The 65,790-nt window shown below is 36.1% G+C and overlaps 5 protein-coding genes, 1 non-coding gene and 1 pseudogene across 7 annotated transcripts; 2 read left to right on the top strand and 5 right to left on the bottom strand.

The window, feature by feature from the left end:
• Window positions 1-22,015: 22,015 nt before the first annotated feature.
• LOC116132198 (protein DETOXIFICATION 43) lies at window positions 22,016-27,063 on the bottom strand. The gene is made up of 13 exons (XM_031417860.1): window positions 26,882-27,063; window positions 24,828-24,972; window positions 24,576-24,697; window positions 24,008-24,480; window positions 23,779-23,914; window positions 23,599-23,695; window positions 23,403-23,503; window positions 23,144-23,307; window positions 22,974-23,045; window positions 22,749-22,865; window positions 22,572-22,667; window positions 22,355-22,476; window positions 22,016-22,268 (listed from the first exon to the last, which is right to left on the bottom strand). The coding sequence occupies exons 2-13, from the start codon at window positions 24,902-24,904 to the stop codon at window positions 22,214-22,216; spliced, it is 1,632 nt and encodes a 543-aa protein (XP_031273720.1). The 5' UTR covers window positions 24,905-24,972; window positions 26,882-27,063; the 3' UTR covers window positions 22,016-22,213.
• A 10,264-nt stretch (window positions 27,064-37,327) lies between these two features.
• Window positions 37,328-39,006, bottom strand: LOC116132288. Of its 2 annotated transcripts, none has more exons than XM_031417946.1 (2): window positions 38,368-39,006; window positions 37,328-38,028 (listed from the first exon to the last, which is right to left on the bottom strand). In XM_031417946.1, the coding sequence occupies exons 1-2, from the start codon at window positions 38,965-38,967 to the stop codon at window positions 37,810-37,812; spliced, it is 819 nt and encodes a 272-aa protein (XP_031273806.1). In that variant the 5' UTR covers window positions 38,968-39,006; the 3' UTR covers window positions 37,328-37,809. The 2 variants fall into 2 exon arrangements, with proteins under 2 accessions (XP_031273806.1, XP_031273808.1); XM_031417948.1 differs by having other exon boundaries at window positions 38,507-39,006.
• Window positions 39,007-41,549: 2,543 nt separating this feature from the next.
• TRNAS-GCU lies at window positions 41,550-41,631 on the top strand. Its single transcript has one exon. It is a non-coding gene; the product is annotated as a tRNA-Ser (tRNA).
• A 1,717-nt stretch (window positions 41,632-43,348) lies between these two features.
• Window positions 43,349-45,452, bottom strand: LOC116132286 (transcription factor MYB83). The gene is made up of 2 exons (XM_031417944.1): window positions 45,120-45,452; window positions 43,349-44,206 (listed from the first exon to the last, which is right to left on the bottom strand). Exons 1-2 carry the CDS (start codon window positions 45,443-45,445, stop codon window positions 43,474-43,476), a joined length of 1,059 nt encoding a protein of 352 aa, XP_031273804.1. The 5' UTR covers window positions 45,446-45,452; the 3' UTR covers window positions 43,349-43,473.
• A 3,579-nt stretch (window positions 45,453-49,031) lies between these two features.
• On the bottom strand, window positions 49,032-52,016 carry LOC116132259 (ATP synthase subunit O, mitochondrial). The gene is made up of 6 exons (XM_031417913.1): window positions 51,839-52,016; window positions 51,598-51,648; window positions 50,991-51,234; window positions 50,033-50,145; window positions 49,425-49,511; window positions 49,032-49,329 (listed from the first exon to the last, which is right to left on the bottom strand). The coding sequence occupies exons 1-6, from the start codon at window positions 51,935-51,937 to the stop codon at window positions 49,201-49,203; spliced, it is 723 nt and encodes a 240-aa protein (XP_031273773.1). The 5' UTR covers window positions 51,938-52,016; the 3' UTR covers window positions 49,032-49,200.
• A 4,199-nt stretch (window positions 52,017-56,215) lies between these two features.
• On the top strand, window positions 56,216-56,785 carry LOC116132287. The gene has a single exon (XM_031417945.1). It carries the CDS (start codon window positions 56,240-56,242, stop codon window positions 56,444-56,446), a length of 207 nt encoding a protein of 68 aa, XP_031273805.1. The 5' UTR covers window positions 56,216-56,239; the 3' UTR covers window positions 56,447-56,785.
• Window positions 56,786-57,707: 922 nt separating this feature from the next.
• Window positions 57,708-60,120, bottom strand: LOC116132283 (annotated as a pseudogene).
• Between the last annotated feature and the right edge of the window lie 5,670 nt (window positions 60,121-65,790).

Below are 65,790 nucleotides of genomic sequence, written 5' to 3'. Positions count from 1 at the left end.
AAATTGGATTGGAGGCAGAGCTAAGAGCACTACTTATTATCACACAAACAATTGGGAGCAAGTCAAGTGAAATTTGCAGCTCACACAAGGCATGCGTAGCAAAATACCAGCCTTGAGAGCTAAGACAAGTGATATTTTGCTCGTACTAGATTTAGAGAAACAGTTGCTTGGGACCAAGAGATGAGTTAGGACCCACTATAAACACCATAACCACACGTTGAGGCTTGTCGTCAGGGTCTCCAGCCCAATCAGAATCACAGTTGGCATTAATAGAGAAGGAAACTTGCTTAGAGCAGCCAAAATCAAGTGTCTGCTTCAAGTACTTAACACTCGTTGTTTTGTTGTCAATGTGCAGAAGTGGGAGCTTGCATGTGTTGACAAAGCTGGTTAGAATATGCGATACGGGGTGTGTAAGGGGGATACTGCAAAGCACTTACAGTTTGACAATATTCAGCGGATCCAAAAGAGGATCTCCATAAATTTAACAGTTTGGAGCCCGAGACACAAGGAGCTCGATGGGCTAGATTCCCAGGAGTTTCACACGTTCTAACAAATCAATGATATACCTTGTTTGGCGAAGGTGCAAACCAAAAGAATTGCGTGTGGCTTAATACCCAGAAATAAGTCAACTGGCGATCTCATAGCAAACTCAAGTTGCAGGGTAGAGATAAGAGATGTAATGAAGTCTGATCATTAGAATGACAAGAATATCATCTCACATACACCAACAAAAAACATGGACCGGGGTTGTGATAGGTGAATACGATGGGTCAACTTGTGAACTGTGAAAACCAGAGAGAGCAAGGCAATAGGAGGTGGAAGAAACCACGCCCGAGGAGCTTGCTTCAAGCCATAGAGAGATTATGATGAAACTTACAAACAAATTGGGAGTGCACTAGATCCTCAAAACCTTTCGGTTGGGCCATAAAACCTCTTCTCTAAAATGCCATGGGGAAGTTGTGAGACATCCAGTTGCCGAATATCCCAGTTGAAAAGAAACTGCAAGTGAAAGAACCATACGGACAGTAGAAGGTTTGATGACGGGCTGAAAGTGTCATGAAAATCAACCCCAATGCGCTAGAGATAACCAACTACTACCAACGTGGCTTGTAACGGTCATGCTGCCATTGGGTCTACGTTTGAGTTTAAAAACCCATTTGCAAGGCACCATATTATACCAGGAGGACGAGGGCACAACGACACGTTCATTCTTCAAGAGTGCCTGAAATTCACTCTCATTGCCGTATGCCACTCAGTATAGGTGCCGCTTGAGCATAGGTACGAGGCTCAGATATGACACACCTGCATGCAAAGATGAAGAGGGTGACGAGTAGGTAATAAAGATGGAAGTAGGAAAGCTAGGGGCTTAGAACGGCCAGTTGAGATCTAGTAATCATATGAGAAAGAGGAATGAAGCAAGGAGGGGGCTAGGTCTTGGGGAGCTGAAGGTGCACTGTCGGGTAACGAGGCAAGGCTAGGTGAAGAAGGAGAGAAGAGGAGGAGTCTAAATGAGTCTTGGGTTACTAGAGGAGAGGACATGTGTATCTGAATCAGGAGAGAAACACCAAAAGGGATAGGAGACGAAACAGGGAGACAAGAGAAAATAGTGGGGAGGAGAGAAGATCAAAGTATGAGAATTACCTGGGGGGTATGCAACGAGCAGAGTTAGTGAAGATGGATTGTACACGAGCTGGAAAGGAGGTCACGCAAGAGCAGAGTCAAGGGGTTGGTCACGAGCTGGAAGGGAGGCCACGCAACGAGCTGGTGCAAGAAGAGGGATTAGTCACGAGTTGGAAAAAAAGTCCATGCAAAGAGCAGACTCAGGGAAGAGGTATTGGTCACGAGCTGGAAAGAGGCTCTCGTAAAAATAAACATTGCGAGAAATATACACCCGCTGGAGGATGGATCAAAACACTAAAACCCCTTGTGATTAGAGCAATAACCCATGAAAATACAAGGTGTGCTACGGTAAGACAGTTTATTAGGCGTGTAAGGGCGAAGATAGGGAAAGCATTGACAGCCAAAAGAACGAAAATAGGTAAAGTCAAGGGGAAGATGAAACAGGCGTTCATAAGGTGATGAATAATCAAGGACCTTGGTAGTTAAGCGATTAATGAGAAAAAAAAGATGTGAGAAAAGCATCAACCCAAAAGTGCTTAGGGAAGCCAGATTGGGCGAGGAGAGTGAGACACCATTTCCATAATAGACGATGTTTTCTTTCGGTGAGGCCATTTTGTTGGGAGGTATGAGGATAGGAAAGAAGATGAAAAATGCCATGTGAAGTTTTAAATTGTTTAAAATGGTTGAACAATATTCACCACCATGATCACTTTGGAATTGTTTTATGGTGTAATGAAATTGTTTTTCCACTAAAAGCTTGAACTTAACAAACGTAGAATAAACATCGGATTTATTAGAAAGGGAAAACAACCAACAAAAACGAGTATAGTCGTCAATAAAAATTACCTAATACTGACAACCACTTAAAGATGGAGTAGAAGTAGACCAAACATCGATGAATGATTTCTAAAGGGTAGTTGACTTCTTTAGAGTCTGAAAATGGCAACTATTTAGATTGCCAAGTTGACAAGACACACAAAGACCTGTTTATTTATGGAATTACAAACTGGTAGAGAAAACTTAGAAAGACACGAGTGAGTTGTCGTGGAAGGATGTCCTAAACGACAATGCCAAGTGGAGGTAGAAGCTGACGCCAACAGTCAAGGTGAGAGCATGAAACTTGGGTGAAGAAAGTTGACGAAGGTTGATCGGACAATCCATTTACACTTGGCCCCGTTAGAATTGTGTCCCGTCGGATGTCCTTCACAGAAAAACAAGAACCAGTGAGTTCAAAGAGAACATTATTATCTTTACAAAATTTATTAATAGAGAGAAGATGAGCAGAAGCTTAGGACAATAAGCAAAGTTATTTTATTTGAGAGTAGAAGATGAAGTTTGAATGGAAGCAGTGCCAGTCCGAGAAATAACCAAACTGTACATTACCTACACCCACTGAGTCATCACCGTCATACGGCTGAGAGGTTGCAAGATTGGCAATATCGGAGGTAACATGAATTTGCACCACTGTCAGCATACCATTGATTTTGATTGAGATAATTGGTGTTAGCCTCACAACAACATAGCAGCAAATCAGTTGGAGGATGAAGCCCTGAAACGAGTAGTTCATGCGATTAAAGCAGTCTAGTGCCTGATGACTTCCCGTTTGCATATTGACAAGGGAGATGAGAGCGAGAGACAGACTGAGCAGCAGTAGAGTGAGAGGTGACGAGGAGGGCAGATGAGGCAATGGTTGCCGAAAATGGGAAGAAGAACCACTCGAGCCTTTGGACACACCGACGAAAACGGGACTGCTGGTGTGTACGAGATCCTGGTTTAGAACCAGGTTTAGCGAGTAGAGGGGATATGTCACGCCTTTGGTTGTATGGTTGATTATGAAACTTCTGCATAGATCATAGTTCAACAGCTCTGCATGGAAGTCCAAAAAAGGCATAGATTTCTCCTTAGCAAGGAGCATATATGTCATTACAAAGGAATGGAAAGAGGAGTTGAGACCATTGAGAACAGAGAGAATCAAATCGGAGTCATCAATTGGTTTCCAACGGCAGATAATTCATCACAAGGGATTTAACCTATCCAAAAAATCCCAGCAAGACATGGAGCCTTGCGTACAGATGCAACTTTCTTTTAATAAGGAAATGCAGACATGGAGGGTGCAACAAACCGTGCGCCAAGGGCTTGCCAAGCAAGAAGTCTCAAGACCAAATAGGTGGAGATAACTGCGGGAGGAGAAAAAGAAGAAACAATCCAGCCATACCGTTTGGTCCTTATATGCCAAACACAAAAGCAGAATTAAGAATACCTTGGGTCTATTTTCGGGCTGGAAAATTGAGGAGGACTGGGTTTGGAACCATCAACGTTCCTAGAGACCATAGCTATGACACAAGGGAAGTAACTGGCACTGCAAGCAAGAAAGTGGTCCATCAAGTTTGATGGAAATGACTTGAGAAGGAAGATGAAATGCAGTGGAAGAAGACGAAGATTCTGCAACAGAAGCCATAGGATCGACAAAAGCGTTAGCTATAGATGGCTCTGATACCATGAAGAACTGGAATAAATGGTTTTGCTTACCAGAGAAGAGTGTAAACTCATGTATATATATTCAGAATTGTTACAAGAGATAAGAGTTTCAAGAGATAAGATTTACACAAGATTTAAATATAAAAGAAGATATGCCAACCCAACATCCTAACATTTGAACGTGTAGTTGAACATGTGGTCTTTCCTTATGAATATTGGGTCCAAAATGATATTTGTCAAATCTCCTGCAACTGTTTTACATGAAATGTGATGTTATATACCGCTAAATGAACTAAAATTCTGAATGATAAGGGAGAGAATTTTAGGCTACCAGTGGCTATAAGGGAGTTTTTGTATCCTTCAATCCTCGAAAAACCCCTTGCATTGCTAGAGAAAGAAGGACTGCAGAAGCACCCAGTGATCTAAAGTCAAGTATTTCTGAGCAGGTCATCATGGGAGAATTCTGATCAATAGCGAACGAAAAAGTTTCCTTATCACACTGTGTAAACAGAAAATCAAACAAAAATAATACTGAAATAATTAAGAACTCACAGACTTCACGCCCATAATGTTACAGAGGTTTGACTCCGAATACAAGAAATATAGCTTGGACAAGACCAAGAAAGGCGCCTGTAATAGTGTAGTTGATGGTGAAGGGTATGTCACTTCCCCTTACTCAACTCTTTGCTTCCATTAGAGAGGGAGACTTGCATGTAGTTGCCGAAGAATTATTATCTGATGAAGATTCATCTTTTGTTTCAGTAGTGTGTGTTGAAGCTCCTTTTTCCAAGTTCTAAGCATGGTCTTCTGTCTCCTTCATTTCACTATCTTTAGCTGACTTCTCCGAGTCTCAGCTTTTGGTTCTTCAACATTGGTAACTCGTCCATGGTTCCTCTAGCGACAAAAGAAGTTGTGATACTGACTAGTGGAAATATGGTAATCTTTGAAGCTTGATTGAATATGGCGATTGAAACTCCCACGGCTGCAAGCTCCACCGCTCCTATTGACGCACAAAATGTTGATTAATTCACTTAAAAAACTGAGAGATGTTCATAAATCTGCTAAAATTAAGAGGATGAAAGATAAAAACAGACCTAAACGGCCAATAAATGCTGTGTCAATGAGCGAATCGATGGGATCAGCGGCTAAAGCTAGAGCAGCCGGAAGTGCAATCTGAATAATCTCCAAACCAAGTGAATCCATCTTGAACACAAGTCTGAAATTTACAAAAAATGATCAGTAGCAGAAAATAAACATAAGATCGATCTCCAGGTTGTTAGCCATTACGTGCATGTAAAAAAAAACAGGAAACTAAAAGTTCATCAGTTATTACCTCGCATCTTTGAAGAAAACAAAAACTCGGATTCTCCATTTGCTTTGTGGTGAACGCAGATCAGTAGTGTCGGCATACAGTATTTTCAAATCCAAAATATTTCAAGTTTGAATCGGATGACCCAAGTTCAAAAAGTTCATCATTTATTACCTCGCATCTTTGAAGAAAACAAAAACTGGGATTCTCCATTTGCTTTGTTGTGAATGCAGATCAGTAGTGTCGGCCATACGGTACTGATTCAAATACAAAATAAGTTCAAATTTTAATCGGATGAACCCAAGTGCTGAGATCTCACAGGTTTACAAAGCTCCGCAACTGCGAGTAGAAGTCGAAGATTGCATGTGCATTCTTAACAACAACTTCAATGGCAGAACATGCAATGGCTTAGAGAAATAAATTATAACTAATGAACTATTGAGGAATATTATCAATGGAGATAATCAGATATCAGATGTGATAAGAAATATCAAACTTAAGAAACGCCAAATCGATTATATGCTTCAGAGAGTTAGCACGTTTAATGACAAACTCAAGGAATTTAAACAAATTATAGGATATATAGTTGAACCCTACCTCAGTTAAAGAAATTAATCAACACCCCGTCAAACGAAGTGTCTCTAATTAATTAACTAAACCTTGTTTATAATTTCATAGTTTCGCCGACCGGTTAAACTTTACAGCCTACCCTTTTGTTGCATTTGGCCAAAAGACAAATATTTGCTTATATCTTTGACAAACGGATAACATAATTCACATAGGAAACTTGATTAAAATTGGATTTTTGATTATTAATACAGTATTTGACAAAATGGTTTTGTAAAGTTGAGCCCTTCATTACATAAAGTTTAGGCCACAGCAGAAGTAACCTGGAAGTTAAGATATAAAATAATAATAATAATATAGCATTGTAAAGCCCCCAGTAAATCCGGAAATGTGTGACACATACTAAGACTTATATTTGTAATTAATTAATGTAGACCTCCCTCAGTTATTTATACCCCTAATAACGTCATCGGTTAAAATGAGTCTCCACTAATAAAAATTATAAATTCCTCTAATAAGTTGAGACAAACCATAATCAGAATAGACATTTTTGTCTTGGTCTTTGTGAACCTTCTTTGAAAGCAAGATTCTTTCTTCTTTTCAAATTCTACCTCAGATACATCTCCACTATAAACTTAATTTTTAACCTAACTGATATTATTTTTGGACCCCTGTCCTTGTGCATACAGTTTAAATATAAGATTTGTTTTGAATCCTGACATATATATAAGTCAGTGAAACGCTCCAATGAAACAGATGCACATATATCTCACTCAATATGTCATATATTTTACATTATTTATGCACACCAATTTCATTAAAAAACTTTCTCATAACTTAGTCATTAGGGTTAATTATAACCAGAGGTTTTGTGTTCGAATTATGAGAGAGGTAATTATTGGATTTACTCAGGGAAAAAAAAAAAAAAAGAAACTAAAGAAAATATCGAATAAAAAACTGTTGCATGGATGAACCAGCTCTAAGTTGTTCTACTTACACAGCCTTTTAAAACATGAACGATGACAGAATCTCGACTGACTGACTAAGAGTCCGTCCCATGGCAAGTTCCAAGTTGGTAATCGATTTTTGAACTTTCGGAGAATTAACGTATAGTGACTGAGAATACTTTGATTTTGTAATATTTTATAAAGTGTGTTCTTGAATAATGGTGACAATTCTATATAGTGACAAACGCTTCATAAATACATTCATTAAAGAGATGCCTTGAATAGAATTTTTAATAATAAAATAAAACAATCACAGTAGAGAGGATTGATCAAGCCCTGGGAAAGTAACATGTCTTCCTTTGTAGTTAAGCAAGATAGGATATCCGTACAAGGTCAAGATTGTAATCAGAATAGACATTTTTGTCTTGGTCTGTGTGAACCTTCTTTGAAAGCAAGATTCGTTCATTTTTTTCAACTACTACCCCAGATATATCTCCACTATAAGCTTAATTTTGAACCTAATTAATTGATATAACTTTTGACCCCTGTCCTTGTGCATACAGTTTAAATATAAGGTTTATTTTGAATCCTGATATATATAACTATAAGTCAGCGAAACGCACGTTCGTCCAATCTCTACATGTCACCTATTTTACATGATTTATGTACGCCTATTTAATTAAAAAAGACTTTGTTATAACTTAGACGTTTGCATCAGCAGTCTTATGTTCACACCAGCTAAAAAGTAAGGCAAATAACAGTTGCATGGATGAACTGCTCTAAATGGTTCAAAGTTGATAATCGATTTTGAACTTTCGATGAATTAACGTAGATTGACTGAGAATACGTTGATTTGGCAATATATTGAGTAACCATAAATCTAGTAATATCAAGAATCTCTTCTGTTTAATAAATTTATAAAATGGGTAAAAATTTCCATGCGGGAGAGAGGAGAGAAATGGTGGTCGGCCATGTGATTCTTATTTTATAAAAGCGATATGGTACAATGACACAAACATAAGCATTCTGGGAAATGTTACCCCAAAAAAGAAAATAAAAACTAAAAAAAAAAAAAAAAAAAAAAACCATGAAAAACAAATATGAAACTGACAAACACTAGAGTACATATGGTTATGTAATTTTAAGTCCTGAATCCTGAAGCTATATATATAAAGCTTATGTAATTATTATTATAATTATTATACGTACATGAATAGTTGTATATATGTGTGGGAATATGACTAAAGTAAATTTATGGGCATTTTGTTAAATACATGAATTTGCTATCAGGAGGATTTATGGGTGAGATAAGTGGTAATTGTCAAAACAGTCTATTTATTGATACTCATAAATTTCTCTATCGTTTATTTAGGAAATTTGTTTCCTTATATAGTAACCTACTCAAAGGGGGTTCTTATGTATTTTACAGTGGAACCATGAAAATTTGTTTCATTAAAATTATTATTAGAGGTTAAGAGTAATGACATAAATTCTATGAAATGTAATTGCTTGTGATAGCTTGTGTATTCTCTTAATAAAGTTGTACTCATTGGTCAAAGATGAGTGTTTAAGGCTAAATTAAATTGCTTTAAGGCTAGGTTACAAGTTAAGAGCTTCACATAAAACTATATACAAGAAAACCTCTCTATAATCATAATAATAGAACTAATTAATTTTGTTATTATAAGGAGGTTATTACTTAATAGATGTGTAGTTACAATTTTTTTTTATTTTACAATTCATGTTTTAGTAGTATAGTAATAAGATTTAAATTCATGTTTTAATAGTATTAGGATTTCAAATTCAACACTTCAATTGCCCACTTTTGAAACGGATAAAAGATCATTTCTTGGAACTAACAAATATAAGTGTATTTGATAGAATTGTAAATGCAGTTGCTACATGGTCAATTGATGTAAAGCCATAGACAATTGCCAATTGTTTTAAACATTGCAAAATTAGGACTCCCGATGTCGATGAATTGCAAGTTACAAATTAAGTGGAGGTGGAGAATCAAAGAGTCACAGTAGAATTGAGTGATTATATTCGACAATTTCACTATATTAATCAAATGAATATTAATATCTTTCTTAATCATCCAAATAAACAATAAGTCATCGATGTTTTATTTGAAGAAGAAATCATTGTTGCAATTAGACAAAAATAGAAAGGAAATAATCATGAGTATGATAGTTTGGAGATACACAAAATTTCGTGCCAATAAGCTCTAAATATACTTGAGATGCTAGAAATATTTTGACTTCAACAAGAAGATGTTCATGCTAGTGAGTAATGTACCCGTAAATTAAAAGATGTGGTATCAACTCTAAAGCATATATCATTGTCCCAAACAATTTTAGATAAATATTTTATTTCATCTTAAACCTTTAATGTAATATAACATATATTTTTTTTTTTTTTACAATATAAAGATAGTTATTACTATGTGGAGGAAACTTTCCTTCAGGCGGGAATCAGAAAAATTATAACTTATTACAATGTGAAGTTTATTTTTATTTATAACTATTCCAAAATGGGAATAAAATTTTTTATGATTATGTAGAATTTATTTTTACATAGAGTTTCACAGTAGAGAGGTTTTACTGTACATCATTGATTCAACAAATTTTGTACACATCATTGCTCAGACAAGTATTCCTAAAATCCTAAATCTATTGGTTAAGTGATCTATTATCTATAAATGATCCTATAATTATCTGGGTGTTGAATTTCCGCGAATTTTCTAACAAAAAGATGAGACCATTAATTGTAAATCCTAAATAATCGTGTCTTACCTGCGTATCTGTTGGCTGCAGCTGTTGCCTATTGATAGTCTTCTTTCTCAGCAAATGAACAAGCCTGAAACATGTTACTGATAAGTTCATATCCAGAATGCTACTCTTTGAAAGCATAATCATGAAGAAAAATTGGAAGTTATTAAATACCTGTCCTGCAACAGCCAATCCATCAGCCAGAAGAGATGACGTGAGCCAGACCTGTAAGCAAATTTGGAACGCAGCCATAGGTGTTGAACCAAGGCGTGCAGCCATTGAAGCTGCCTGCAGTGTGACACATATAGTCACAGCTATTACTCTAATTAACAAATAAAACCTGTGCCCAAATAAAAAAAGATTTTAAACTAATAAAACATGAATGTTTACTCTATACTTCAAAGTAATGAAGGGAGTTAAGCCCCTTACCATTTTTAGAAACCGACTGAATGTAAATCCTTAGACTTGAGGTAAGAGATGAAATGTTCATCAACTTCACCAGGAGGATGAATAAAATCAAGTACCTGGAGGATCATCAATTAATTGTTAGCACACAGGATGCCTTGGAACATCAAATTTAGACTTCTATTAAAAGGATCATGCAATGACAGCAAACGAAGATGAATATTGAAAGAACTGGAATAAATCTGGTTTTGCTTACCAGAGAAGAGTGTAAACTCATGTATATATATTCAGAACTGTTACAAGAGATAAGATTTACACAAGATTTAAAATATGAACAGAAGATTATGCCAACCCAACATCCTCAACATTTGATCGTGTAGTTTGAACATTGTGGTCCTTATCCTTATCATTCCCCCGCAAACTAGCAGGGAGATCTATCACTGAGAGTTTGTCTCTGAGGAAACATAACCTATCAGCCGTATGAACCTTGGTAAAAATATCCGCAGGTTGCAATGAAGAAGGGACATGGTGTAGGATTATGTCTTGGTTTGCCACCTTTTCTAGGACAAAGTGGTAATCCACTTCAATATACTTGGATCTGGCATGGAAAATTGGATTGGAGGCAAGAGCTAGAGCACTGACATTATCACACCAAACAATGGGAGCCAAGTCAAGTGAAATTTGTAGCTCACACAAGAGCATGCGTAGCCAATATACCTTAGCCGTGACAAGAGCTAAGCAGCGATATTCTGCCTCCGTACTAGATTTAGAGACAACAGGTTGCTTCTTGACGGACCAAGAGATGAGGTTAGGACCCACATAAACACCATAACCACACGTTGAGCGTCTGTCGTCAGGGTCTCTAGCCCAATCAGAATCAAAGTAGGCATTAATAGAGAAGGAAACTGTCTTGTAGAGCAGGCCAAAATCAAGTGTCTGCTTCAAGTACCTTAACACTTGTTTGGCTGTTGTCCAATGTGCAGAAGTGGGAGCTTGCATGCTGGTTTACAGAATATGCGATATCGGGGTGTGTAAGGGTGACATACTGCAAAGCACTTACAGTTTGACGATATTCAGTCGGATCCAAAAGAGGATCTCCATCAAACTTAAACAGTTTGGAGCCCGAGACACAAGGAGCTCGATAGGGCCAGATTCCCAGGAGTTTCACACGTTCTAACAAATCAATGATATACCTTGTTTGGCGAAGGTGCAAACCAAAAGAATTGCGTGTGGCTTCAATACCCAGAAAATAAGTCAACTGGCCGAGATCCTTCATAGCAAACTCAAGTTGCAGGGTAGAGATAAGAGATGTAATGAAGTCCTGATCATTGGAAGTGACAAGAATATCATCCACATACACCAACAAAAACACATGGACCGAGTCTTGGTGATAGGTGAATAACGATGGGTCAACATGTGAACTGTGAAAACCAAGAAAGAGCAAGGCAGTAGAGAGGCGAAGAAACCACGCCCGAGGAGCTTGCTTCAAGCCATAGAGAGATTTATGAAGCTTACAAACAAATTGGGAGTGCACCGGATCCTCAAAACCTTTCGGTTGGGCCATATAAACCTCTTCTTCTAAAATGCCATGGAGAAAGGCATTGGAGACATCCAGTTGCCGAATATCCCAGTTGAAAGAAACTGCAAGTGAAAGAACCATACGGACAGTAGAAGGTTTGATGACCGGGCTGAAAGTGTCATGAAAATCAACCCCACTGCGCTGGAGATAACCAACTGCTACTAACCTGGCCTTGTAACGGTCAATGCTGCCATTGGGTCTACGTTTGAGTTTAAAAACCCATTTGCAAGGCGCCACATTTATACCAGGAGGACGAGGGCACAACGTCATTCTTCAAGAGTACCTGAAATTCACTCTCCATTGCCTTATGCCACTCAAGTATAGGTGCCGCTTGAGCATAGGTACGAGGCTCAGATATGACCACACCTGCATGCAAAGCTTGAAGAGGGTGACGAGTAGAGTAATAAAGATGGAAGTTAGGAAAGCTACGGGGCTTAGAACGGCCAGTCTGAGATCTAGTAATCATATGAGAAAGAGGAATAGACAGGGAGGGGGCTAGGTCTTGGGGAGCTGAAGGTGCACTATCGTGGGTAACAGGGGCAAGGCTAGGTGAAGAAGAAGGAGAAGAGGAGGAGTCTAAATGAGTCTCGGGTTGACTAGAAGAGAGGACATGTGTATCTGAATCAAGGAGAGAATACACCAAAAGGGGACTAGGAGACGAAACAGGAGGACAAGAGAAAATATGTGAGGGAGGAGAGAAGATCAAAGTATGAGAATTACCTGGGGGGTCCATGCAACGAGCAAAGTTAGTGAAGATGGATTGTACACGAGCTGGAAAGGAGGTCACGCAACGAGCAGAGTCAGGGGGTTGGTCACGAGCTGGAAGGGAGGCCACGCAACGAGCTGGTGCAGAGAAGAGGGATTAGTCACGAGCTGGAAAAGAGTCCATGCAACAAGCAGACTCAGGGAAGAGGTATTGGTCACGAGCTGGAAAGAGGCTCTCGTCAAAAATAACATTGCGAGAAATATACACCCGCCTGGAGGATGGATCAAAACACTAAAACCCCTTGTGATTAGAGCAATAACCCATGAAAATACAAGGTGTGCAATGGTAAGACAGTTTATTAGGCGTGTAAGGGCGAAGATAGGGAAAGCATTGATAGCCAAAAGAACGAAAATAGGTAAAGTCAGGGGGAAGATGAAACAGGCGTTCATAAGGTGATGAATAATCAAGGACCTTGGTAGTTAAGCGATTAATGAGAAAAATAGATGTGAGAAAAGCATCAACCCAAAAGTGCTTAGGTAAGCCAGATTGGGCGAGGAGAGTGAGACCCATTTCCATAATATGAAGATGTTTTCTTTCGGTGAGGGCATTTTGTTGGGAGGTATGAGGACAGGAAAGACGATGAAAAATGCCATGTGAAGTTATAAATTGTTTAAAAATGGTTGAACAATATTCACCACCATGATCACTTTGGAATTGTTTAATGGTGTAATGAAATTGTTTTTCCACTAAAAGCTTGAACTTAACAAATGTAGAATAAACATCGGATTTATTAGAAAGGGAAAACAACCAACAAAAATGAGTATAGTCGTCAATAAAAATTACATAATATCGACAACCACTTAAAGATGGAGTAGAAGTAGACCAAACATCGAAATGAATGATTTCTAAAGGGATAGTCGACTCTCTTTTAGAGTCTGAAAATGGCAACTATTTAGATTTGCCAAGTTGACAAGACACACAAATGACCTGTTTATTTATGGAATTACAAACTGGTAAAGAAAACTTAGAAATGACACGATGTAGAGTTGTCACGGAAGGATGTCCTAAACGACAATGCCAAGTGGAGGTAGAAGCCTGACGCCAACAGTCATGGTGAGAGCATGAAACTTGGGTGAAGAAAGTTGACGAAGGTTGATCGGATACAATCCATTATCACTTGGCCCCGTTAGAATTGTGTCCCCCGTCAGGATGTCCTTCACAGAAAAACAAGAACCAGTGAGTTCAAAGAGAACATTATTATCTTTACAAAATTTATTAATAGAGAGAAGATGAGCAGAAGCTTGAGGACAATAAGCAACGTTATTTAATTTGAGAGTAGAAGATGAAGTTTGAATGAAAGCAGTGCCAGTCCGAGAAATAACCAAACCTGTACCATTACCTACACCCACTGAGTCATCACCGTCATACGGCTGAGAGGTTGCAAGATTGGCAATATCGGAGGTAACATGAATGTTTGCACCACTGTCAGCATACCATTGATTTTGATTGAGATAATTGGTGTTAGCCTCAACAACCATAGCAGCGAAATCAGTTGGAGGATGACGCCCCTGAAACGAGTAGTTCATGCGATTAAAGCAGTCTAGTGCCTGATGACCTTCCCGTTTGCATATTTGACAGGGAGATTGAGAGCGAGAGACAGACTGAGCAGCAGTAGGAGTAGGTGACGAGGAGGGCAGATGAGGCAATGGTTGCCGAAAATGAGAAGAAGAACCACTCGAGCCTTTGGACACACTGGAAAAACGGGACCTGCTGTTGCTGTTACGAGATCCTGGTTTAGAACCAGGTTTATGCGAGTAGAGGGCATATGGTCACGCCTTTGGTTGTATGGTTTGATTATGAAACTTCTGCATAAGATCATAGTTCAATAGCTCTGCATGGAAGTCCAAAAAAGGCATAGATTTCTCCTTAGCAAGGAGCATATATGTCATTACAAAGGAATGGAAAGAGGAGTTGAGACCATTGAGAATAGAGAGAATCAAATCGGAGTCATCAATTGGTTTCCCAACGGCAGATAATTCATCAACAAGGGATTTAACCTCATCCAAAAAATCCCAGCAAGACATGGAGCCTTGCTGTACAGAATGCAACTTTCTCTTAATAAGAGAAATGCGAGACATGGAGGGTGCAACAAACCGTGCGCCAAGGGCTTGCCAAGCAAGCCATGAAGTCTCAAGACCAAAGATGGTGGAGATATCTGCAGGAGATAAAGAAGAAACAATCCAGCCAAGTACCGTTTGGTCCTTATACTGCCAAACCACAAAAGCAGAATTAAGAATACCTTGGGTCTTATTTTCGGCGCTGGAAAATTGAGGAGGACTGGGTTCGGAACCATCAACGATTCCCATGAGACCATAGCTACGAAACAAGGGAAGTAACTGAACACTCCAAGCAAGAAAGTTGGTTCCATCAAGTTTGATGGAAATGACTTGAGAAGGAAGATGAAATGCAGCGGAAGAAGACGAAGATTCTGCAACAGAAGCCATAGGATCGACAAAAGCGTTAGCTATAGATGGCTCTGATACCATGAAAGAACTGGAATAAATCTGGTTTTGCTTACCAGAGAAGAGTGTAAACTCATGTATATATATTCAGAATTGTTACAAGACATAAGAGTTTCAAGAGATAAGATTTACACAAGATTTAAAATATAAATAGAAGATTATGCCAACCCAACATCCTCAACATTTGAACACGTAGTTTGAACATTGTGGTCCTTATCCTTATCAAATATTGGGTCCAAAATGATATTTGTCAAATCTCCTGCAACTGTTTTACATGAAATGTGATGTTATATATCGCCAAATGAACTAAAATTCTGAATGATAAGGGAGAGAATTTTACGCTACCAGTGGCGTATAAGGGAGTTTTTGTATCCTTCAATCCTCGAAAAACCCCTTGCATTGCTAGAGAAAGGAGGACTGCAGAAGCACCCAGTGATCTTAAAGTCAAGTATTTCTGAGCAAGGTTCATCATGGGAGAATTCTGATCAATAGCGAACGAAAAATATTTCCTTACTCAACACTTGGTAAACAGAAAATCAAAACAAAAATAAATCCTGAAATAATTAAGAACTTACAGACTTCACGCCCAAAATATGTAACAGAGGTTTGACTCCGAATACAAGAAATATAGCTTGGACAAGACCAAGAAAGGCGCCTGTAATTAGTGTAGTTGATGCTGAAGGGATATGTCGCTTCCCCTTACTCAACTCTTTGCTTTCCATTAGAGAGGGAGACTTGCATGTAGTTGCCGAAGAATTATTATCTGATGAAGATTCATCTTTTGTTTCAGTAGTAGTGTTTGTTGAAGCCCCTTTTTCCAAGTTCTCAAGCATGGCTTCTGCTGGCTTCATTTCACTATCTTTAGCTGAGCTCTTCTCTGAGTTCTCAGCTTTTGGTTCTTCACCATTGGTAACTCGTCCGATGGTTTCCTCTTCAGCGACAAAAGAAGTTGTGATACTGACTAGAGGAAATATGGTAATCTTTGAAGCTTGATTGAATATGGCGATTGAAACTCCCACGGCTGCAAGCTCCACCGCTCCTATTGACGCACAAAATGTTGATTAATTCACTTAAAAAACTGAGAGATGTTCATAAATCTGCTAAAATTAAGAGGATGAAAGATAAGAAAACAGACCTAAACGGCCAATAAATGCTGGTCAATGAGCGAATCGATGGGATCAGCGGCTAAAGCTAGAGCAGCAGGAAGTGCAATCTGAATAATCTCCAAACCAAGTGAATCCATCTTGAACACAAGTCTGAAATTTACATAAAATGATCACGTTAGCACGAACTATAAACATAAGATCGATCTCCAGGTTGTTAGCCATTTACGTGCATGTAAAAAAATACAGGAAACTAAAAGTTCATCAGTTATTACCTCGCATCTTTGAAGAAAACAAAAACTGGGATTCTCCATTTGCTTTGTTGTGAACGCAGATCAGTAGTGTCGGCGATACAGTATTGATTTAAATCCAAAATAATTTCAAGTTTGAATCGGATGAACCCAAGTTCAAAGTGCTGAGATCTCACAGGTTTACAAAGCTCCCCAATTGCGAGTAAATAAATATCGAAGATTGCATGTGCATGAAATTTATTGTTTTGAACAACCACTTCAATGGCTTAGAGAAATAAATTATAAATAATGAATTGTTTTTACTAAGGAATATTAACAATGGAGATATAAGATGTGATAAGGAATATCAAAGATGTGATAAGAAATATCAAACTTAAGAAACGCCGAATCGATTTTATGCTTCAGAGAGTTGGCTCGTTTAATAACAAACTAATTATAGTTGAACTGTACCTTGGTTATAGAAATTAATCAACAATCCGTCAAACGAAGTGTCTCTAATTAATTAACTAAACCTTGTTTATATTTGACAAAATGGTTTTTTAAATTTGAGCCCTTCATTACATAAAGTTTAGGTCACAGCAGAAGTAACCTGGAAACTAAGATATAAAATAATAATAATATTAGGAGCATTGTAAAGCCCGAAGTGAATGTGATACATACTACGATTTATATTAAATTCCTTTAATAAGTTGAGACAAATCATAGTCAGAATAGACATTTTGTCTTGGTCTTTATGAACCTTCTTTGAAAGCAAGATTCGTTCATTTTTTTCAACTTCTACCCCAGATATATCTCCCCTATAAGCTTAATTTTGAACCTAATTGATATAATTTTAGCCATCAACGACAACCATATCTTTAACTATTATTAACGATCAAATATAGTCAGATCTAACTATCAATGATCAGATCTAGCCGTAGATCTGATATTTTTTGATCAGATCTACGGTGGATCTGGTTGGAAAATGTCATCTTAGTGCACGATCGGTTAGATCCAATCGCTCGTACTATGATACAGAGACTCCAGCCACCCTCTGACAGTGGTGATCGACTGCCAATATTTAATGGGTGAGTGATGATATTTTATAATTTTCAATATTTTTATTATAAGGGTGTTTAATAAATTAACAAACCTAGAAGATTATTTTTGTTAATTTTTAAATCTTATCTCGTTATTATCACCAAACTCTTATTTTATCAAAAATACTAAAACAAACGTGCCAGTATCTATCTCCACCTTTTAGGCTTCGTTTGACTCACATTTGGAAATATTACTACTAGTATTCCCAATAAAGCTAAACAGTAAAATTGCAAAAACTTACAATATTATTCAACTTTTTTTAAACCCCTTAAATTTGTTAATTTAATTAAATACCCCTAAATATTTTTTTAGAAATTGCAAAAAAACCCAGCAACCATATTTACCGGTATAATGGCACACTATCAGCTGAATCTGGCCAGTAGTGCGCCGATCTAGCCGGAAAAGGCCAGATCTAAGGCTAAAGATCTGGCCGTTAACGACCAGATCTTTGGCCGTAGTTAGTCGTCAACGACGGTCAACACATGGTCGTCGTTTACCATCAACGACGGCCGTATCTTTGGCTGTCGTTCACGAGCAAATACGACTAGATCTAACGATTTGACCAGAAATGGCCATATCGGTGTAAGACCGGTAAAATCTAGCCGGTTATGTACCGATACGACGATTCCAGCCCCTCTCCAGTGGTGGTGGTCGGCTGTCCATGTGTTGGCGGATAGGTTGGGAGTGTTTTTGTTAACTTTTAATGTTTTATTATAGGGATTTTTAATAAATAAATAAACATAGGGAGATGTTTAGTAAATAAATAAATATAGAGGGTATTTTTATTTATTTTTAAATTTTATATTATAATACCTGCTTAATTTAATTTTTTTTAACTTTTTTTAAAAATTTTACTGAAAAATGTAAAAAAGTGAACAAACCGAAGCCTAAGTAATTTATGGACACCTACTACATAAAAAAACTTTCTCGCTGCTAAACAGAATGTATCAAAAGTCTTATGTTCACACTTCTAAACAGTATGGAAAATATTGAAGAAAGGAGTTAACCTATGAAACATGAACGATGACAAACTTCACCGACAAAAGTCATATGGCTTTGATAATCGATTTGTAAACTTTCGATGAGTTAACGTAAAGTGACTGAGAATATTTTGTTTAATGGTGACAATTCTATATAGTGACAAACGCTTCATAAATACATTCATTAAAGAGACGTCTTGAGTAGAATTTTGACAATCACGGCAGAGAGGAATGATCAAGCCCTGGGAAAGTGACACGTCTTCCTTTGTAGTCACTCAAGATTAGGATATCCGTACAAGGTCAAGATTGTAAACTCAAGTGAAGAGATTAAATTAAGTGCGAGGCGGGTCCTTCCAAGCACATAATTATAGAAACAAATGAGAAATTGGTAATGTTAATCACTTAACCAACTAAGATAAGGTAATCCTTGATATTATTTAAAAGATTTTGAATTGGATTCATCATAATTATTAATAAAGATAATCATTAAAAATTTATTCAAGAGATTTATTCGGTTGTTAACTTTAAAATCTTAAAATTTAATGGATATACATATAAATGATCGGAATACTTGATCATGAAAAAAAAAAAAAAATATAATCACTTAGCGAGATAATCATATCCAATACAAAAGGTACGTATTATATTGCTGGGTATTTTTGGTAGTAGGAATGGTTGAAGCTTTGGGAAGACACAACAGTAGTGATGGTGGAAAAAAAGGGTGATTTTAACTGTTCAAGTGTTAAAAGAATGACTGAAAGGTTCAGCCAAATTATTCAATTTTTTTTCTTCTACCATTTTATTGTTTACAATAGAAATCAAGAAAGTGGGAAGAAGAAGCCTCTCTCGGAATTGATTAAGAAAACTTAGTACAGGCTTGGTCTCTCACTTCTAATATTTCTGCTCTTAGGATTATTCTTGCTGCTAATTAATTTTCTCTTCTAAGAAAAGCTGATACAAGAACGTGGCTCCGTTTGGTTCAAAATTTGGGGGTTTTGAGAAAAGTTTTTGGAAAAGGTTAAAAAAAAGTTGAATTGGGCGGGTATTACGATGTAGGATTTATAAATTAATAAAATACCCCATATGTTTGTTTTTTAACAAAATACCCCCTATAATAAAACATTAAAAGTTAACAAAAATACCCCTAACCCACCCTCAAACACCCCCAGTCGGCCACCACCACCGGAGGTGTCCGGAGTCGCCTTATGGCGCATGACCGGTGGATCTTGCGGTCATGCGCCGATATGGCCTTTTCCGGCCAGATCCCAGGTGGATCTGGCCGGCAAAGGCCAGATCTACGGCCAGATCTGGCCATCAACCGCCAGATCTGGCCGTATTTGCTCTCAACGACGGCCAACAAACGGTCGTCGTTGACCATCAACGACGACCGTTTGTTGGCCGTCGTGACCGACTGTTACGGCCAAAGATCTGGCCGTCAACAGCCAGATCTTTGGCCTTAGATCTGGCCTTTTCCGACTAGATCCACCGTGGATCTGACCGGAAAAGGCTAGATCGGCGCACTACCAGCCAGATTCAGCCGGTAGTGCGCCATCCTACCAGATTCCAGCCATTTTCCGGCGGTGGTGGCCGGAATCTAGTAAATGTGGATTGTTGGGGTGTTTTTGTAATTTAAAAAAATATTTAGGGGTATTTAATTAAATTAACAAATTTAGAGGGTTTAAAAAAAATTGAATAATACTGAAAATAGTATTCCCAAAAATGAGAGTTTTTGGGTATTTTACTGTTTAACTTTTTTGGGAATACTAAGAGTAGTATTCCCAATCTTGAACCAAACGAAGCCCGTATCTTTTGATGTCTCAGTTTTTCGGTTCCCAAAATATATTTTCCTTGCATAGTTGATTGACTAAAGAAATGTAAGTGGCGCAGAAGGAGAGGGTAATTCTTTTTGATGGCTGCAATGTAATTTGGATGCCAATATGTTTCCTTTATTATTAATATATTTGAATCCCTTTATTTTTCCTTTCCTTGGTTTAACCATCTTGCCCTACTTAATTATCTTTTTCTTACATCCACTTTGCTTAGTGATGGCAATGGGTCGGGCCGGGACCAGGCATTCCTTGGCCCATGCCCAAGCCCGGCCTGGACCCATCACGGGTATGACAAGTAAAGCCCAAGCCTAGCCTGATGGGCTTTTTGTAAACTCAGGCTCGGCCCAAACCCGCCTATTTTTATAATGTGAATTTTTAAATATTAATAAATTTCAATTTTTTTATATTTTTAATTCTAGAAAATATTTTTAAATATTAATTTATTTTTGAATACTTACCAAATATATAAATAACTTTCCACAAAGTGCATCCATCCATCCATGTAGGGTTTTGGAAAAATGAGTATATATATGTAGGATAATCTTGTAATTAAATATATAGTATAAGGGTAATTTAGTATAATTAATACTAAAATTGTCGGGCCGGGCTGGGCCGGAAGACATACCCAGGCTCGGCCCGTACCCGAGGTCGGGCCTTAAAATCAGGCCCAGGCCCAAGCCCGCAAACATCGGGTAAAGCCCGACCTTTTCAGGCCGGACCGGACTGGGTACTCAAAAATATCAGACCCATTGCCATCTCTAACTTTGCTTTCTTTATTTCGGATGTACGTACAATCAATAACTGAATTGTAACTGAGGCTAAGTTTTATATATATATATATATATATATTATTTGGGTACCATTAATGAATTGTATTTACATCCGATGTTTCGGTTATTAACCGGTGATCATTATAAGTGAGATACAAAAAATTGAGAATATGCAGGTGTTTTTTAATCTTTGAAGAAGAAGATCATCACATGTGGAATAAACATAGATAGTGGATATATTTTCTTGAATAAGGAATGAATTTATGAGATCTAACTTTTAAAAGATGGTGGTGGTTCTTGACTTTGAGATTGAGGAAGAGGGTATTTTCAATTTTGTACCTTTTGTTTTGATTTGATGCAAACCACTCAACCTATAAAGTAAGGTGGGTGGGAGCGTAAGCCTCTTTATTGAAGTTAGATAAGAATTGGGTAATATTTTTCACTTGTAATTTTGATAGTGATTAGAGTCTTTGTGGTGGTTCATGTTGTAAGATTTCCAGGGCTTTGCCCTTTTTATGGTCGGTTGATGAGTAGGTTTCTTTGTAAGATTTCCAGGGCTTTGCCCTTTTTATGGTCGGTTGATGAGTAGGTTTCTTACTTTCTAAGTATAATGTTTTGGTTCTAAGCATTATTTGATAACTTTTCTTTATAATTAACCCTATTGTTTGCTTCTTATGGCACTGTTCCTCTCAATCTCAAGACAACGGCTTTAATATTCTTCTTTTAAACATGGTATTCGGGTCAGTTTGCATACACCTTAATTAGTTTTAATATTTCTTATTTTTTATGATACCGAACTTAATTAATTGCTTGTGATTAGTACATAATTTTTTTGTGTGTAATATACTTTAATTTTTTGTTTGATTTATTATTGACTTAATAATATCGTCTAATTCTAATCATTAAAACCAACATGATAACTGTTTGATTAGTTGCTTATGATCAGTATATAATGCTAAGGCTAATATGCACTTGATAATATTGCCTGACAATAAAGGGACTGTAATATATTGATTAACCATAAATCTAGTAATTTCAAGAATCTCTTCTGTTTAATAAATTTATAAAATGGATAAAAATTTCCATGTGGGGGAGAAGAGAGAAATGGTGGACAGCCATGTGATTCTTATTTTATAAAAGCGATATGGTACAATAACACTCAAACAGAAGCATTGTGGGAAATGAAACCTCAAAAAAGAAAATAAAAGAAACAAAGAAAAATAATTATTTAACTGACAAACACTAGAGCACATATAGTTTTTTAAGTCCCGAATCCTGAAGCTATATATATAAAGCTTATGGCAACAATCGGCCTTTGAGAAATCCCCAAGGTCCAGTTCCAGTTCCCATCCTGCATGCCAAAATTGAAGTCTTTTTACTAAAATGAAAGTGTTTCCAAAAAACAATTTATGTGTAAATATAGTTGATTTTGGTTACCTCCATACACCAGCAAATGTGCGGAGACCCATGTAAATTGTTAAAGCTATCCAGATTCCAACAAAACCATTGCTGTTTGAGAGAAAAAATAAGCTTGCTATGCTTGCTATGGCTACCAAAACCTGAAGAAATTGACAGGAAGTTTGACATTTATAAGAGACTTTGGAAAAGATATTGAAGATTAATTCAACATCTAAGAGCCTGCCTGTGTACTAACCATGGAGTATGCAGAATATACAAAATCAGAAGCTCCAAAATTTACACCATCAAAGACAAAAGCTAGAGAATTGATGGGTTGAGTTGCTGCAACAAACTGAAGGGTGAAAGAAAAGAGAGATTTAGTTTTAAGTTAATTTGCCAATATGATAGACGCATGTCCGGAAGTTTGAATTACCGGTATGCCGATGTTTATAATGTGGATAACATGAACATCTTTTGAAAAGATTCCAGAGCCGAAGTAGAGTCCAAGTCCTACAAAGAGAGCAAGCCCCAAGCCTAGAACAAAACCCATCTGCAAAACAAACATTATGATAATTTTATCAATCTTGTTTTCAACATTCCTGAAACAAGATAAAAGATGACACCATTAATTGTAAATCTTAAAGTAATAATGGCTTACCTGCAGTACTCTGTTTGCTGCAGCTGTTGCCTTCTCATAGTCCTTCTCAGCAAATGCACAAGCTAGAATGGCCTGAAACGGTGGAGGAAACATGTTACTGATAAGTTCATAATTCAGAATGCTACTCATTGAAAGCATAAGCATGAAGAAAATTGGAAGTTATTAAATACCTGTCCCGCAACAGCCAATCCATCAGCCAGAAGAGATGATGTGAGCCAGATCTGTAAGCAAATTTGGAATGCAGCCATAGGTGTTGAACCAAGGCGGGCAGCCATTGAAGCTGCCAGTGTGACACAGATAGTCGCAGCTATTACTCTGGTTAACAAATAAAAACCTGTGCCCAAATACAAAAATCAGAAATTAAACTAATAAAACATGAATGTTATACTCTGTACTTGAATAAATAATGAACGAAGTTAAGCCCCTTACCATTTTTAAGAAACCGACTGAATTGTAAATTCCTTAGACTTGGAGGTAAGAGATGAACTTGTTTCATCAACTTTACCAGGAGGATGAATGAAATCAAGTACCTGGAGGATAATCAATAAATTTTTAGTACACAGGATACCTTGGAACATCAAATTCAGACTTCTATTAAAAGGATTCATGCAATTTTAAAACTTACTGTGAAAGAACATGTGCAATGGCGGCTCCACTGACACCAAGACGGCAAACGAAGATGAATATTGGGTCCAAAATGATATTTGTTAAATCTCCTGCAACTGTTTTACGTGAAATATGATGTTATCTATTGCTAAATGAACTAAAATTCTGAATAATGATAAGGGAGAGAAATTTAGGGTACCTGTGGCGTATAATGGAGTTTTTGTATCCTTCAATCCTCGGAAAATCCCTTGCATTGCTAGAGAAAGGAGGACTGCAGGAGCACCCAGTGATCTTAAAGTCAAGTATTTCTGGGCAGGGTTCATCATGGGAGAATTCTGCTCAATAGCGAAGAAAATTATTTCCTTATTCAACCCTTGGTAAACAGAAAAACAAAACAAAAACAAATCCTGAAGTAATTAAAAACTTACAGACTTCACGCCCATAATATGCAACAGAGGTTTGACTCCCAATACAAGAAATATAGCTTGGATAAGACCAAGAAAGGCGCCTATAATTAGTGCAGTTGATGCTGAAGGGATATGTCGCTTCCCCTTACTCAACTTTTTGCTTTCCATTAGAGAGGGAGACTTGCATGTAGTTGCAGAAGAATTATTATCTGATGAAGGTTCACGTTTTATATCAGTAGTAGTGTTTGTTGAAGCTCCTTTTTCCAAGTTCTCAAGCATGGCTTCTTCTGGCTTCAATTGCTTCATTTCACTATCTTTAGCTGAGCTCTTCTCCGAGTTCTCAGCTTTTTGTTCTTCACCATTGGTAACTCGTCCAATGGTTTCCTCTTCAGCGACAAAAGAAGTTGTGATACTGACTAGTGGAAATATGGTAATCTTTGACGCTTGATTGAATATGGCGATTGAAACTCCCACGGCTGCAAGCTCCACCGCTCCTATTGACGCAGAAAATGTTGATTAATTCACTAAAAAATTGCGAGGTGTTCATAAATCTGCTAAAATTAAGAGGATGAAAGATACGAAAACAGACCTAAACGGCCAATAAATGCTGTGTCAATGAGAGAAGCGATGGGATCAGCAGCTAAAGCTAGAGCAGCAGGAAGTGCAATCTGAATAATCTCCAAACCAAGTGAATCCATCTTGAACACAAGTCTGAAATTTACATAAAATGATCACGTTAGCACGAACTATAAACATAAGATTGATCTCCAGGTTGTTAGCCATCTACGTGCATGTAAAAAAAAAAAAAAATACAGGAAACTTAAAGTTTATCAATGATTACCTCGCATCTTTGAAGAAAACAAAAACTGGGATTCTCCATTTGCTTTGTTGTGAATGCAGATCAGTAGTGTCGGCCATACGGTATTGATTCAAACACAAAATACGTTCAAAGTGCTGAGATCTCACAAGTTTACAAAGCTCCGCAGCTGCGAGTAAATATCGAAGATTGCATGTGCATGCAATTTATAATTTTGAACTCAAGAAACGCCAAAATCGATTATATGGTTCAGAGAGTTTAGGACGTTTAATGACAAACAAAGGGAATTTAAACTAATTATTTTATCAAAGGGGTATATAGTTGAACCCTACCTCAGTTATCGGAATTAATCAACTATCCGTCAAACGAAGTGTCTCTAATTAATTAACTAAACCTTGTTTATAATTTATAAATTCGCCGGTCGGTTAAACCTTTTCTTGCATTTGGCCAAAATATAAATATTTGCTAATATTCATGGGCTAAACTAAACCTTCAATGCCAAAAAGTGATATGGCAAGTTCCATGTTGATGATCGATCTGTGAACTTTATGAATTATAGTGACTGAGAATATTCTGATTTGGTATCTAAATACATTCATTAAAGAGACGTTTTAAATAGAATCTTGAATAAAACAATCCCAGTAGAGAGGAATGATCAAGCCCTGGGAAAGTGACACGTCATCCATTGCAGTTAATCAAGACAGGACGTCCGTACAAGGTCAAGAATGTAAACTAAACTCAAGTGGAAAGATTAAATTAAGTGCGAGGTGGGTCCTTCCAAGCACATAATCATTAAAAACAAATTAAGAACAATTTGATAACGTTAATCACTTTTTAAAGCGAGACAGTCCTATCCAATCCACTACAAAAGTTTCTATTCTAACATGCACTAGCTCTCCCATGCTTTAACGTGATGATTAAGTAAAGCTAAAAATTTAATTAAATATAAAACAATCTAGCTAATCTTATATTGCAAGAGGGAGCCTGATCATAACCTGAGAAGAACACCACTCAATATCGTACATATACTAGTATACACGTACAACATAGGTACATTTATACACATGCTAGTTGATTACTTTTCTGTCAAAAACTTTGTAAAACTTAATCAACATACATTTTAATTGGAATATATTATGTAGATATCTACATAATACCATGTAACATATATACAAGGACACTTCACAAATCTCTTGATTAATTAATTATACGTGTAAGTATGTGTGTAAGTATGTGTGTAAAATCTCTCTATGCATGCACATGGACGTAGCAAAAAATGAAATGTATGGGGTCAAAGTTAAAAGAATAATATAATTTTAAATTAAAATAAGTACAAATTGGAGAAAAAAAAGATTTTTTTTTTTGGTAGCCAGAGTGTTCGAGCTAGCTTGCACATAACTTAATTAATTTCCCATGTCCATTGAACAAATAAGTATAAATTGGAGAAAAAATTGGCTTGTCAGCTTGACAGGTGAGAGAAAATTGCATTTGTGTGGATAAAGAATTAGAAATTTAGGAAAAAATTTGAAACCTAGGTTGTTGAATCAATTATAGATAATAAAGAAAGAAATGATCTAGGAAGTAGAGAACGAGAGGTTTACTCTTGACAGCCCAAAAAGACTAATGAGATTAATTTATTTGACGGATTGAAGTTTTTTTTTTTCTTTTGTAATTTACTTTTCATTTTGAAGTAAATTTATAAAACTCAAAAAAAAAATTTAAACTTAAGGACGTTCAACTGACCCTCCTTGACCCCCTCTCGCTCCGCCCTCCGTCCCTGTGCATGCATGTGTTTAGATGCATGGCTGCTGCCTGCCTGGCAAGACATGCACAGAGGCTAAAGTATATTTTACTACCATGCATGCATGCATGATGATATACACTTTTTGGTATTCAATTGTTCATTGTGAAAAGAAATGGCTTATGGGTTAAAGATGTTGAGAAATTCATATTCGTGTTTTCATTGCAATGGCAGAGAGATGATATGACAAATATAAAACGAGAGAGAAATGCAAAGAAAGTGAAAGAAATTAAACAGTAGATATCTAGATATAAAGACAGTGAAAAGTTTGGCTCACCTTAATTTGAGTAGCTAGTGCTCGTTCTGAATCTCTTTCAGAGAATGCAAAGGCCTTTCCCACCAACTCGATTCCTTTTTCTTGCACACCAAACAATCACCTCAACTTCCCTTTATATACCCTTCCTTCTTTCCAAGTTCTCCAATAACATACTACAAAAAATAGAGAGCCACATAGTTTTCATCTTTCCTGGGTCAAGAGTTAAAACATAATTAAGATAATTGAAACTTATGTTTAGACAAATAAAACAAATACTGGAGCATACATGGGCCGTTATAATTTAATTTTATCTCTTTAATCTTTATTCAATTGACTTTCTAATTATGATAACAAAAACACTATTGGTTAGCCAGCATCTGCCAATGTCAAGGTGACACGAACATTTCAATATTGCCAATGATTGTTTGAGAAGTTATGGAATCGCACGCCATATTATAATTTTTCAAAGAGTGTGGAATTCCACCACCCATAATAAGTTATAAGGTGTTCTACTTTGTGGTACAAAGATAAGTGCTTATAGTTGGTAGCATTGGACAACTTCTTTTAAATGTGGGCTACGTAGGATTCCCATTACCGCTTGCTTTCCCAATTTATTAATCAGTTCACACATGACCTAATTTTTATGCTGTCAGTTCTCCAAATTGCACTGTTCTTTAACTTTGTTTTTCCTCAAGAAAGCTTGCAAATCGATCGAGTTAGACAATGTCATTACAAATTTCATAAACAAATGTTCAATGGATTGATGGTTGATTAAGCATGTAGAGAAGCAATTAATCCTGAAACGTTGTGTTTAATTAGAGGGGGGAAACGAAAGAGATCTCCAGACAAGGGCGGATCCAACCTAGTTTTGGGGTGGCCATGGCCCACCTTCATTTTTTTTTTAAATACTAATATGTATAATTTTTAGATTTTGGACCACCCTAACAAAAATATTAATAAACAAAAAAATTAATATAAAATTAGTTTTTATTTTGATCCACCCTAACAAAAATTTCTGGATCTACTACTGTCTACAGATTAATTATGAATATAAGATGAGTATAAATGAAATCTTATTAATTTATCTATACAAAGAATATAAGATGAGTATAAATGGCATCTTATTAATTTATCTATACAACTTGTTGCGGCAAAAAAATAATCTTTTCGTATTGACAAAAAATTAATGTTCATTGTGGTACTACGGCAAGCAAATTAAAAGTGGAGGGCCCTCAAATCACGTTTGTATAAGATGATAAGATATTTTATTAGTATGTTGAGTGTAATGCTCTTCAGCCTTTTGGGGGTTCTCTATTAACTATAAATATTTTTAAAGGCTCATCGTTCTTGCTTTGTGTTCAGGAGATTTAACCTTTATATGCTTAATTTTTTTTTTGTTTTTCCGATGACCGGGGTGTTTGGACCAGATTATGTACACCTCAACTAATCCTGCGAGCCTAAAACTATCGACTGAGTAAGAGCTCTAATGACCACTCCTATTAATAATCGAGAAAGAATTCGAACTAAAAACTTCTTAAGTAATATATCCAAAAGTCCATATCGAACCAATCGGTCACCCATGAGTGAGTTTTATATGCTTAATTTCTTTTCCACTATAATTAAATTAACAATAAGAGGTAGGATTAAAGAGCAATATTATTAAATCTAAGAGCTAGACTTGGAATTCCACTTTCGTGTGGAAGCCACGATACTTTCCATGACAAGTTCTATTAAACTAATCGATAGAACCCACTTTCGTGTGGAAGCCACAATGTTGCCATGCTTTGATTATTATTCAAAAAGGATGAGGATTGCACTTGTACGTCTTTAACTTCTTTTTCATGCACTATTTTATGGCTGTTCAAAACAAATTTCCATTGAGGTATATATTTATTATGATTAAGTTTGGTGATTACTATATGTTTCAACAAAAAACTTTCAACTAGAGACTAACTTTCGTCATCGCTTTATTAAAACACGGGTGCTGGTTTTCTTTCTTAATTTGGCACATATATAAGCTATAATTGAGATATGGTCTGCTTTCAAAATCAAAAGCTACCATATATATTAATTATTGGAACTCACCAAGCAATGAAGAAACAGTGTCATGACAATGCTGTCGTGTTAGTAATTAATATGCATAATCGATCAATTAGTGCATGCTTAGTGAAATGTTTATAATGTCTAACAGCTAGCCTGACTTAATTAATATAGAAGTAGTGCTACCACTTCAGTGCCTCTACATGTTAGTGGTGCTTAATTAATTCCTTATATTATATGTATAGTCAAATCTTCTGATCATCAAGTGAAGAATAGTGTCAAAGAATTTTCTTCTTCATCCTCTATTTTGTAATACAAATTTATGATTAGTGCATGCTTGTTGGAGTTGTCATGCTTGTTGAAGTTGTCGACCACTTCAATAATAAGGAGTGAGTTAAACAAAGGCATTTAGGGGCCTAGTCCATCAAGAATCGTTGAAGGGTTTTGCTAAGTAATGAAACTCTTAATAGGATTTGGGCTTAACAGAAGAGATTCTAGTAGTATTAGGTTTTTCTTATTAAATCTAATATATAAATATATTTTTCTCTTGTATGATTGATATAGCAAATCATATACAAATACATTCATTGTAACAAAAAAGGTGAGAAGATATTTTAATAATATTGACTCTATTAGACGTAACCCAGATTTTGAGTGAACTAAGGTAAATTGCGCGTGTGTTTTTTCTATTGTTTACTTGTTGGTTCCGATTACTCTCTAGATTATCTAGATTTAATGCTTAGTGAATAGAATAGTATTTAGCAACATAAATTATAGAATTAGAAGTGCAGCTCTCAGTCTTCCAAGTCCACTAACATTGCTCCTTCCATTCCATGTTTATCTTGATGGTATTAATTATTTCTTTAATCAACTTCTATACTCACAGAGATTAGTGCTTTCGTGTGTGCATATTTTATAGTTTATTTCTTTCATTCTTCTGCATGGTATTGGCTAATTAAATTCAAATTCATTGCAGGAGTCGTGACAATGCAAACGGCACTTGCATGATAGCCATTCGCATTCTAATTCTTATTTTCTGTGAAGATGTCGACAGAACTTTTCTAATTCCTTCAAGTGCTCGGAGATTTATTTATATATAAATGAGCATCGTATAAGGAGTTCTAGATATCACCCCCACCTTTTGAATAACCGATCGGTGCTAGCTTTGTTAATTATATATTAAATGAATCGTCGCCACTAGATTCTTATTCATATCATGGGCGAAAGAAATTGTAGGAAATAATTATGGTGATGATTGATTGATGAACAACCCACTTGTAGTATATGAATTACCAAGTTGAGAATTTATATATCTAGAAAAAAAAAGTTAATTTTAACTTTAATCAGTGTTAATTAGTGGGAGATATTATCCAGATTCGATCAAACTTTCTATTGGGGTTTGCTTTCGGGGGGCTTCTATCAAGCTTTAGGTACGGGTCATTTGTATATTCATGCATGAATCAATCACTAATACCTAGTGCTTTCAGCAGTAAGAGTGTGCTAATCGAATTTATAAATGCTTATGGCGGTGCTACATTCTTTAGAAAACATGATCATAAATTCATGCGCTGTGATGTATATATGTTTTCCTTTTTAATCTTTATTTATTAATTACCCATCATAATTGTTATGCAATCACCCTAAAAAAGCAAACTGAAACAAACAAGAAACCAGAAAACCACAAACAATAAACACCGGATCTTTACTGTGGTTCACTTGCCCGATTTGAGCAAGCTACATCCACGTTGAACTCTGGAAAAGGAGTTCGCTGCACTATGATTAAAGAACAACCGATTACAGTCACGATTACAAAGAATGACACCCAAGAAACCCAGATCAAACAACTCTGATCCAAACCCGTAATCTGCCCTAGGACTCCTCTAACCTGGAAATCCCTATAACAAGAACACAGTAGTTCTTCCCTTGATTGATTAACCCAAACCACTCAAGAAACCCACAGATTACACTGAAATCAGACCCAAAGAAAGAACCCTAGTTTTTCCAAAGAAAACGAAAAAACTGCTCTCGACCCTTTTATGTTTGATCTACTGTTACAATAGGAAACCCGAATCCTTTTATAGTGTTGACTGGAGGCTTGATCTCAGCCGTTGGCTTTTCCTCTGAATCACGATCAGGATCATCCAGGAACTGTCTCAAAATGACACCGTTCCATTAATTCAGTATGACGTCGTTTCAGCATTCACTCACAACAATCTCCACCTTGAATGCTAAACCTCACAGTGCAACAAACCCAAACAATTCCATCATTGTTCTGTCTTCACAGGTTATCTTACATACAGCAATTTCAACAGTGCTTGAACTTTGCAGGTGAGACAACCTTGGTTCCCATATCGGCAGGATTGTCTTCAGTGGAACCTTTACAAGATCAATTACCCCCTGTTACTAAGTCTCTGATGATGTGGAAGCGACATCCCCATCTTGGTCCGCTCATGGTAACTGGATTCTTACTGAGATGGATGCACTCTGACTATCTGAGAATACAGTAGCCTTGCCATCCAGTTTTACTTCGGCTAACAAACCTTGCAGCCACACAGCTTCCTTAAACACATCAGCAATAGCATATACTCTGCTTCAGTTGTTGAGAGAGCAACAATGGGTTGAAGTTGTGACTTCCGCTATGCAATTTCCTCCAGGGTAAAGTAATAAGAGGTGGTGGATTTCCTTGTGTCTTTGTCACCTACAAAATCAAGTCTACAAAACCCCCCAAGTCAAGTGTATTATGCCTTTTACAGAAGTTTGACCAACATTCAGGTACCATTAATGACCTTAATACACCCTTTAAGGCAGTCCATTGCTCACTGCCTGGATTTGCCATGAATCTGCTCAGTAGGGAAATAAAATAGGACAAGTCTGGTCTGGTACTGATCATTCATACATCACAGATCCAACAACATTAGCATAGGGGACAGATTCCATTTTGATTATTCCAGACTCAGTTGTGGGGCATTGGCTCTTGTTTAACACAACATGGTTTGCAAGAGGCATAGACACTGGTTTTGAGTAAGCCATACCAAATTTGACACTAGTTTTTCTAAGTATGATTTCTGCCTAATGATTAATTCATGTTTGTCCCTGTTCCTGTAATGTCCATTCCTAGGATTCTTTTGGCATTTCCTAGATCCTTCATGTCAAATTCTGATCTAAGCTGACCCTTTAACTCATGAATTTTAGACTTAGACTCCCTCACACGTAACTATCATCCACATACAATAAAAGATATACGTAGATTATGATTCAAATTAAAATAGAAACAGTTATCATATCTACTCCTAGTGTATCCTATACTTACAATGAAATTGTCAAACCTCTTAAACCACTGTCTCGGGACTGTTTTAGTCCATACAATGATTTGTGCGAATGCCCACATGGTTAGGTTTCTTGGGATCAATAAACCTAAGGGTTGGCTCATGTAAATCTCCTCTTCTAAGTACCATGCAGAAAGGCAGTGGTAACATCCATCTGTTCTAACTCTAGTTTATATGGGCAACAATGGAGAGCATTAACCTAATGGTTTTATACTTGACTACAGGGGAAAAGACTTCATTGAAGTTTATTCCTTCACGTTGGTGTAACCCTTAGCTACTAACCTGGCCTTGTACCTAAAGGGGTCAGTAGCTGAGATCCCCTCTTTAATCTTGTACAACCATCTGCATTTGATTAGCTTTTGATCCTTGGGTTTGGGAACCAGGACCAGGTTTCTTTTACCTCAATGACCTCATTTCCTCTTCCATTGCTTGCCTCCATTTTTCCCTTTCCTTAGAGTTCATGGCTTCTTCATTAGTCTGGTTTCGTTCTTTGAATCCCTGTTCCTGCAAGCAAAGCCGTGTATATTAGTTCACTAGAAAAAACCTGGCAGGGGGTCTTACCTCCCTTCTATTCTATCTCTGCAAGTTGATAGTGTTCTGATTGTGCATGTTGGGTTCTGAGGCACTGCTTCATTTTCTTCACTATCAGATCCAGGATCCTCTAATCCTGGTTGGTTTTCATGTGCATGTTCCTCATTGGGTTGAGGTGGTTTAGCCTGGACCCACAGGCTCCACCTCAATGGTGTGTACTCTCAGTTGTATCCTTGGTAGGTTCATTTGGGGTGCTTGTACCAGTGTTCTGTTCATTGTTTTTACAAGGACTCCCCTTCATTAAAGACCACATCCCTGGAAATGAGATTTTTACCCTTGGTGAATTTCTGTCCCAGAGTCTATACCCCTTGGTACCCTCTTGATATCCTAGGAACACACACTTGGTGGTCTATGCTCTTCCTCCCACTGTATGTGCATAGGCTGTACACCAAAGATTCTCAAATGGCTTAAACCAGACTTTCTTCTTGACCAAACTTCTTCAGGACATTTGAAATTTATGGCAGTTGAGGGGCTCCTATTTATCAGATAGGCTGCAGTGGACAAGGCCTCTCCCCAGAGTATTAGGTAACCCTAGTGACAACAAGCATCTGACTTTTTCCAAGAGTGTCCTGTTCGAATACTACTCGCCCCCATGAGACCTCACTCTCTCAGGTCTCCATAGTCTGATGTGTATGTATTCTAACAACCTTTGGCTAGGTGTATGCCTTTTGGAAACTGACTCTGTGTTGTTTTCCTAAAATGCAGTTCTCACAAAATTCTAAGGTTGCAGCAGTGTCCTTTCCTAACATGCCTTGGTTACTTAGGATATCTAGTCCCTTCTGACTCATATGTCCCATCCTAAGATGCCATTTTCTGTTACTGACATATTTGGTGACAAGAGAAGAACTTAGGCAATCAGAATAATATCTCCACATAGGATGATAACCCATTTCTTTTTTCCTCCTTCAGAATTAGATTCTGGTTTCTATACACATTCAGCCACCCATTTTCCTCTGTAATAGCATCCTTCTTCATCTAAGTTCCTAAGGATATGGTTCCTTTTAAGTTCTGGAGTACCTAACATGAGTAAGTTTTATTAGTTTCCCACTACAGAGTCTAAGGGTTATCTGCATTTACCTTTGACCTACAGCATTGTTGTTCCCCATTAACACAGTCTCCCTATCATATTCCTCAGTCATGAAACCAGTCCCTATTGGGGCTCATGTGAAAAGAGCACTCAGAATCTAACACCACCTCTCTTGTATTGTCATAACAGAGCAATAAGGACCTCTTTTTTCTCAGCTAAGTGTTTGGATGAGGCTAGGTTACTCTCTGTGTTTCCCTGCTTTTGTTTCTTAACCATTCAAAGCAATCTTTTTCAATGACCAGTTTTATTACAGAAAAAACATTTTCTAGACTCTGCCTATGCTTATTGTTCCATTACCCCGTTTCTTGTTTTTGGACCCCTAGCTAGGTTGACTGCCTTACCAGATTGAAAGGTATCTGGTTTTCCCCTAACAAACAGGTTACTCCCACTTCGTTTTTGGACTTTTAACTCAAGTTCTCTAGCCTTAAGACCACCACAATCAAGTCAACACTAGGGACAATACCGGAATACTGAAGTGCATTCTTAACAACAAGATAATCCTCGTAATGGAGTTTAACAGAATCATGGCTAGACTAGTCTCTCCTAGTTCCTGATCTGTGCCCTTTAAAATTGTCATTTTTAAGGAATTCTCTAGGTTCTCCTCTATTGTCTGCTACTATCCATTTATAAAAAACAAGCACCCTTGAGAAAAGCTAAGTTTGGTGCAACTGAAGTGCATACAAAGTTTCGAGTTTACCCCATACCTTAAGGGGTTTCGATGCCATCAACCTTCCTCAGTACACTATCTAGAGGTTCATCACGATCAGATTGTAGGCTACTTCATCATCTCTCCTCATTCTCCTTCAATTTCTCCTCGGACCATTTCTTTTGATCCTTCTCCAGTGCAAGGCCGACTTTGTTATTGAAGCAGAGCCTTCATTTTCTTCTTCCAACTCCCGAAATCGATCTTCCCATCGTATTGGGAGACCTCCATACGTGTAGTGCTCATGGTATTATATAGACAGTGTGATACAGTCTAAGGTAAGTGGCGTTGTTACACCAAAAGTTGTCAAATACTGCCAAGCAGTTTTTAGGCAGCACTGGTTTCCAGCCTATATACCCTTAAACTGGACGACAACCGAAAGAGAACACTACAAGTACAATCTAAGGCGTAAATGGCGTTGTTACACCAGAGGTTGTCAAATACTGCCAAGCAGTTTTTAAGTGGTCACTAGTTTCCACCTATATACCTTAAACTGGACAGACAACCAAAAGAGAACACTGCAAGTACAGATTCACGGCACTGACCAAGATTACTCTCCTTAACCAGTGTTTGTGATCTAACTCACAAAGTAACCCCAAGACTCAGTAAGAATCAAAGTCTAAGGCTCTAGGAACCTTTGGATTAAGAAACCCCTAAAATATGAGAAACCCAATTTTTCGAGCAAACCCTAATTTTTTCGATCTGTCAAAAATTGAACGATTTCTAAAAAATAGATTACACCCTAGGATGATGGCTCTGATACCACTGTTATGCAATCACCCTAAAAAAGCAAACTGAACAAAACAAGAAACCAGAAAACCCCAAACAATAAACATCGATCTTTACCGTCGTTCACTTGCCTGATTTGAGCAGCTACATCCACGTTGAACTCTGGAAGGGAGTTCGCTGCACTATGATTAAAGAACAACCGATACAGTCACGATTACAAAGAATGACACCCAGAAAACCCAGATCAACAACTCTGTCCAAACCCGTAATCTGCCTTAACTCCTCTAACCAGAATCCCTATAACAAGAACACAGTAGTTCTTCCCTTGATTGATTAACCCAAACCACTCAAAACCCCAGATTACATTGAAATCAGACCTAAAGAAGAACCCTAGTTTTTCCAAAGAAAACGAAAAAACTGCTCTCGACCTTTTATGTTTGATCTACTGTTACAATAGGAAACCCAATCCTTTTATAGTGTTGACTGGAGGCTTGATCTCAGCGTTGGCTTTTCCTCTGAATCAGCGTCAGGATCATCCAGGAGCTGTCTCAAAACGACACCGTTCCATTAATTCAGTACGACCGCCGTTTCAGCATTCACTCACAACAATAATTTTGTATTTTGTTCAAAAAGATTGAATTAAGAGTAGATTCTATCATCCTAACGGATTATATATAAAATAAATCTAGAGTACATTACATATATGTTATATTACATATTTGATGTAAAAATGTACACAATTAACCACCCACATGTGGCCGGATGATAGGTGGCGTTATGGTTGAAAGCCGCCCCTCCTCTCGTAAGTTCCATTATACCAAGGGGGCGCTAATTACACTATATTCTAAAATAAAAATAAAATTGTACACAGTTCACACTTTAGCTTTATAAAATAAGATACTGATGAGAATCTTTTTCTCTAGTTTGATTAAGAGGCAATAGAATAAAATGTGATAGGACAAGATGATCTTGTGTGTTGATGTCTTTTGGCTCAAAGCACGAAAAATAAGAACTGATGACAAATCTTTTTCTTCTAGTTGTTGAATTAAGAGGCAAATCGAATAAGATGTGAAGGAGCAAGATGATCTTGTGTTTGTTGGATGTCTTTTGGCTCAAAGCCATGCGCAAAGAATACCTGGATCTCCTGATATTAAGTCCCACCTCCACTTTTTTGTCCTTCACTGAAGTTGTTGATTTCAATACCCAAAGTTTCATTAAATCATCTATTCATCCCAGCCTGTCTCTGAAGTAAATAAACTAGGTATATCGTCTGCTTCATATATACAGCTTCCATCACTAGAACATGTGGCATCTTTCAGGAGTACTCCTCTAATAAGAAAACATCTGTTGCTTTTCAGCACTGTCTTGTGTCGATTCTTAAACCCAATGAAGAGTACTCCTCTAATTAGAGAGGCCAGGTAGGAATGAATAACTGCAAAAAACTTAACTTCAATTTTCAGATATAAACCTAAAATCTGATTTTGAGTTTCTCGTATACAGGAGTTAAAATTTCGCTCTGTATTGCAATTTAACTCTTGTATACAAATACTTCAGAAGACAGATTGATGTATTCAGACAAACGGTTGTTGTTTCTAAACTTCAATCGATCTAAGGCTACAAAAGAGTTTGTTTAATTTATGATTTTTTTTTTTTTTTTTTTTTTGATAACTGGGTGTCCAGTCAGCTTATGTGCATCTCAATACTCATTGAGATCCATTAATTGAACACTATATAAATCTAATAGTAGGTAAGACACAAATAGATAGATGACTATTTTGTAAGATTCAAATACAAACTTTTGGAAACCATCCAAATGGCTAAATCTTGTAACCGGTCACAAGTCTAGTGGTTAATTTAGTGCAGCTTTGATTAACGGAACTTGCATTCTTCATCATAAGATCGAGTATTAAACACATACAAGAAATCATGTTAATTTCAAGTGTAAAAAAATAAACTTAAATTTTCTATTAAACTTACAAGCAAAATGATCTTTCTGCATTTGTAATAACATTATATATGCCAATACATGCAATGGCTTAGGCAACAAATATATATAAACATCAAAATCCAGGACACGTTTGAGAAGTCCGGGAGACAATTGCATTAATGTTTAATTAAAAGTTTTTATAGAACAAGTGCTATTAAATGTTTGGGTTCGATGTTTCTTGTCATATTTGGCATTGAGAACCAATAAACATTGGACTTCGTGGTAGAACTTGGGCTTTATAAGGTCCCAAACAACCCGGTAATTTGACCTCAACCTCAAACGCATAATCAAAGGCAATCCCCTTCCTGACTCTAGCATGTCCTCCATGGTCCTCCCGGCACCATACATGGGCTTGTTTCTTGTTCCTATATATAAGTCGAACAATGTCGACCCATGGCCTGCCGCATATAGTTTTGGGCCCTGCATGCATATAAACTCATTATGTTATGTTACTTATTAGAATAACGTTATCTCTTGTTTCGATTATTACAAACTGTATTGAATTTTAGGTATTTTTACATGTGATGATGCAAAAGGGAGACGGCCAAAGGACATTTCCATGGTTGGGGGGTGAATGTGGAGGCCAAAGAGCTTAGATTTGTTGTCTATAAGTAGATCAATGGAGCAATTGCAAGTGAGAATCTTAGTTGTGACACCGGTGCCGTCCACTCCTTCGCCTAGTCCAAATTCGTGAATTTCTGCCTTCTGCAATACATGTTTTCAACGAAATTAACTATTAAATGCAACAAAGTCAATTCTTCCATAATTCTCTAGTCAAGTCGTCATTAACTTTCTAAGATTATGCTTAAGACCTTAACAAAATTTATTATTTATAACTGAATATCCCGACTAAAACAATTATTATGGAACTCTTTTTCAACTCAAGATGTCAAACATGATAATAAGAATGATATGGTATAATTTGAAGCCTATTACATGCCCATTTCAGTTCAAACTAAGAATTAAACTTAAAAGAACATTAATTTATTAATGTTTACTAGGGGGAAAATTAAACTTATTAAAAGCTGGAGTTAAGTTATGTACCTTGATAGATATCTTAGGGGTTGGAGGCTTTGTAGAAATATAAAATACAAGCAATGCAATTCCCAAACTGAATAGAAGTCTCCAACTTATTTGCAAAGAAATCCATGCACAAGAATTAGACCTTCTAAAAGAAAAATACCTCCACCATATCCCTTTCTTATAATTGCTTCCATAATGCCAATCCTCATCTTCTTCATCATCACCATTACCATGATGATGATCAACGATAATCTGACGGTTCTGGCCAGTGCTCTCATGATCAATGTCAGTAGGCCCGTCATGATCATCAGCTATAGCCTTCTTCTGATCATGCAAGAAAGAGTTGTTGGATCCACGAGAGGAGGAGTAACGAGAGAGAGTGAATCTCGAGACTTCAAGGTTGTTCTTGTTGAGAAACGTTGTGGTAGTGGCGGTGGTGGTGTTTGTTTCGGAGCGAGTTGGGGAATAGATAGCTGATTCAATGGCGGTGTGGCCGCGAATGTCGGAGCTGTTTGCATGGGAGATAGTGGAGGGGCTTTGAACGTAATAAGCACAAGGATAAGAATGAAAAATTGGGGTTTCTTGATCTTCACAGTCCATTCTTGGAATGTGAGTGGACATGAAGATGGTGAAACAAAAGAGAGAGAGAAAGATGAGGATTCTGAGTTCTGACCTTTGGGGTTTTGGGAGGTTTTTAAACTGGAGAAAGATCACATTGCTTACTTTCAGGAGGTTAATTACCAATTTGGCTTGGCTTCATGAGACATAAGCCGCCATAGCCAGAAGGTTCACACTCTATACAGAAAGAATACGTGACTTCAATAAATACCGTTGATCTCTCAAAATTATGAGCCAATTAATGAGAGCTGCAAGCCGAGAAAGATTAGAGAAACAGCGAGAATTATGGATTGCTTTACACCGAATTTTCTCTATCTTTATCCTAGGAATGATAGCAAAGTAAGCACGCTTTAACATTTCTATTCATTCTTTTAACTGTAGTTTTTATATTCTTAATAGTAAAAGCTTTACATCTCTTAGACAAAAAGGAGGGGAAAAGGTGTTTTTCATTAAGAGATGTACATGATTATACAGTGTTTAGTGCTCACTGACATTATATTGTCTCTGCTCATAAATTTACAAGCAACTATTAATTAACTATAGCAATTTGATGCTATTTGGGGACGTTACATAAATATTTTATAATATAAAGTTGTTTTCAGAAAGGGTCGTTTGAATTAGTAATTATATAACATCTTTATCCTGTGAGAGATATTAATGGGTTCCCATAGAGGGCATTTTGATGAATGAAATGTTAAGGTGGCCTGGTGCAGGAGTTTGATATTGAGTTGCCCAATCAATGTGAAGTCATTCACAAGAAATATAGCTAGATCTCTCACAAACTGCATGATTGATTGTTTTATTTAATGATCAATCGCAAGATCCTCAATTGGATGTTGAAAAAATGTATGCTTGAAGCATAAATAATTATTCGGGTAAAATAGTAATTGCAATATATATATATATATATAAAGCATAAATAATTATTCGGGTAAAATATTAATTGCTATATATATAGGCTTAGATTGCTTAATTTATTGATCAAGAAATGAAAGATTATAGGTGTATCAATGAGCGTTAATGAGCAATTCAATTGCTTGGTTTTGAAGGGAAGAGTGAGAGTCCATACACACATTCATGATTAAAACTATAGTGAGAAGATTAATAGATTTATAAAAAAAATGAAATGGGATGGAGCAGCTTTTGCTTTTATACAAAGACATAATCAATTTCACTACTCACTAGCTACCATCATTCTTCTTTATCTAAACTGCTATCGAAACCAGATCCCATCAAGCTTTGTGGCTGTCCACCTCCTCTTCCTGTCAATTATTTAATTTCGTTATTTGGATTGAAGTATACATGGTCCTCAAGTTCTAAAGCATGCTACTTATAAGTATTTGAACTTGTTACTACTGGAAAATCAAGGGCTGACGTAGGAAATCACGTGATGGGGGGGTGACCTGCTTCTGTCAGAACGGTAAACACACGTCAGGCCTGCCAATAGCTATGGAGCTCCCACGTGTCCCTTTCCCTGCTCTAAGTCGCGCAAAATCAGTTTGGAAGATGAGAAATGTAACATAAAGCCGGATTTACTCCTGACATTCACATCAACCCATGGATTTATTGATGATTACTTGCACTCACCTCACTATAAAAAGAGGAAGACCCCTTCATTAAGGGGATTCGGCTACTTTACACATGAAATTAGCTCTCTCTCTCTCTTTGTGTTAACTTTGTATTTACTTTTCTTGCCAATCATTTGTAAGTCAGTCCGCTGTTGCGACCTGACCCACTATATTAATACAAATCAGTGGACGTAGGACTTATTACCTTAGCATCCGAACCACTTTAAAAGGCTCTCATTGCATTTGTTTCACTTTTTACTCATAATCACGTGTGTCTCTTGATCAATCAACGTTGCGCACGTGTCAATTAGTTGGTATCAAAAATCACGCATCAACAGAACTTTTACTAATTGTAGAGCGAGGCTTGGCCATGAACGTATGATTAAACTCAAGTAGTTTTATGAGTTTTCATTTTCTACTAAAGTCATCAATGTGAGACAAAAGAAATAACCAAAGAAAAGTGATGGTGAATATTGTTTCGAATATATGACAGAGAATATCTTATCTCATGAGAACAAAGGCATAATAATAATAATAATTTATTATTTGGGTTATGGAAAATTCATGATTCATGGTGGTTTACAGATTCTCTTTGTCTCTAATTAATGACCCGAGCTAAAATAGATATCAAATAAAAGTTGTAAAAAAGATAATGTTATTTATACAAATTATTCTCTACATGTGCTAATCCGACATATTTGTTATGCAATCTCTTTTAATTATTTAATTTATTTTCAAAATTTATAGTTATCTAATCATTTTAAAATGCATAAGTTTGTATAAAAGAGTTTGTAATTGAAGTAGTACCCAAAAATTATTATTAGAGATTTAAGTGAAAGACTTTATAAAAAATTAAGAAAATCTATATGGTGCATGCCAGGATCTCTTTTCTGGGTTGCATAGTTGATAGTTCCAGCCCAACAATGTCGTTTGTATGAAAAAAAAGCATTGGGCTCATTCAGGTCCAGATTTTACAAATACTTTAAATAATGACTAGTTTTAGCTCCTTTCAAAAACGACGCTTTGGCCGAGTGGTTAAGGCGTGTGCCTGCTAAGTACATGGGGTTTCCCCGCGAGAGTTCGAATCTCTCAGGCGTCGCGTTTAATTTTTCTTTTACATCTTTTTTCTGTATTGTATATATTTTTACTCTTTTTTAGGGGGTTTTTCTGGGTTAGTGATTGTGAGTTTATTTTCATAATTTTAGTGATATAATGGTTAATAAATTAATAAAGCTAATCATAATGTTTGTAATCCTTAGCTATATTATATTATTGTAAACTTATTTTGTTATGCCTGAAAATGTAGGATTGACGTGGAGCCTTGTCAGCATGAGGTGGTTAGAACGTGAGAAAGTTTTGTGACTATTCAAACGCAGCCACGTTGCGTAATGGTGTAAGTCACACGCCCCTGTCAGTGTAGTGGATGAGTGTCAGGTTAGCAAATGGTTGAAAATCGTTCACGTGTCTAAACCTAGCATAAGTCAAGGAAATCACTCTGACAGGTAAGCAATGGGATGTAGAGAAGAATTTGCACGGTATCCACCCACTTGTAGATTTAGTAATCATTACCTTGATTTATCCTACTATAAATACGAGTCTTCCCTCCCGTTTGGAGGATTAGCTAATTTTATTCTAAAATAGCTCTCTCTCTCTCTCTCTCTCTCTCTCTCTCTCTCTCATATTCTCTCTAAATAGTAGCTCAACTCACTGAATGCGACCTGACCTCTACCCTCTCATTAATACAATAGCAGTAGACGTAGGATTCGTTTTTGAGCATCTGAACCACTTTAAACATTGTCTTGCACTTTTTATTTAATTAAATATTCACATATCACGTGTGACGTCTAAGTCTGCTTTAACATCTCATAAGTGCTGAGTAATTGATAATAAAAATCAAACATCAACATATCTTAAGATGGATTTGACATTGTGACGAAGTTACTGTTAATTGGTCCCAACTTGATTGATTTAAGTTGTCGGCACCAATATCACATGATAATATATATATGCTTGTTAGCTCAAGACTCATTGTCTCGCAACTCAATTCTTTGACTTCCTCCTTCGATTCCTTACCTTGATTGAATGATAATATCAAAAGCAGCATTGTGATGTTGATAAATCTATAACTAGTTAATCAATATCTGTATCTAAATCTATCTATATATATATAATCATCCAACATTATAAGATGAATATTATGTTGAAAGAAAGAAGCAAACAATCATAAACATCTTGTTATATAAATTCGCATATGAAACTTGGAATATGTTTATTTTGTGTTGTATATATATTTTTTCTGAAGATAAGTAAGAGTGAAAATATGTTAAAAAGAGTAAAATTAATAATGTTGAATGATAATGTACTACAAATTAAGGATAAAAGAAAGAAAGAAAGAAAGAAATTCATGAATTTGCTTTTATTAGCATGAATTTGTTTACATAATTTGTGTAACATCCTTTTCATCGCCCACTAAAAACCACCCCCACCTCCAAATTATTCCCATTAATTTGTACATAAAAACTACAACTCACCAACTAATCTTTTTATTATTTGAATCTCTATAATTTCTATACACCTCTATTCACATTTCTCTTTTCAGAAACTTACTATGACTATTCCACCAACCAGGCCAGCTCGTCCTGAAAACATAACCAAAGTGCCTCAAAATGAAAATGATCTGAAATAATTCTATGTATCTCCACATTGCAATACTTATTGCAGGACCTTGAGATCTTCAAATATATATATATATATATATGAGAAGAGGCCAAGAAAGAAAGAGCTTTTGAGAGAACAAAGAGAAAGAAATATGAAAGCAAAACTAAAAAGTTTTTGACATGTTTTGATTGAAAAAAAAATGGTCGCCCAAAATTTCCTAGGACGTAAAATATGGAGTGTGAAATAGAGAAAATAGAAGGTTTGAAATTAAGGAGAGACCAAATTATTCAACTTGGAAATCAAGAAAAGGAAAGGAGGATAAATTGTCCATCAAACCCTCGAAATCCCATTCTCCAACCCTTAAGTTTTCTCCTTGCCAATTATTTTCTAACCCAAACATATCTCCAACTTTAAACCCTTGCTGATCAGGATCAGGAGTTGTATTATTGAAGGAAGAATTATTATTGTAGTGGTTGTTGTTGTTGTTGTTGTTTTTGGCAGCATTAATATTATTCTCTTCAACGCTCGATCTACTTTCTAGTGGAGGAAGCGAAAGGTCTCCTACTAATCCCATTTTACTTGGCTCTAATACCCCATAATCCCCATAAAATAATCCATCTCCCATGTAATTTTCAACACATGAAGAAGGCACATTGAATAAACAAGGCGCATTGCTTGTCATGTCAAAGCGATTAATCTCAAGCATAGAGAAGGGATCGATTAACTGGTTATTGTTTGGTGTGACCATGGTTTGGATGGAGGCAGCCGATGATGAAGATGATGAGTCCCTGCAGATGGTCATGATATCATGATGATCATGCATAGGCATCATCATCCCCCCTGCTCCCATAACACCTCTAGGTTGATGATGATCTGATGAATTTTCACTGTCATTTGGTGAAGTAGTTGATGCTGCAGGGTGGTTGTTTTTCAATCTTTTCTTTAACGTGGAGTTCCAAAAATTCTTTATTTCGTTATCTGTCCTTCCTGGAAGACGAGCCGCAATTTGAGACCACCTGTTATTGTTTGACACAAAGATAATTAACATAAGAGAGATATAATAAATGGGTACGTTTTCTTATTAATATATATCTTTTAAATTGCATGCTTTGCATGGATGCTTGAAGTCTACACTCTAAAACTAAGAAATAATTAAGAGGAGTAATTACTACACTATATATGTGCTTAAAGTTTCCTTGTGTTAATAAAAAATCAAAGATGGAAATTTCTTAATGTTCAGACCACAAAGGGGAAAAATAAGAAAAGGGGAATTGGAATTAAAGAAGATGAAGAGGAAAGTATAGAGCAAGGATATAACATAATCATATAATTAATGTGATTTGAGGATTGTCATGCATGCGTACTCTTAATATGCAATGAATTATTCGAAGTTTTCAGAGTGTTGGGGCAATAAGAAATAAGAAATTAAAGTTGAGAAAATTAATATCTTTGAAATGGCCCGAATTTTCGAACAAAAGATCTGAGACTCTACAAGAATTGATGACGATCGAGAAGTGATGACAATGAAAAGATTTTCTGTAAATCTAACTGAGAATCAAATAATAAAAATTAATAATGATGGCCGAATGGGAAGTTACAATGAATAAAAAATGAAGATAATTTAAGGAAATTTAACAAGTCATGGGTAGCCTAATGTGACAATGTAATTAGGGTTCTCTAAGCGAAGTTTGGAATAGTGTTAAGAAGAAAAGTAAGAAGATAATGCACATTGTACTATACGACTCTCTATGGCAGCTTTGATCGATGAGTTGCAGCCTGTCACAATGACAACGTGCAGAGTCTTGTATATAGATATAATTAAGCTAATAAATTATTAGGAATTTTATATTAACTAATACTATATGTAGCCAAATTCCCTCATAAAATTGAATGTTTCATGATCATTAGATTCGTGAACATATTATTTACCTGTTGCCAAGAATGGAATGCAGATGGATGATGAGATCTTCTTCTTGAGGGGAAAAAGCACCACGCTTGAGGTCAGGTCTCAAGTAATTGATCCAACGAAGACGACAACTCTTGCCACATCTTTGCAGGCCAGCATTTCTAGCAATATCACTCCAACACCCTTGTCCATTGGTTAACATATACTTGATGAGTTTCTCATCTTCTTCAGGAGACCATAACCCCTTTCGAAGCTTGTTGTTTGTCGACTTATTAATAACATTGTTATTGTTCACTTGAAGTAGTCTGCCGCTATCTTTCCCCATTAGATCCGGCTTCCTCATTGTCATCTAGCTTTAGCCCAAAAAAAAAAAAAAATGGTTTGGATCTAGTGGAGCCTCAGAAGAGATAAAGCTATATAGGTAAATGATCGATGTCTGTTTAGAGAGAAAGAGAGAGAGAAGAATGAGAAGGCTTCATGTGGTGGTAATGGTGATGATGATGGTGATTGTTGCGGGGTTTGCTTAGAATACGAACGAGAGAAAGAGAGAGAGGATTTGAGAATTGTGAATTGTGTTTGTTGTTGGTTGATGAGTTGAGTGGAAAACGGATTGGAGGGGGACCTCCTTAAAAGAGAAAGAGAGAGAAAGATGGTTGGTCTTCTTGTCTTTGACTCTATCTTGTCTTTTTCGATGCATTTTTCTTCACTCACAAGGTAATCATCATATCAAAATGTATTTGAGACTGAAACATTTTTGCTTCCACTTCACATAATACTCTCATCTCTCTCTCAAACCACACGTGTTTTTGAAGGATTAACCTAGAGAGAGACAGAGAGAGATCAGTACACAAGTACTTTTGGTACATTTCATTTCTCCATTAATAACAAAATGTTGAACGTTTAATGGATGGTTCTGGGGAATCTTTTTTTTTTTTTTTCCCTCTTGTTTCTGATGACAAACGTGAAAACTTTCTATAGTTTTGTCTGTTGGCGGAGTTAACAGTTAACTTTGCTTTCTCAAGCAATTCATGGACCCTCTCTCAGGGTTATGAATATTTCAGAGAAAAACAAAAATATGCCGGCACCCTTTTCTGTTTTGGTCAAAATGATGCAGTTCATTCTTTCTCCTAAAGTTATGATTCTGTTAAATTAATATAAGATTATAAACGGGTACTCATTAATATGCATATTATATTACTTCCTAGATCTATCAAATTACTTAAAATACAATTCAGCTGAAACTGGAAAACGTTTCTTGATACAAAGGAAAGGGACTTCATGCAAATGAGAGGAGAGTTGTGATTGTAGGAAGAAAATTAAAGAACTTGAAGTCCCGTGAGATAAAAAGAATGAACTTATAAATTACTAATTCAGAATTATAATTAAACATATATGGAGTTTTTGCTGCAATATTAATTGCTGAGAGGACTTGTTACTATCAGTCTGCAAAATTCGTACCATAAATAATAGATCTTTTCCCATTCAACCTGAAAAGATTTCCAAATTCAAAATATCATCAATTTGTTCCATCATTCCAAAAACTTTTTTCAGATTCTGATATATGCTAAAGCTTTTTCTCCTTTTTGTTTTCTTTTCTCCTCCTACAGTTCGTTTGCCATAATGAAATCAAATTGTAATTCAGCTGTGTTTCTGGGCAAATATAAAATTTGACAAAATAACCAAATCTCAATATATAAAGTCATGAAGCCAAACCTAACAAAAGCTCCCAGGGTTAAATTAAACTTGTTGCAAAAGCATGCATTGCTTTCACTCAAAATTACAGTCAGAAAAGTGCTTTTTATTTAATATTATTACACCATGTAGTTGTAGAATTGTATTTTATTGTATTATTATTAGAATTTACAGAAGTGTTGCTATCATCGATCAGATAAATATATATAACAAATAAACCCCACGCATTGTCTTTATGCGCTGTCATAGTTATCTTCCTTGATGGTTCCTTTTCATTACCTAATTCAATTCCCTGTACATGCCGCCCAACAAGCTCTTTTATTCTTTAACAAAAATAATATTAAAAGTATGATGATAAACGCTCTCCAGGGCAATTCCAAGTCGTTGTCCGAGGAAGAATATTGAAAAAGGGTCATATTCATTTCTTCAAATTACAAACAAGGGCAATGTTTTGTCTTGTTCATATTCATACGTTGCAGGGTTAAGTGCTATAAATTAATAAGAAGGCGATGGAGACAGCCGCGATATTCTGGGGAAAAAGAGAGTGGGAAACTCTCAAGTTACTCAAAAGCTTCAAAAGCATTGTGATCGATTATCAACACCTGTCCACGGGGGGAGTTGTGTGGCTGAACAAAGCAACATCCTACTTGGTTAAAAAGACAAGAAAATACAACTAGACTTGAAAGTTGTTACGAATTTGTACTAGATTTGTACATTACACATGGATTATTTTTTATCATTTAATTTGATTTATGTTAAAATGCTGGGCCAGGACTAGAAGAAGAGAAGCTGATTCAGGAAATAATGGCATGAAAAGCTATCACACTTTCACATTAACATGGAAGAGGGGTGAGAAGTTAAACAGTGGAAGGTGATTCCTTCAAAATAAAGCAATTGGATTTTGAGATGCAGAATTTTTCAACCATCTTAACAGTAGGATATGGAAATGGCCAAAGAACAGGCATATAAATTTCTTTACCGTTTAAGAATATGGATATTGCAATTATTGATTCAGCTATATGGGCATAAAATGAGTAGAAATTTCATATTAGTCAAAAATGCGTAAAAACTGCTTTTCCTTTTAGAGATCAACATTCTATGGGCATATGAGAGAATCAGGTTTGCTTCCATTATATGACAAGTCACATCGGAAAGCTTAGCAAAACAATTGCATTTGAAGGTTAATATTAATGTACTCTCCTTGTCTATTTTTGGCCAGATTGGACATTTCTTCCCCACTTTTCTTTTAATACCCAATTATTATGTAGAGCCTTCACAGCAAAATACGTCGTATAGATTGACTTCATATTATAGTCTTTTCCATTGCGCGGATAAACCATTTATGTTAATGCCACCAAGAAATATTCTTGTAAGGCGCCAATATTCCCATCTCAAGCTTGGTGGCAAAGTGATTACTCACAAGTGCATTGATTTGATTACATACGAATTCGCCATTAATTAACACCTATTGAGCTGAGAGCGAGCAGCAACATCTATCTCAAACCAGCAAGTCAGCGTAAAAGCANTTCTTTACCGTTTAAGAATATGGATATTGCAATTATTGATTCAGCTATATGGGCATAAAATGAGTAGAAATTTCATATTAGTCAAAAATGCGTAAAAACTGCTTTTCCTTTTAGAGATCAACATTCTATGGGCATATGAGAGAATCAGGTTTGCTTCCATTATATGACAAGTCACATCGGAAAGCTTAGCAAAACAATTGCATTTGAAGGTTAATATTAATGTACTCTCCTTTTCTATTTTTGGCCAGATTGGACATTTCTTCCCCACTTTTCTTTTAATACCCAATTATTATGTAGAGCCTTCACAGCAAAATACGTCGTTTAGATTGACTTCATATTATATTCTTTTCCATTGTGCGGATAAACCATTTATGTTAATGCCAACAAGAAATATTCTTGTAAGGCTCCAATATTCCCATCTCTAGCTTGGTGGCAAAGTGATTACTCACAAGTGCATTGATTTGATTACATACGAATTCGCCATTAATTAACACCTATTGAGCTGAGAGCGAGCAGCAACATCTATCTCAAACCAGCAAGTCAGCGTAAAAGCATCTGCGCTTAAAGTCCGAAAGAAAGAATGCAAACCATGTACAGGATTTTGTTCATGTGCAAGAAAGAGTATTTGAACAAATTATGATCACAAATGGTATCACTAAACGGAGAACCACAAAAAGAAAAGTTAAGTCTAATAGTTGTTTTTGCTTTAAAGTAATGTGAAAGGCAAAAGTAACTTTTATTTTCCAATGGATGCATTCCATCACATGAAAAGGCAGAGCATGATCAAACAGAATCAAACAAGAATATAAGTAATTTTTTTTCTTCTTGGAGCATCCCAAATTATGCAGAAGTAACTTGAAAATCTAGTGCTTGGGTGACTGGCGCCTTAGATGATGCCAAAGTTAGCAGGTTCACGCAGGAACCTCTCCATTTGTCGTGCCCTAGTCTTAATGGACATGTCAAACACCTTTTGCCCAAACTCTACCACGAGTCCACCAAGAATGCTTGGATCAATCTGGCATATATAAGAGAAATTTAAATACACTTCCCCTGTTAACTGAACTCTGAAATGAAATACAAGCAACTTTGTTCATGGGTTATAAATAGTACCTTTTGTTCAACCTTAGCCTTCTTCCCTATTCCAAGTATATCTTGCAGTGTTTCTTTCAAATCTTTCTCCTCTTCTGGGGGGAGAGGCTGGCACAAAATCACGACAGTTGAGAAGAGGAAATTTAGGAGTAATGATGGCTTTAAACATGTTAGAAAGGTTCTCAATTCAAGCAGCAAATTTGTGGATGTCAAGAACAATATAAGACGTTGACATGATAAGGTCCACCTAGCATTGGGTGACAGAAGATGTATATAACAGTACACAGCACAGATCAAAGTAAACATCAAGCTTATAAAAGTGTTATTTGCATAAAAAACACAATTTCTAGGGAAAGAAGCCAAATATGGCTCACAGATTAAGGATTTATTTCTGCATTACAATAACATTCCCATAAATCAGCAAGTTCGTAAACAGTGAATGCACAATAAATAAGTATACACACATGAAAGCCCATTATAATTATGCTACAATACATTTGCTTAATATAAGTTTAAGATTAACCATCAATTTCCATATGAAATAAAAAATGAATACAAGTGCTCTGTACAAGTGAAATAACAAATGACTCTTTCCAATAGAAATTTCAAAATTGATGGAGTAAACTTACAATGACAGTTGTGACAATTACTTTCACTTCTCCCTTATGTGCCATAGTCAACTCCACAAATCTCTCTGCAATGCTGTCTACATACCTCAGCCTCTCATTCTCAGCCAATACAACTGGTAGGAAATTTCAATAAATCATTGACATAATCTATGACCTTTCTTACATTTAATAAGTGCTATATACACTACACATCTACCATCATTCAAGAAAACCGAATATAGCCCAAACTAGAAAACTAACAAATAAAATTAAAATAATGCTATTGAAAAAACACAAGTAATGATTGGAGGTCTGGTAACTGTGATAGCCTTCTTTTTATTATTAATATTATTTTTTACTCTAGAAATTCCCCAACTGTTCTTATGAATTTATTGAGTTTGAATTCCTACTTCTTGATTGGAAGCCATATGTCTTAACCACTGAACGCAACCCTGGGGGATAAATGCACAGCCTCAAACTAAATTAGGAACAATAACACTGACTCTAATCAATCCAAAGACCATCACCTAAACTTTCTCAGTGTGCTGTCAAGTCCAAAATTTCTGGCTTCACTTATGACCAAACCAGAGAAGTTGAAACCAAGTTGTTGTAGGAAACTAATAGGTAAAACCCCACCAAATCATACAAGTAGGAGGAATGGGGCATCTGCCGATGATTAAGTTGATGTGGCATCTAAGTAATCAGAAGCTAAAATCAAATCAGAGCATATAAATTTACCTTAACAATATTAAGTTATACAGTCACCAGCAACATACAGACTTTCACAAGAAAGTTCTCCCCCCCCCCGCGCCCCCCCCCCCCCCCCCCCCCCCCAAAAAAAAAAAAAAAAAAACACTATCAAACTTATTCACTATTGTACATAATGTATAAATGCAGAAACAAAAAGGAAAAACAACACATGTTAATGCCGCTACGGGACATTTTCAAATTTCAAAAATCAAACCAGTTACAATCATACCCAAGAAGTTCTTTGTAGTCTCTGAATATTTAGCTTGAGCGCAGATATCATTAATGGCCTTAACTCTTATATCTGCAGGCACAGCCAAGTCCTTCATGAATTGAAAAAATGTAGGAGCTCTCTTTGAAGCCTCAACAAGATCAAGAAGCTCAGTCTCAACTTTCTCAAGGGAATTAGCTTTCACTGCTGCAAGGAACAATGCAGAGGCATAGTTTCCAGTTCCCCCAAACAAGGCCATAGGCACCTAAAACATCAACAACCGAAACAGGGTTAAAAGAAACAAATGAAACAGATTACTAATAAACAAACTCTACATTTCCCATTTCTATGTATATTAACAAACTGGCTCACAGCGTTGATTGAACATACAAAATACTCTAATGTTCCTGACAACATACAAAATCATTTAGATTAAACAAAAAACATATCAGCACATTATTAACAATATAGTAAACCCCCAGCATAACTACAATACTAATTTGCAAATCAAACCTTATCAAGAATCAAGCTTCGCAACAAACTGAACTCTTCACAAATGTTTTTTCTTTTTTAATCCCTAATAAACAAAATACACTGAGAACAACTGAGTTTATACTCCCTCACTTACCTTAACTTTCTCCTCCTTTTGCCCTGGGACCGTTGCAAAATTCTTCGACAACTGTAAGAAAACAATGCACCAAAATTAGACAGCATTTCAACAATCAAGAAAAATTCAGCTCTATTGAAGCAAACTTAAAAAAAGGTGACCAATATTATCATCGACTAAACATGAAATAGGACCTAAGATATCAATTCGTAAGATCAGATTCCAAAACAATGAAAACACTTTCTGTGTCGCGATTCGTTACCTGCGGATGAAGAATGTATCGCTGAGAAGCGACAGAATCGGATCTGATAACTTTGCTGAAGAGAGACAGACTCGATCTTATACGTCCGGCCGTTGCCATTTCGTAAGTTGAAAAAAACCTAATCTCCTCTGTTTGGTCTTCTGTTTTGCGATTGCTTATATGAAAGAGCTGAGTCTGAGAAGGAGAGGGCAGTGAATTTTAGAGCGTAACTCCAGTACTTCAAGTCTATTGATTCTTCCGTGAGATCGTAGCTAGGTTTCGACACGTGGAAAAGTGAAATAATTGGGCTTCTTAATCTCAGCGGCCCGATGGACCCGAGCCGCTCAAGCAGCCCAGCCCAGCCCGCTTCATCCCCAGTGGCCTAAGCGCATCACTCAAGCGGCTAGGGGTGCTTTGAGTAAAGTGGGCCAACCCTCGTGAATGGGCCCAAAGCAGTGTTCTTTTGATATAAAGAGTCATTAATATAAATATTCAAATTAATTGATCATATATTGTGTACAAGAACAATTTCTAGCAAAAATCTCGTGGGTTTGGTCAATTTTTAGGAAAAGTCTTGAAAATTTGGAGCATTACACATGTTTTATTCAATAGCCTTGGTGCTTTAATGATAGAGATTCATGCAACACGTGAAAACCCATAAAACTATAAATGATTTGACAATTGGTTCATCTCCTCCACAGATCTCTTACCATTTTAAAAGATTTCTTTCTACAAGACTCGGTGTGCTCCACTAGTTTCCCCATAAATTAAAGATTGTACAAGCAAAGGTTATTTTCTGGAGCCCTCAAGTCAAAACAGCTATATTTATATATGCTTTTGCCAAGCATTGAATAGCCATCGTATGTCGCCTTTCAAATTCAACAACTAACGGACACGGCCATTAATGAACTCTATCCACTCATCTCCTTACAAGCGTTCACCCTTTGTACCGTAAAAATATTTAGTATGATGTTACAACATCAATTTTGCACATTAAAATTGACAACCAATTACGTGATATTATTTTGAGCAAACTGACTTTCTTTTTCCACTCAAGGTTTGCCTTAATGACATTTTCCCACCCAAAAAGTTTTAAAATACTTATTTTCTACCCAAAGTTTATATTTTATTAATATCTAAAATACACTTTACTTTTTCAACTGACATTAGATGAGTTATCATGAGTCAAGATAAGAGGGGTTTTATAAAATAGAAGCTAGTGGATCGAATGGTTGTGACCGACTAAATATTTAGCTGTCAGAATCAGCCATAAATCAACTAAAAACACGAAAACTCTAGCTTTATGGTGGCTAGCAATTGGGGAGAAATCAAGTACTGGAGTGAAAAAGCTTTTGTAGAGAGGAGACTGAATGTTCAAATGGTGGTGATTGAGAGAATTTTCGCTGTTGAAATTGGCTGGAATCAGCTTTTGGTAGTAACTAAATATTAACTTTGGGTGAAAAAGTGGTATTTTGAAAGTTTTTGGGTGGGAAAATGTATTAAGGCAAACCATGGGTGGGAAAAATGTTGTTTACCCTATTATTTTAGATGTACTTATTGTTAAAATTTTATACAAATTTCACTAGGGTTAGTTATACTCAAGGGTCTCGTGTTCAAGTTACGGGAGAAATAATTATTGGGTTTACTCAAAAAAAAATTTATACAAATTAAATTAGGTATTCTTTAACAACCCTATATTTCATTCTCATTTGCTGAATTAATATTTTTACTTTACTAATACTCACATTTTTTTTATTTTTTTGGTAAATTTGAGTTTTACTTATTTTATACCTGTAAAAGATAAAATAGGCAATTTGCCCCATGGCGGGGCTTCCCTTTTGATATTTTTTTCAGGAGGGAACTGCGTCTATATCAGTCGTAGTGGTGGAACGCCCTCTTGAGTCAAAGGGAGAGCTTATACACCTCTCTCCAAAAGATACGATTCAATATCTAAATCGATTGAAGGAGAGTGAACAGGCGACTACCTTCGCTTCGGTGTCAAAGCCTCTACCAAGCCTTGGAACTCTCAATCTCAGAAATGGAATACCTAGGTTGATTGAGGTGATTGCGAGATATAAAATTTGGTTTTATTGTGCCTCTGCATCTAGCATTGGGTAGCAAGGTTCTGAAAACCGGACCGGACCATCCGGTCGGACCGGTTCGACCGGTGACCGGCGGCATTTCCGGTCCGGAATAAGTAAAAAACCGTTATTTGCATTTAAATCGGATTGGACCGCGGTTGAACCGCCAGAATAGTGCCGAATCGCGGTCCAATCGCGGTTGAATCTCGCCGGATTCCGGCACCGATCGAGGGAGAAATCACCGCCATTAGACTTGACGGCATCTCCACTACAAAACCCTGCCATTTTCAGTGGCCATCGTCGCTCGCCGTCCACCTAAACTTCACGCTACCGTCAGAGTTATTTTGTTGATTCCGGCGCCGATGGAACTCCGTGGCACCATCATCAGAGTCGTCGGCACCTACACATCAAAAGCCCCAAGATTCCAGCTTCCATTGGCCGTCGATCGTCGCTGCCGTCACCACTCACCAAAATCTTCGCATGACAGGGGTGTTTTAGATAGATTTCAAACCTTAAGGCAGTATTATAGGGGTGTTTTTGATGAATTTTAAACCTTTAGGGACTAAAATGTAATTTTACAAATTACGGTCCAACCGACCGATCCAACCAGTCAAACCGGTCAAACCGGAAACCGGACCCTTGAACGGGTCATTGCCCGGTCCGGTTTTCAGAAAATTGTTGGGTAGACCTCATACAATAACTATCCTAATAAATTTTCATTACTTGCAAAGTTAAAAATCGACATCTTTTACCATTTACGAATCCTTAACCGACATGTATAAACATGATCCAAATCTAAAAAGAAGGTATATGGTGCGCTTCTTTTATTATTTTGGATATGATTTTTGAAAAAGCAAGCATTTGGTAGTTATTACGAGGCAAAATTTAAAAATTAACAAAACACCCCCTAGGTTTATTGATTTAGCTAAACACCTTTGCAATAAAATATTGAAATTAACAAAAATACCCCACGTACCCATTAAATGCCGACAACTGACTATCACTGTCGGAGGGTGGCCGGAGTCGCCGTATCGACACACGACCAGCCAGATCTAACCGGTCGTGCGTCGATATAGTCTTTTCCGATCAGATCCATCGTGGATCCCAAATTTGGCCATTGATGACTAGACATGTTTGGTCATCAACGACGGCCATATCTGGCTTTTTCCGACTAGATCCATAGTGGATCTGACTGCAAAATGCTAAATCGGCACACTACCGACCAAATCCAACCGGTAATGCTCCATTATACTATATTCCAGCCATCTTCTGGCGATGGTGGTCGGAATCTGGAAAATGTGGGTAGAGGGGGTGTTTTTGTCAATTTCTAAACTTTTTTTGGGGGGTGTTTAGTTAAATTAACAAACTTATAGAGTTTAAAAATAAGTGAATAAAATAAAATATGATTTTCAGAATAGGGAAACAAATGTATATTTTGGATAAGATAAATGTATATTTTGGATAGGATAAAGCAAAAATAATTAAACAAATGGACCCTAAATATCTATATAGAGAATGACTCGAAGATAATGTATCTACTATTAGTATAATCTAGGTATGAAAAAAAATACACATTAGAGCATCTCTAATGGTACTCTTTATTTTAAAGAGCATATTTATCTTTATTAATTTTTAAATATAGAGAACATAATTTTCATTCAAATCTAATAGACTCTTTAAATTTAATGAAAATATTCTTTATTTTTAAGAAAAAGACTTAATGGTAGAGAGAATTAATAAATAAAATACATAAGAATTTATAGTTTATTAATTAAAATTAGAATAGAGAATGAAATTTAACTTTCTAAATATAAAGAACAAAACTCACTCTTTAATTTATATTTTAAAGATAAAAAATATGTTAAATTCTTGTTTTTATAAATAGACTCTCTATAATAAAGAATTTAAATTATATAAAAAGTTATTTGTAGATGCTTTATAAAGGAATTAATTTTGCAAATATATGATGCCTAAAATAGTAAAATATAATCCATAAAAGCAATAGAAACAGTTGGCCTATATTTTACACCCTAATAAAACTCTAATTCTTAAATTAATATATAAAAATAATCTGCGTAGGAAGCCAGCCACCAAGTCATTTCCAACAACCTACCAACCAGTCTATTTTGGAAACGTGAAAAGAAACTCTGAATAATCAATCAATAAAAATCTTTATCTTTCTTTAGATTTCCAGAACTTATCCCTTTTCTCTCTTTCTTCGATCCTTTTAGTCACCAATTCTAACCGTAATTTACACTTCAAAAATTTTCTCAAACCTTTTACTCTCCAAACCCACCGGGAAGAAACCTCCCTTACTTCTTCACCACGACCAACTTTCATAATGTTGCAGCTGTTCTTCACTGTGGCTTTCTCTGCCGTCCCTTTGACTCTCTATGTTCCTCCTGTGAGAAGCTTGAATCTTTTTGTGGAAACCATGGAGGATTTTGTTCGAGAGTCAAGAACGTACACGAGGAGAATCTACCCACGTGCGCGCTTCGTGTGGTCCAGGATCTTGGACTGTATGCTCTGCAACTTGCGCTTAGATTAGATTTATGTTAGCTCTTTTCGATTTAATCGGGTCCTGGTTTGTATATATGGGATTAATTATTTTCTCTTATTTAGATTTTTTTTTTTAAATTTTATTCCCTCTATTTTTCCCATGAGTTAGCTTTTTTTTTTTTTCTTCTTCCTTTTCTTCTTGTTGTTGTTGCCGCTACCTGAGTGTTTTTCATTATTGCGGGTTTAGTTTTTTCCAGTTCAAAGAATGTCAATGTGTAAGTCTTTTCTTCACCTTTTGGTGAAATCTTTAACACTCTGTTACTTAGATTTTGTTTAATCTATGTACAGAACAGAACGATGAAAATAAAATTCTGGGTTTTTATTTTAATTTGACATGAAGGGTTTTCTTTTCTTTAATGTTATAATTTACTGTCTTGCGAGAAATTAGGTTAAAATTCTGTCTTGAGAAGGCTTTTGCCATATGGAAGTTCATTGCTATGTGAAAGATGATTACTTTTGGTGTTTAGAATCATCTGATTGGATGTTGGAAGTGGACAAGTTTCAGCTTGATGATAAGCATGACTGGAAATTGGGTAGGTGGAGGCTTTTTGGCATTTGACAAGATAAGGGTTTAAAAAACGTTGATGGCGGTCTCTGTCTTTGTTGTTTTTTTCTGTCTAAAATGGGCTCAGAATTATCTCAACAGAATCTTTTCTTTGTATATATATATACTAATATGAGGAAAGGGTTAGAAAGAAGGACAAAACAGAAGCACCAAACCCAAAAATTGTGGCTTTTTCTGGGGGTTTTGGTTATTACTTATCACTCCATTTTGGGAGTTATAAAACTTATCTAAAACAAGCTTTGATTTAGGCGGAAAAAATGAAGTTATTTTTAAACACCACATTTAATCAAGAGCAATGCTACTTTTATAAAGATACATTCAGTGGGGCATATAAAGATTTTTTAATCAATCATCTCCTTTCCTTTTTTAGTTTGAATTCACCGTTACAGATGCTTGATTGTATTTAATTAGAGTTCATCCTACCTAAATGAGCATAAAGTTTTCATTTTTCTCCATGTTCTTCCCCCCTTGTTTATGGTTTGACAGTTGATGAATTGATTAATATCATGCTACCTTATATTTAATCAAATAACATCTTTCATTGAACACAGCCGAAAAGTGTGGCTCCCATTAAATAAAAAGTAATAATTTTACATGATCATCAGAATATTGGAACTTGCTTTTACTCCACACAAATGGAGATGAAGAAGTACAAACAATTTTTATTCAATTTGAATGGATTTCGGTACAATTATTGCATACTTACAATCTCTTCTACAAATGGAAAATGAATAAGGAATAAAGACTACAAGGCAATGAATCAATGAATAAAGAATAGAAAGGTTTCAGAGTATAAACTAAAAGAATGAAATGAATGAATTGTATCAGTGGCATAATGTTCAAACATTTTAGCCAGATAGGGTGCAAGGCTTCAGGAACCAAAATACATCCAGAGTTCTTGCTTCTCTTCCCTCAACAATTGAAACACTTTTCCCTTTATCTACAGCTCCATTTTTCGCCTCCTTGTTCTGTTCCACTTCTTGAAGTATTCTCCTCTCCTGGTCACAACATCATCACTTTAGTGTAACATCAAGCAAATCTATATGCAGTTATTTGCAGCCAAGCATTTATATTGACTTAACTCTTAGAACCAGAGCAATAATGCACAAAACATTCTGTTTCCCTTCTCTTTCGTCATTTAAATGATAGTTCATGATAGAATTATCAGCTCATTGCAGTTCAGAAATCCTTGATTTTAACAGTTTAGACATTGCAAGATTCTTCTATTATAAACCATAGCATATTTGGTACACTAGTCTTTATTAACAGGATAATACTCTGAACTGCCCTAATTGAAGACAGAATGAAGCATAGCCAGTTACGTACCATCGACCTGTATGCAGACGACTTTGAAGGGGTTGTTCTTCCAGCAGTACGAGTGGCAGAAAAGCATTGAGGAGAGGGGGGATTAGTTCTGATTTGCAACAAACGGTCCTCTCCTTTTTTCTTCACATTCTCCAAATTCAAAGAGACTGGGATGTTTTCTGACTCATCAAATCTTCTGCACCAATTGGACATCAATCAACCTTTTAGTCACATATACAGGTCAACTTGATGGTTTCTACAGTCTAAAAACCACAAATTCTTAATGGCTTAGTTAGCAAACCAAAAGTCTTAATATGTCATTAGTTCACTGCAATAAGAACAAATTTTTCTTGAGCTAAAAAAGAATTGTGATCAATCAGATGGCTCAATCATCTTTTTCTCTAGCTATGAAAAATGGTAGTTTAAAAGGGTCATAATGCAGCCAATTAGATCAAATGATTATGCAATTTTTACAAACAACTCAATAATTAAAATCACCTATCATCTGCACAGAATTTACAGTGTTAATGAACTTACTTCTTCCTCCTTTGCTTGTCCTTAGCATTTCCCATCTCAGAACCTTCAGATTTCTCTTTGTCCAACACCTCAAGCAATGGCTTCCTCTCCTTCTCTCTCCCATCCAACTCACCTAAAACCTCAGAAGAACCCTCATTTTCAACGGTGATATTCTCACCCTCTTGACCCTTCCTCACATTCAACTTTTCTACATTCTCCCTCTCCCTCACTCTCGTTGCCAGTTTCTTCATCTCATTGCAAAAGTCTGTAATATGATTGAATATATCTCTGCCCGCTAATAAGTTCCTTGCTGAAAGTGTGGCTTTTAGTCTTGGCAAAACTTCATCATTTTGTGAAGTGTCATTGATCTGTTTATTGTACTTTTCACTGCTTGATTTGATAGCAGCTTTCAAAGACTTAACTTGATTTTGGGGTGTTACTGAATTTGGGTTCTGATTTTCACTGTCTTCACAGAATTTGGTTGGCTTATCATTCGATACAAACGATGTTTGACTTTGTCCACTTCTCTTCAATCTTTCATCTCTGAAACCAAATAAGAAAAAAATACACAAAAAAGAGTGAGTTTTTACTTTGATTAATTGAATCTGAACTTCTTTGGACTAACAAAAGAACAAAAAGCAAAGAACTTAAATTGGTACCTTTGATTCCTCTCTCCAAGGGGAAGTCTTTCAATTGATCTTGAAATCTTCACCAAAACAAAGGAATGAGAAAAGTAATAAAAGAACAAAATTTACCTCAACTACTCCATTGATGCTACTATTTTCTTATGTGAAAATAAATGGAAATAGAGATTAAAACCTTAGAACTTGGCGGTGTTTTAAACAAATCCTCAGCTGTCTTTGGATGCTTACAATCTGAAACAACAATAAACAAACCAATTCAATTCAATAAAACCATTACTCAAAACACAAAAAACACATACATTTTAATGCAAATTAAAGAAAGAAAAAAGAAAAAAAAAAAACTTTACCGGGTCTGCAAAACCAGGCTTCATCATCAACATGAACTTCATCAGGAGCCAATAAATCAACCCATTTGGGTGCATTGATAGTCTCATAAACTTTATCTTCAACAAACACCGACTCTATTCTCTTCCAGTCAATTTTTGCTGGCTCCATTATACAAGAGAAAGGGAGAGAGCTTAGAGAAAGTAACAAAAACCCAGATACGAAACTGAGGTGTAACGCTTATTTCTGAGCGAAAGATTGGATCTTTGGAGAGAGAAACAGTGACCCGGATTCCAGAAGGTGAGCTGAAAGTGAAGTAGCTGTTATGTTATGTTGCAGGAGAGAGGGAATGAGAAGTAACGGTTACTCGACAGCGAGTTAACGTTGGTGGGGCTCGTCAAGTTTTTGACCGTTGGAGATTTCTTTATAATTAATTAATTATTAAAGTCTGTTTTTCTTTTAAGCATTGATTGTGAGGTGGGTGTAGTTAATTTTATTTATTGGATCTGATAGATGGAGAAAGCATTATTAATTATTTATTAATTCGGGTTTAGAAGAGCTTAATCACAAGTCCATGAACTTATTTAAATTTTATTCCCTCTATTTTTCCCATGAGTTAGCTTTTTTTTTTTTTTTCTTCCTTTTCTCTTGTTGTTTTTGCGCTACCGGTGTTTTTCATTATTGCGGGTTTAGTTTTTCCAGTTCAAGAATGTCAATGTTAAGTTTTTTCTTCACCTTTTGGTGAAATCTTTAACACTCTGTTACTTAGATTTTGTTTAATCTATGTACAGAACAGAACGATGAAAATAAATTCTGGGTTTTTATTTTAATTTGACATGAAGGGTTTTCTTTTCTTTAATGTTATAATTTACTGTCTTGCGAGAAATATGTTAAAATTCTGTCTTGAGAAGGCTTTTGCCATATGAAGTTCATTGTATGTGAAAGATGATTACTTTTGGTGTTTGATCATCTGATTGGATGTTGGAAGTGGACAAGTTTCAGCTTGATGATAAGCATGCCTGGAATTTGGTGTGGAGGCTTTTTGGCATTGACAAGATAAGGGTTTAGAAAACGTTGATGGCGGTCTCTGTCTTTGTGTTTTTTTTTCTGTCTAAAATGGGCTCAGAATTATCTCAACAGAATCTTTTCTTTGTATATATATACTAATAAGGAAGGGGTTAGAAAGAAGGACAAACAGAAGCACCAAACCCAAAATTGTGGCTTTTTCTGGGGGTTTTGTTTACTTATCACTCCATTTTGGGAGTTATAAAACTTATCTAAAACAAGCTTTGATTTAGGCGGAAAAAAATGAGTTATTTTAAAACACCACTCACATTAATCAATCATCTCCTTTCCTTTTTTTAGTTTGAATTCACCATCAAGTGCTTGATTGTATTTAATTAGAGTTCATCCTACCTAAATGAGCATAAAGTTTCATTTTTCTCCATGTTCTTCCCCCCCTTGTTTATGGTTTGACAGTTATGAATTGATTAATATCATGCTACCTTTATTAATCAAATAACATCTTTCATTGAACACAGCCGAGTGGGCTCCCATTAAATAAAAGTAAAACATGATCATCAGAATATTGGAACTTGCTTTTACTCCACACAAATGTGAAGAAGTAACAAAAATTTTATTCAATTTGAATGGATTTCGGTACAATTTGCATACTTACAATCTCTTCTACAAATGGAAAATGAATAAGGAATAAAGACTACAAGGCAATGAATCAATGAATAAAGAAATGAAGGTTTCAGAGTATAAACTAAAAGAATGAAATGAATGATGTATCAGTGGCATAATTTTCAAACATTTTAGCCAGATAGGGTGCAAGGCTTCAGGAACCCGCCTTGGTGCTTTAATGATAGAGATTCATGCAACACGTGAAAACCCATAAAATTATAAATGATTTGACAATTGGCTCATCTCCTCCACAGATCTCTTACCATTTTAAAAGATTTCTTTCTACAAGACTCGGTGTGCTCCACCAGTTTCCCCATAAATTAAAGATTGTACAAGCAAAGGTTATTTTCTGGAGCCCTCAGGTCAAAACAGCTATGTATGCTTTTGCCAAGCATTGAATGGCCATCGTATGAATTGTCGCCTTTCAAGTTCAACAACTAACCGACACGCCCATTAATGAACTCTATCCACTCATCTCCTTACAAGCGTCCACCCTTTGTACCGTAAAAATATTTAGTATGATGTTACAGCATCAATTTCGCACATTAAAATTGACAACCAATTATGTGATATTATTTTGAGCAAACGGCTTTTTTATTCCACCCAAGGTTTCCCTTAATGACATTTTCCACCCAAAAAGTTTCAAAATGCTTATTTTCCACCCAAAGTTTATATTTTGTTAATACCCAAAATACACTTTACTTTCTCAGCTGATGTTAGGTAAGTTATCAAGAGTCAAGATAAGAGGGATTTTGTAAAATAGAAGCTAGTGGATCGAATGGTTGTGATCAACTGAATATTCGACCGTCAGAATCAGTCATAAATCTGCTAAGAATACGAAACCCTAGCTTTACGATGATTGACAATCGGGAAGAAATCAAGTGCTGGAATGGAAGAGTTTTTGTAAAGAGGAGACCGAAGGTTCAAATTGTGGTGATTGAGAGAATTTTCACTGTCAAAATCGACCGAAATCAACTTTGGGTAGTAACAGAATATTAACTTTACGTGGAAAAATGGTATTTTGAATCTTTTTGGGTGGGAAAGTGTCATTAAGGCAAACCATGGGTGGGAACAAGTCGTTTACTCTATTATTTTAGATGTACATTGTTAAAAATTTATACAAATTTCACTATGGTTGGTTATACTCAAGAGTCTTGTGTTCAAGTTATGGGAAAATAATTATTGGGTTTATTCAAAAAAAAAATTATACAAATTAAAATAGGTATTCTTTAACAACCCCATATTTCCTTCTCATTTGCTGAATTAATATTTTTACTTTACTAATACTCACATTTTTTTTTTCATTTTTTTTTGTAAATTTGAGTTTTACTTATTTTATACCCATAAAAGATAAAATATGTAATTTGCACTATCTGTTGGATCTGGCCAGTAGTGTGCCGATCTAGCATTTTTCAGTCAAATCTACTATAGATCTGGTTGGAAAAAGTCAGATATGTTATCGTTGACGGCCAAACGTGTCTAGCCATCAACAGCCAGATCCAACAGATAGTGCTCTATTATACTAGATTCTGATCACCTTCTAGCTGTGGTAGCCAGAATCTAGAAAATATAGGTGGGTAGGGGTGTTTTTATCAATTTCTAAATTTTTTTAGTGTGTTTAGTTAAATTAACAAATATAGGGAGTTTAAAAATAATTAAATATAATATAATATGATTTTCAGAATAGGAAAACAAATGGGTATTTTAGATAGGATAGAGATATGATAGTACAAAAATAATTAAACAAACAGACCCATAAATATCTATATATGTATCTACTATTAGTATAATCTAGGTATGAGAAAAAATACACATTAGAAAGCACTTAATTTTGCAAATATATGATGCCTAAAATAGTAAAATATAATACATAAAAACAATAGAAACAGTTGGCCTATATTTTACACCCTAATAAAACTCTAATTCTTAAATTAATATATAAAAATAATCTGCGTAGGAAGCCAGCCACCAAGTCATTTCCAACGACCTACCAACCAGTCTTTTTTGGAAACGTGAAAAGAAACTCTGAATAATCAATCAATAAAAATCTTTATCTTTCTTTAGATTTCCAGAACTTATCCCTTTTCTCTCTTTCTTCGATCCTTTTAGTCACCAATTCTAACCGTAATTTACACTTCAAAAATTTTCTCAAACCTTTTACTCTCCAAACCCACCGGGAAGAAACCTCGCTTACTTCTTCACCACGACCAACTTTCATAATGTTGCAGCTGTTCTTCACTGTGGCTTTCTCTGCCGTCCCTTTGACTCTCTATGTTCCTCCTGTGAGAAGCTTGAATCTTTTTGTGGAAACCATGGAGGATTTTGTTCGAGAGTCAAGAACGTACACGAGGAGAATCTACCCACGTGCGCGCTTCGTGTGGTCCAGGATCTTGGACTGTATGCTCTGCAACTTGCGCTTAGATTAGATTTATGTTAGCTCTTTTCGATTTAATCGGGTCCTGGTTTGTATATATGGGATTAATTATTTTCTCTTATTTAGATTTTTTTTTTTTTTAAATTTTATTCCCTCTATTTTTCCCATGAGTTAGCTTTTTTTTTTTTCTTCCTTTCTTCTCTTGTTGTTGTTGCGCTACCTGAGTGTTTTTCATTATTGCGGGTTTAGTTTTTCCAGTTCAAAAGTCAATGTTAAGTCTTTTCTTCACCTTTTGGTGAAATCTTTAACACCTGTTACTTAGATTTTGTTTAATCTATGTACAGAACAGAACGATGAAAATAAAATTCTGGGTTTTATTTTAATTTGACATGAAGGGTTTTCTTTTCTTTAATGTTATAATTTACTGTCTTGCGAGAAATTAGGTTAAAATTCTGTCTTGAGAAGGCTTTTGCCATAGCAAGTTCATTGTAGTGAAATGATTACTTTTGGTGTTTAGAATCATCTGATTGGATGTTGGAAGTGGACAATTTTCAGCTTGATGATAACATGACTGGAAATTGGGTGGTGGAGGCTTTTTGGCATTGACAGATAAGGGTTTAAAAACGTTGATGGCGGTCTCTGTCTTTGTTGTTTTTTCTGTCTAAAATGGGCTCAAATTATCTCAACAGAATCTTTTCTTTGTATATATATACTAATAAGGAAAGGGTTAGAAAGAGGACAAACAGAAGCACCAAACCCAAAATTGTGGCTTTATCTGGGGGTTTTGTTTATCATTATCACTCCATTTTGGAGGTATAAAACTTATCTAACAAGCTTTGATTTAGGAAAAAATGAAGTTATTTTTAAACACCACATTTAATCAATCATCATCCTTTCATTTTTTAGTTTGAATTCACCATCAAGTGCTTGATTGTATTTAATTAGAGTTCTCCTACCTAAATGAGCATAAAGTTTTCATTTTTCTCCATGTTCTTCCCCCCTTGTTTATGGTTGACAGTTGATGAATTGTTAATATCATGCTACCTTATTTAATCAAATAACATCTTTCATTGAACACAGCCGCAAAAAGTGTGGCTACCATTAAATAAAAGTAAGTACATGATCATCAAAATGGAACTTGCTTTTACTCCACACAATGGAGATGAAGAAGTACAAAAATTTTTATTCAATTTGAATGGATTTCGGTACAATTTTGCATACTTACAATCTCTTCTACAAATGGAAAATGAATAAGGAATAAAGACTACAAGCAATGAATCAATGAATAAAGAATAGAAGGTTTCAGAGTATAAACTAAAAGAATGAAATGATTATGTATCATTGGCATAATGTTCAAACATTTTAGCCAGATAGGGTGCAAGCTTCAGGAACCAAATACATCCAGAGTTCTTGCTTCTCTTCCCTCAACAATTGAAACACTTTTCCCTTTATCTACAGCTCCATTTTTCGCCTCCTTGTTCTGTTCCACTTCTTGAAGTATTCTCCTCTCCTGGTCACACCATCATCACTTTAGTGTAACATCAAGCAAATCTATATGCAGTTATTTGCAGCCAAGCTTTATATGACTTACTCTTAGAACCAGAGCAATAATGCACAAACTTCTGTTTCCCTTCTCTTTCGTCATTTAAATGATAGTTCATGATAGAATTATCAGCTCATTGCAGTTAGAAATCCTTGATTTTAACAGTTAGACATTGCAAGATTCTTCTATTATAAACCATAGCATATTTGTACCTATCTTTTTAACAGGATAATACTCTGAACTGCCCTATGAAGACGAATGAACATAGCAGTTACTACCATCGACCTTATGCAGAGACTTTGAAGGGGTTGTTCTTCCAGCAGTACGAGTGGCAGAAAAGCATTGAGAGAGGGGGGATTAGTTCTGATTTGCAACA

Source organism: Pistacia vera, unplaced genomic scaffold (assembly GCF_008641045.1).
Source record: "Pistacia vera cultivar Batoury unplaced genomic scaffold, PisVer_v2 Contig25, whole genome shotgun sequence".
Taxonomy (NCBI): Eukaryota; Viridiplantae; Streptophyta; class Magnoliopsida; order Sapindales; family Anacardiaceae; genus Pistacia; species Pistacia vera.
The sequence above is the reverse complement of the archived record's forward strand: the minus strand, read 5'-3'. Positions and strand labels throughout refer to the sequence as shown.

Bases quoted from the DNA above. Each gene is read 5' to 3' on its own strand.
- LOC116132198 (XM_031417860.1), bottom strand. From the start codon at position 24,904: ATGGCCGACACTACTGATCTGCATTCACAACAAAGCAAATGGAGAATC. The intron at 23,308-23,402 runs GTAAGGGGCTTA...ATTTGGGCACAG, and splicing joins CAGTCGGTTTCTTAAAAATG to GTTTTTATTTGTTAACCAGA. The intron at 22,668-22,748 runs GTAATTCAAACT...TTCACCCTTCAG, and splicing joins TTATAAACATCGGCATACCG to TTTGTTGCAGCAACTCAACC.
- LOC116132287 (XM_031417945.1), top strand. From the start codon at position 56,240: ATGTTGCAGCTGTTCTTCACTGTGGCTTTCTCTGCCGTCCCTTTGACT.
- LOC116132286 (XM_031417944.1), bottom strand. From the start codon at position 45,445: ATGACAATGAGGAAGCCGGATCTAATGGGGAAAGATAGCGGCAGACTA. The intron at 44,207-45,119 runs GTAAATAATATG...AAACAATAACAG, and splicing joins CATTCCATTCTTGGCAACAG to GTGGTCTCAAATTGCGGCTC.
- LOC116132259 (XM_031417913.1), bottom strand. From the start codon at position 51,937: ATGGCAACGGCCGGACGTATAAGATCGAGTCTGTCTCTCTTCAGCAAA. The intron at 51,649-51,838 runs GTAACGAATCGC...GTTTTCTTACAG, and splicing joins GATACATTCTTCATCCGCAG to TTGTCGAAGAATTTTGCAAC. The intron at 49,512-50,032 runs GTAAGTTTACTC...ATTTTGTGCCAG, and splicing joins TAATTGTCACAACTGTCATT to CCTCTCCCCCCAGAAGAGGA.
- LOC116132288 (XM_031417946.1), bottom strand. From the start codon at position 38,967: ATGTCCACTCACATTCCAAGAATGGACTGTGAAGATCAAGAAACCCCA. The intron at 38,029-38,367 runs GTACATAACTTA...CATGTATTGCAG, and splicing joins CCCCTAAGATATCTATCAAG to AAGGCAGAAATTCACGAATT.